Source organism: Schistocerca piceifrons, chromosome 4, assembly GCF_021461385.2.
Source record: "Schistocerca piceifrons isolate TAMUIC-IGC-003096 chromosome 4, iqSchPice1.1, whole genome shotgun sequence".
In the NCBI taxonomy this organism is placed as follows: Eukaryota; Metazoa; Arthropoda; class Insecta; order Orthoptera; family Acrididae; genus Schistocerca; species Schistocerca piceifrons.
Window position 1 is genome coordinate 685014737 of NC_060141.1, and position 72089 is coordinate 685086825.

Genomic DNA, 72089 nt, shown 5'->3' on the forward strand with positions numbered 1-72089 from the left:
CACGGACATGCAGTGGTATACGTGGACAGTACCCGCGAAACGAAACATGTCATGAACACAGTTAGTGGAAAAGAAGTAATAAATAAAAACGTCATGCACGATGCGGTAGTTTTTCACGCATTTCAATGTTTATGATGTTATAGCCCATGAAATACGTGTCCTAGAATGATATATGTTTTTCAGGTACATTGATAGTTATATGTGTATATTGTCCGCAAAATTTCTTGCGAATAGACGTATTGGTAAAGAAGTAAGAAATTAATACCGCATGAGCTGCGAAAACATTGAGAGCGACTTTTTTTCCCTTCATCGTTTTTTGAGTCTGCGAGTAAAAGTCTCGCAAAAGTTTGAAATTACGTGTAACGTTAGTTGGCCGCAAGTCACTAAGCGCGTTCATTCACGAATACTGGATGAATATAATCTGTCTATCTGCGCGAAGTGAGCTGCGTTCCCTTTTCACTGCGAGAGGTAGTTGCTCATTATACCCATAGCCTCTCGTTTGTGACAGTAAGTGATATGTGTACCCAGTTTTTGGCTGAAATCGATCCAGTAGTATAGGAAGAGATGTAAAAGTTATACTCATTCACTGTTGTAATATATGTGGGTAGTAGCGTCACGCAGACTCGTTCACTGTTGTTTTTAGAGTCACTACCAAAACAACGCGAAATAATTCTTTGCTGTGCTTAAAAATTAAATAAGCCATATTAATTATATTCAATAAATCATTCATCAACCAAAATTTAGCACACAAAAATTGGGCTGAAAAGTTAATGCGACTTACAAGGCAATTCTTTTATTGACATTAAATCTTGTAAAATGAACAGACGAAGAACAAACAGAAGTGCATAAGGACTTCCTTTACTGCTATGTGCAACTAATCATGCCACGTAATATATAAACACAATATAACGAAATACATGACGTCTTCAATAATCAGACAGTCAACGCTGATATAACTGTTGGTCTCTCTCTCTCTCTCTCTCTCTCTCTCTCTCTCTCTCTCTCTGTAGTGTCCTTATCCGCCCCTAGAGTAACAAACAAATCCGGCCGCCAAGTGAAAATCCATTGACATGACAATATTCATAGGAAACCTCCTAACATCGTGTCGGATTTCCTCTTGCCTGGAGTAGTGCAGTAGCTGCACGCAGCAGGGACTCAACAAGTCGTTGGAAGTCCCCTGCAGAAATAATGAACACTGCTACCTCTATAGCCCTCCATAATTGCGAAAGTGTTGCCAGTTCAAGATTTTTCACCACTTCATATTTGTATTATAGCTCATAAATATTCAACGTGTGCCAAATCATTCGCTCGAATAGTCCAATCGCGAACGATTGTGGCCCGGTCACATGACGCACTCTCCTCAATAAAAATTCCGTCGTTGTTTGGAAATATGCAGTCCAAGAATGGCTGCAAATGGTCTCAAAGTAGCCGAACGATGCTGTTTACAGTCAGTGATCGGTTCAGTTGTACCAGAGGACCCAGTCAAAGAAAACGCAGCCCACACGATAATGGAGTCACCACCAGCTTGCACAGTGCCTTGTTGACAACCGGAACCACACTCGAACCCTGCCATCAGCTCATAGCAACTGAAATCGGGAATAATCTGACCACGGTTTTCGAGGGTCCAACCGATATGGTCACGAGCCTAGGAGAGATGCCACAGCCGATGTCAAGCTGTTAGCAAAGACATTCGCGTTGGTCATCTGCTTCCATAGCCCATCAATGTCAGATTTCGCCGCACTGTCCTAATGGATACATGTCTTGTACATATCACATTGATTTGTGCGGATGTTTCTCGCTGGGTTGCTCCTCTGTTAACAAAATGGTTCAAATGGCTCTGAGCACTATGGGATTTAACTGCTGTGGTCATCAGTTCCCTAGAACCTAGGACTACTTAAACCTAACTATCCTAAGGACATCACACACATCCATGCCCGAGGCAGGATTCGAACCTGCGACCGTTGCGGTCACGCGGCTCCAGACTGTAGCGCCTAGAACCACATGGCCACTTCGGCCGGCCTCTGTTAACAATGACAACGCTACGAAAACGCCGCTGTTCTCAGTCGTTAAGTGAAGGCCGTCAGCCACTGCGTTGTACTTACTGAGAGGTAATCCCAGAAATTAGGTATTCTCGGCACACTCTGGACACTGTGGATTTTGGGATATTGAGTTCCGTAATAATTTCCGAAATATAATTTCCGTTGGGTCCAGCTCCAACTACCAATCCTTTTTAAAATTTGTTAATTCCTGTCGTGCGGCGATAATCACGCCGAGAACCTTGTCTCATGAATCGCCCGAGCACGAATGACAGCTCCAGCCATGCCTTGCCCATTTTACCTTGTGTACGCGATACAGCCACCATTTGTGTAAATGCATATCGCTGTCCGACAACTTACGTCAACTCAGAATAAATTTTCCATGTACTGAAAACAGCGGGCACTATACCATAAGATAAACGCTCGGAAAGGCAGAGAACCCGTTACGTCGTTGCATTGTTCTGCTCAGATACTCCAGACAAATCCCATGACTCCACTGATACGATGCAATAGAGGTCCACAGCAAAGTAGGGGCGCGGCGCTGCGCAACGGTGCCGTCGTTCTCGATGCGGACGCTGACGCTGTCGCGAGCGTGTGTACGCCAGAGACGACTCGTGGCAGCCCGGTGTTGTATATCGCGCAGGCTTAGCCCGTCGCAGACCGGGAGACGTCGCCCGGCGAGTGTCGGGCTAAATCAGCCGCACTTAACGCGGCCGCGTGTCCAGATTACATCGGCGGCCGGGATCAGCGGCGGCGGCAGTACGTTTAAGCGGATTACAAGGTGGCCGGCGGCCACGCACCCACGCCACGCCACGCCGCGCAATGTCACCTCGCAGCTCGCCACCGGATAACTGCGCAAAAGGGCGGCGCCACAGGAAAACGTTCCGCTCTGCCGCCGAATACCCGCCTGGCTGAACCGCGTACGGCTACCCACCGGCTGACCACTGGACAGTACGTGCGACGACGAGCTCTTCCGTGGCAGTCGCTCTAAACATCTGAAGCGCTCTACCCACTATTTATTGACAACCACTAAATTCCCCTACCCCAAAGAATTTTTTTTTATTGTTATTTTGATCACCTTATACAAAGGCGGGCTGGCAGCAGCATATTATGCTGCTCTTCAGCCGCGAGTGGTACAATAAGTTTTACATATAGGTGGCACAGATAATACAATAAAAAGGCGAGTAAAATCTGTAGACACGAAAAACAATAACCATGGAGCCGTTCATGCTGGACGAGAAAAAACATTAACACTAGTTGACACGGCGCACATAACACGGATGACTGCGACGACACACGTGAACAGTGGTGGCGTGACGGCGAAAGAACACTAAACACAAAACGAAGGCACACACACACACGAGACACTGATGGCGATGATCTCCGGCGCGCGAATGTTCACTGAGCGCGTGCGAGTCCGGGGACCTGCCAGGAGAGGAGGAGGGGGGGGGGGTGGGAGAGGGAGAGGGGAGAGCAGAGATGCCACGGGCAGTGGAGAGAGGGGAAGGGAGGAAGGGGCAGGGGAAGACCAGGGGAAGAGGGGTCGTGGAATGGGGGATGGGTGGAAAAGGAGAGAGAAGGGAGGGAGGGTGCCCACAGGAAAAGACACAGGAAGTGGGAGGGGAGGATCAAATTCGATAGGAGGGGTAGATGGAGGGGAGGTGGACATCATCAGAGAGGGGGAGCTGGCGGAAGCCACCTTGGGAGAGGGTAAGGAGGGTGGAGAGATGGAGACCGGGTGGGACGTGGGAATACAGGCGTGGCAGCAGGTGGGGGTGGGAGAGGATTGGTGAGACCATCGGGTGAGGAGGATCGAGTTTATGGGAGGTGTACAGGATCTGTATTCTTTCAAGGAAAAGGAGGAGGTGGGGGAACGTAATGAGGGCGTTCAGGATCCGTGTGGGGGAGGGGAGACGGATGTGATAGGCGAGACGGAGCGCATGGTATTGAAGGATCAGAAGGGATTTGTAAAAGGTAGGGGGGGGGGGGGGCGGAGATCCAGGCCGGATTGGGGTAAAAATGGATAGGGCAGATGAGGGATTTATAGGTGTGGAGTATGGTGGAGGGGTCCAGACCCCATATACGGCCGGATAGGAGCTTGAGGAGACTGAGTCGGGAGTGTGCCTTGGTTTGGATTGTCCGGAGATGGGGGGTCAAGGAGAGGCGACGGTCGAGGGTTACGCCAAGGTACTTATGGGTGGGGGTGAGGGCAATAGGACGGCCATAGATGGTTAGATAGAAATCGAGGAGGCGGAATGAAGGGGTGGTTTTGCCTACAATGATCGCCTGGGTTTTGCAGGGATTGACCTTGAGCAACCACTGGTTGCACTAAGCGGTGAACCGGTCAAGATGGGATTGGAGAAGGTGTTGGGAGCGCTGCAGGGTGGGGGCAAGGGCAATAAAGGCGGTGTCATCGGCAAACTGGAGAAGGTGGACAGGGCGTGACGGCGGCGGCATGTCCGCCGTATAAAAAAGGTACAGAATGGGGGAGAGGACGGAGCTTTGGGGCACACCGGCAGAGGGAAAAAAGGTGTAGGAATCCGTGTTATGGATGGTGATGTAGGAAGGACGGTGAGAGAGAAAGAAGCCGATCAGACGGACGTAGTTAATGGGAAGGGCGAAGGTTTGGAGCTTGAAGAGGAGACCGGAATGCCATACGCGGTCATAAGCACGTTCGAGGTCCAGGGAGAGAAAGATGGCGGAGCGACGGGAATTAAGCTGTTCGGAAAGGAGATGAGTGAGGTGAAGGAGAAGGTCATCGGAAGAGAAGGACGGCCGAAAACCCCAAAGAATCGCGCACTGTCTAAAGCAACTCTCAATATCCAACTCCGCATGAGTACAGACTGTCTAATTTTTGCCCCATTTTACGGAAATCTAGTTTTACACGCACCTCGTACTTTCTCTATGTAAATCTATCGGTATCTCTACTAATACGACGGTCAGTCAAATGAAAACTTTAAATTTGTAATAACAAATCGAAATTTCGCGCCGTTATCCTGTAAGTTGGTAAGCGTGCTACAGACAGCGTTCAGAATCGCCTGTAGATGGCAGCATAGTGCAGATGCACACTTACCATCGCTGTATCAGTATAAAGATGGCGCGCCACTTGCGACTTGCACCAGGGAAGAACAGCGTTCTGTTATTCGGTTTTTGCATAGTGAAGGTGTGAAACCTATTGAAATTCATCGACGAATGAAGGTTCAGTACGGTGATGCATGTTTGTCACAGCAGTAAGTCTACGAATGGAGTAGGAAGTTCGCAAATGGTTTGAGTTCAGTGGAATATGCTCCTCTCCCAGGTCAGGCACAACGAGTTGTGACACCACAGAACATTGCAGCAGTTGAAGCCCTAGTGAAGGAAAACCGCCGAGTGACACTGAATGACATTGCAGCATGTTTACGGATTAGTCATGGGTCACCACACCACATTGAGCATGATGTGCTCCAGTTTCACAAAGTGTCTGCAAGATGGGTGCCACGGCAGCTGACTCCGGAAATGAGGAAACGACGTGTTGATGCTTGTGAAGAACTTCTTCGGCACTTTGAACGAGAAGGTGATGGCTTCCTTGCAAGAATCGTTACTGGGGACAAAACCTGGGTTCACTTCCACCAACCGGAAACGAAGAGAGCGAGCAAGGAATGGCACCATTCCTCATCACCAAAACCAAAGAAGTTGCGAACAGAACGATCAGCAGGGAAGGTTATGCTGACTCTCTTTTGGGACGACCAAGGCGTCAATTTTGGAGCATTACATGCTTAGAGGGACCACTGTCACCAGTGCATCATACACAGATCTCCTAAAAAATCATCTGCGTCCTGCAATCAAATAAAAGCGACTTGGATTGCTGTCAGCAGGTGTCCTTTTGCAACATGACTATGCAAGGCCCCACACTGCCAGTACAACAGTTGCAACAGTCACAGACCCGCATTTTCAGTGTTTCCTCATCCACCGTACTCACCAGTCCTTGCCCCAGTGTTTTCCATGTGTTTGGACCACTCAAAGACGCAATGGGAGGAAAGGAGTTACGTTCTGATGAAGAGGTACGCTACGCGGTGCATGAGTGGTTGCAAGGACTACCAAAAGAATTTTTTTCTAAAGGAATTTATGGACTTTGTAAGCGCTGGAGGACTTGCATTCAGCGTGGTGGAGATTATGTTCAAAACTGATACAGCTTTGTACCACTCCTGCACAATAAATAATATTCCTGCCTTATTGTTTATTTGAACCAGCTCATTTCCAAAACTACTAGACGCATTTTCATGGCGTTTTCACAGTTAAAGGGTAACAATTATTGAGCTACATGAAAAAAAATGTAAATTAATTACAAACTGCGGCGTGCACACATTTTATTCAACATGTAAACGTCACTACAGATATTCAGGTTTAGGTAATTACATGTTCGATAATCCTGCTGTCAATGGCGATGATATGGCGCAGACGAACAGCGAAATTCTGCGTGACCGGCTAAAGTGTCGGAACATCGACGTTGTCGATGACCACCTGAATGGCTGTTATCAGCTCAGCAATGGTGTTGCGGTTATTGCTGTACACCTTGTCTTTAATACAGGTAAAAAAAAAGGAGTCGCATGTGTCCAGATCCGGAGGATATGGCGGCCAACCGAGGCCCATGCCAGTGCCCTCTGGGTATCCCAGAGCCAGAATGCGGTCCCCAAACGGTTGTCCTGGACATCACATTCCTGATTTCATGGGGTCGAGCTCCATCAACCACATCTTGTCGAGATCAGGGTCACTTTGGATAATGGGGATGAAATCTTCTTCCAAAATCCTCACGTATCATCCGGTAGTCACCTTGCCGTCAACGAATATTGCAACGGTTATTCCATGACTGGACATTGCACACCACACAGTCAACCGTTGACTCTGAAGAGACTCCTCAATTGCTAAATGCAAATTCTCAGACTCCTAAACGCACCCATCCAAAGGGTTCAAATGGCTCTGAGCACTATGGGACTCAACATCTTAGGTCATAAGTCCCCTAGAACTTAGAACTACTTAAACCTAACCAACCTAAGGACACCACACACACCCATGCCCGAGGCAGGATTCGAACCTGCGACCGTAGCAGCCTCGCGGTTCCGGACTGCAGCGCCAGAACCGCACGGCCACCGCGGCCGGCACCCATCCAAATAAAAGTGAGCTTCAGCTCTACACCAAACCATACATATACTAATTTCCATCACTCCACGCAGTCAGCCGTGTAGTTTGAACGTCCTAACGCAACCGTTTAGAAATTATGATAATTTTATTTCATATAGTTCAATAACTGTCACCCAGTCACTGGAGCACAGCTTGGGGAAACATACAGGCTTCAGTTCATTATAACTTGATCACAGACAAAAAGATATGATTTAAATTTTATCTAAAATCGTCTGCTCAGCTTAGTTTATCGCAGTGGCACGATCGTCACGACAGCAGAGAACACCAACTCAGTGACAGGTGTTGGCTGTGTCTGAGCACTATGGGACTTAACTTCCGAGGTCATCAGTCCCCTACAACTCAGAACTGCATAAACCTAACTAACCTAAGGACATCACACACATCCATGCCCGAGGCAGGATTCGAACCTGCGACCGTAGCTGCCTCGCGGTTCCAGACTGTAGCGCCTAGAACCGCTTGGCCACTCCGGCCGGCGAGTGACAGGTGTGTTTCAAAAGTTTTTCAGTGACGGAATTAAGTACCGTAGTCCTATCTTTACGAGTATAAACAAACATTGAATTTACTTGACTAGAGTATACAACTTTACCAATTTCGATTTATTTGTTAGAAACTTACCAACATTGTTTTGGCGTCTTTCGATGGGTGTCATTTAAGTTTTTTGCTAACGGAAACAAATTAATTGAGTGTGCTTCATGATTTGGGTGGCTACGTCTTACATTTTGATTTCGTTTTGCTTATGAATAGAAATAAGTAAAAAAAAAAAACGATCGACTTGGCCTAAGTACACCCGAAAGGCTAAAAAACCGAGAACAGTGAGCTCTCAAGAAGCCAGTGACATCTGTGAAGTGAGATTGGTTGCAGCTCGAGAACCTAAGGCTGTTACTCTCTCAAATGGTTCATATGGCTCTGAGCACTATGCGACTTAACATCTGTGGCCATAAGTCCCCTAGAACTTAGAACTACTTAAACCTAACTAACCTAAGGAAATCACACACATCCATGCCCGAGACAGGATTCGAACCTGCGAGCGTAGCGGTCACGTGGTTCCAGACTGTAGCGTCTAGAACCGCACCGCCGGCGTCACTCTCTCCTTGGTAGCTCCTTCGAAAAGCGAAGCGCGTCGTAACTCTGATCAAGAGCGTCATACGTATCATACTCCTAAGAACACTTCACTCACAGAGACGACAGCTGAAGTTCTGCTCAGGTTTACACATTTGCTTCACTGTCTGTCCCATGTTAGTGAAGCTAACATGTTCCCAATCACACTACTTTAAATATTGTATAAAAAGAAGCTTTGTTAGTAAAAATTAAATTCCACGCGTATGAAGTTTCTGGCACTGCTGTTCATAAATACCCAGGCAATTTCGGGTTTCTCAACTGTTGAAATCATATGTTCTGAATACGGGTTGCTTCCTGAAGGCCAGAAAACAGGAACCAGCCGGTTTCGAACGGACAGGTCCGTTTTCAAACGGATCATCACGTCTAATACGAATTTGTTAACGTTTATATAGCTTTTCGGCTCTTTATTCCTCCCTGCGGGGGAAGTTCCTTGGGATGGTGGTGCCCTACAGCGAAAAAAAGGAAAAAGGCCTAAAAGCGACTGAAAGAGTGTAAAGAACTTTTTATGTAAGGTGCAAGTAATGAAACGTTATACTTCATAAATTTCTTGCCATCACATCGACATACGTATTCTAATAACTTTTTATAAGGTTAATTGTTTGATACTGTTGTACTTCTAATATCACCATCTTTGTATACATTATCCCAAGCGGCAAAAACGTGAGTGAGCGTGTGTTGCTCCTTGCGCTATGTGGACCCATACACGTGGAATAAGTGCTTTATATATTGGCCAGTATTTCGTGAACACAAGTAAACAACTTTGTAACAAAATGAGGTATCAATTTCGACAACTATAACAACACCAACCCAACTTTAAGGATATTTTAACATTGTGTTCATTAGTTATTAGCAATATTTACGTTTAAACAATTTGTTTCTAACAATGATTTTTGCTATCAGGTACCGACATCGCAAGGAACTTGCATCACAAGGAACTTTCACCACAATGGCGAATAAAGAGCCGAAGCCTAAAGTAAGCATAAACATATGTATGACGGAAACATCAGCCTGTAACAGGGCCATTTGTTACATAAATAGCATTATCAATAGTGGCTGGTTGCTTTTTGTCTTCTCTGCAGGAACAGGTGTGTATGTTTTACACTGTCATGGTCACAAAATGTCAGTTTTCAACAAACTACCATGCGTCCTCAACTATGTGTCGTACAAAGACATGATCTTGCAGTTTTATTGATATGTGTGCATATTTCCTCTAAGAGGTAGGGCGAATACGTTTAATACTAATGAAGAAATAAAGTAAAACGTCTTGCATTGTACTGGACTGTATAAGGAGCAAAAATACAGTCGATAAACTTTTTATTCCTTTCTACAAAACATTTCTAATTAGGCACTATGAACACATAAATAGAAATACAAACCTTTTCATAGAACAGCATTTAAAGAAACCATTAGCACGTCGTAGATGCGAACTGTTTCACGCCACTGCATCTACTAGATTCCAAACACGTTTTCTGTGTACTCTGTGTCCAATGGTTCGATCGAAGTTGTTTGCAAGGCACGTTGCTATACCTCCTGCTGACGTAAAGCCTAGAAAAATGTAATGGCAAGAATTATAGGTAGTATTAAGCGATGGGACCACTGGACGAGGGTACACACAAAATAAGTTTGGAATCTACTTGATGCAGTGGGGTGAAACGAGTCGCGTCCACGACATGTAGAAGTTTTCTTTAAAAATTGACCAATGAAAACGATTGTACTTGAATTTCTGCATTCGTAGTACATAACTGCAAATGTTTTGTAGAAGACCCATTGTAATCGCTGTATGACAATTAAGACGCCAGATACCGTACCACGCAATCTACCTTTAACAAATAAACTTCTACCCAGAATCGAATTCTCGACCTCCTGTATGGTAACCCAAAACGCTACCCACTATACCAACTGCACAGCTCTGTTCTGTCTACTGACAGAGGCAGTTACCGTTTATGCTATTACAGTGTTACCAATCCTTATCGTCCATTTAATGCCCTAAATAAGCACAGGACGAAATTTTGTCACAGACTTCTTGCTTTGTCAGTACGTGAGGATTCACGCTTTCTTCACTCTGTATAACCTGCACTGCTAATGCCGTCTGTGAGTTGCTATTGCACGTTGACGTCGAACGTGAGCGGTGGCCACAGTAATGTGACTGGTCTATGTATGCGGATGCAGAAACTTTGATGTATTTATTTATTTATTGTTCCGTGGGACCAAATTTAGGAGAAGTCTCCATGGTCATAGAACGAGTCAATACATGAAATTATAACACGGTAGTAGAAACAGATAAAATGAAATATAAGAAACAATCAGGCGACAAGTCGTAAGTTTAAATAAAGAAAATCAACAATGTAACACTGGAATTTGCTTAATTTTTCAGCTCTTCCAGGAGCTCCGCGACAGAATAGAGGGAGTGAGCCACGAGGAACTCTTCAGTTTAGACTTAAAAGTATATGAGCTACTGCTAAGATTTTTCAGTTCTTGTGGTAGCCTATTGAAAATGGATGCAGCAGAATACTGCACTCCTTTCTGCACAAGAGTCAAGGAAGTGCATTCCACATGCAGATTTCATTTCTGCCTAGTATTAACTCTTGGGAATCAGCTAATATTGCTAACAACAAACTACATTAAAGAAAATATATACTGTGAGGGCAATGTCAGAATTCCCAGACTATTGAATAGGGGTCGACAAGAGGTTCTCGAACTTACACCACATGTAGCTCGACCAGCCCGTTTTTGAGCCAAAAATTCCCTTTTTGAATCAGAAGAATTACCCCAAAAAATAATACCATACGACTTAAGCGTATGAAAATATGTGAAGTAGACTACTTTTCGTGTTGAACTGTCACTTATTTCAGATGCTGCTCTAATGGTAAATAAAACAGCATTTAGTTTCTGAACAAGATCCTGAACATGGACTTTCCATAACAGCTTACTATCTATTCGAACGCCTAGGAACCTGAACTGTTCCGTCTCGCTTATAATATGCCCATTCTGTCTGATCAAAATATCGGTTCTTGTTGAATTGTGAGTTAGAAACTGTAAAAACTGAGTCTTACTGTGATTCAGCATCAAATTAATTTCCTCAAGCCACGAAGTTATTTCATTAACTACATTATTTGATATTGTTTCAATATTATACACAAGATCCTTCACTACCAAGCTGGTGTCATCAGCAAACAGAAATATTTTTGAATCACCTGTAATACTAGAAGGCATATCATTTATATAAATATATCTTACTAATCAGATAAATATATCTTACTAATCAGAAAAAGGCTATAATATATTATAATCGTTGAGTCAAGCTCCAGTGAAAAGAAAGTTAACCTGTGGACAATATTAAACCATTTGATGTGTCAAACATGTCATCCTTTGCAACATTTAGTAATCGGTACGTTATATTAGTTGGGTAACTATTCACTTTTGTACGAAATGATATAGAGGAGGTGGCAGGATCCATTATTGGTTTTAGAATTTAAAAGAGCTTTGGAAAACCTAAGATCGAATAAGGCCGAAGGTATGAACAATATTCCTTCAGAATTTCTAAAATCATTGACGGAAGTGAGAACGTAAAGGCTATTCACGTTGATGTGTATAACATAAGAGTGTGTCGATCTATCTTTCGAAAAAACAACATTCACAGATTTCCTAAGAAAGCGTGAACCTAGAATTATTAAGTGAGAATTATTGCACAATCAACTTAACAGGAGATGCGCCATGGTTGTTAAGAATAATGTACAGAAGAAAGGAAAAGAAAATTGTTAGATGTGTTAGATGAGGATCAGTTGGGTTTGAGAGGAGTAAAAGTCACCAGAGTGGCAATTCTGGCGTTGTGGTTGATAATGGGAGCAAAACTAAAGAAAAGTAAAGAAATTTTCATAGGATTTCCGACCTACAGAAAGCGCTTGACTATGTCAAAAGGTGTAAGACGTTCGAAATACTGAGAAAAGTAGGGTAAGCTATTGGAAAGACGGGTAGTATATAAATTATGCAAGGACCAAGAGCGAAAAGGAAGAGTGGAAGACTAAGAGAGAAGTATTTGGATTAAACTGGCTGTAAGACAGGTGTATAGTCTTTCGCCCCTACTCTTCAATCAGTACTTCGAAGAAGCAATGATGAAGATAAAGGAAAAGTTCAAGAGTTCAAAAAGTTCAAGAGTTCGAGTTCGCTGATGACATTGAATCCTCAGTGAAACTGAAGAAGAATTATTGGATTTGATGAATGGAATGAGCAGTGTAATTGGCATAGAATACGGACTGAGAGTAAATAAAAGAAGCCCGCCCAACTAGCTGCGTGGTGTAACGCGATTCTTCCCGAGCGGAAAGGCGTGCTGGTCCCCGGCGGATTAGTTGTCGAGGTTCGGTGTGCCGGCCAGCCTGTGGATGGTTTTGGGTGGTTTTCCATCTGCCTCGGCGAATGAGGGCTGGTTTCCCTTATTCTGCCTCAGTTACACTGTGTCTGCGATTGCTGCGCAAACACTGTCTCCACGTACGCAAACATTTGGGGTTACACTCGTCTGGTATGAGACGTTCCCGGCGGGGGTAGGGGTGTCCACTGGAAGCCGGCCGAACAGCACAATCACCCTGGGTACGGTGTGGGGCTGCTGTAGCCTGTTGAGAAGGGGGGGGGGGGGGTTTAGGGTTTCAACCACTGAGGACTAAGTGGGGGGGGGGGGGGACGAAGCCCTTCCGTCGTTTGTAGCTCCCCGGTTCAATACACAAATAAAAGAAAGGCGGAAGTAATGAAAAGTGTTAGGAATAAGAACAGTGATAAACTTAACGTCAAGGTTGGTGATCATGAAGAAGATCAAGTTAAGGAATTCTGCTACCTAGGCAGCAGAATATCCCATGACGGACGCAGCAAGGAGGACATAAAAAGGAGAGTAGCGCAGCAAAAAGGGATTTCCTGGCAGAGATAAGTCTACTAGTATCAAATACATGTTTTAATGTATATATGGTTCTCGGGCGAGACGTCGGATGTCAGTGAAAACCCCACAATATTTCATCAGCGCAACTGGCCGACATCTTCAGGTGCGACGAACACACTGCTAAGACATGACTAGAGCCCCCTATTTATGCCAGCCTTAGGCAGGAAGTGCGCATGCAGGTAGCGTTGCTGTCCTTCCAGCTATCGGTTGATATCGTCGCTATTGGCCATCGAATTTGGCACCTCCACACATGCGCACTTCCTGCCTAAGACTGGATTAAATAAGGGGCTCTAGTCATGCCTTAGTAGTGTGTTCGTCGCACATGAAGATGTCGGCCAGTTGCGCTGATGAAATATTGTGGAGTTTTCACTATGACATCCAACGTCTCGCCCGAGGACCATATATACAACACGTCCGTCGGGAAAGCCTCAAGCGACACACGTCTTAATTTCAGGAAGAAATTTCTGAGAATGTACGGTTAGAGCATACGAAAATCGTAAAAGAAGAGAATCGAATGTTTTGAGAAGTGGTGCTACAGAAGAATGTTGAAAATTAGATAGACCGACAAGATAAGGAATGAGGGGGTTCTCTGGAGAAGCGACGAAGAAAGGAATATATATGGAAAACACTGACAAGAATTAGGGATGGGAAGGTGTCACATCTGTTAAGATGTAATAGACGGAGCTGTAGAGGAAAAATATTCATAAAAAATTTTCAAATGTGTGTGAAATCTTATGGGACGTAAATGCTAAGGTTACACACTACGCAACCTAAATTATCCTAAGGACAAACAGACACAGCCATGCCCGAGGGAGGACTCGAACCTCCGCCAGAACTAGCCGCACAGTCCATGACTGCAGCGCCTAGACCGCTCGGCTAATCGCGCACGGCAAAATATCATAGAAGGAAACAGAGATTGGAATACATTCAGCAAATAATCGACGACATTGGCTGCAAGTGTTGCTCTGAGATGAAGACGTTGGCCAGGACAGAAACTAGTGACGGGTTGCATCAAACCAGTCAAAAGACTGATTCAGAAAAAAGCAACGATAACGTTTGTGTGGCACTATAACGTTTGTGTGGCACTTTTTTACCAGCGAGTGTTACACTTCAAAATTGAAGCAAAACTCATCACTACACAGACACCATAGGGTGTCGCTAAAAATCGAAGTGTTTATTCCTCCAGGCTCCCACATCACTACTGCTTTTGTGCTTAGCTGCGCCAGGTCACTCTAGCTAATGACGCTCGCGTCATCAGGAAGTTTAACAGTCGACCTCAATTACAGCCGGAATGTATGAGCAAACTTGGTGCCACCCCTTTAGATACGGAGCAATATCACTGCAGGCTGCTAAAGTTGTTCGCGAACGCGGACGACGCCAGTTAGGCCTCCCGCGAAACACGTACGTTCCAAACACCGCGGCGCCACGGTCGCATCGCGGGCCAGAATTCAATCTGCAAGCCGCGGGCAATTACTGTGCTGTGTAAACGGCGCGGCAGCTGCTCGCTTCCCAAGGCATTATTTAGCCGATTGCGTGATCGCCGGACTGCCGCGCAGCCGCGCCGCCCTAGCCGAATGCCCCGCGTCTCGCAGTAATAGCCGCCCTCCGTGCACCTATTTCTCCGCGCCGCAACTTTAAGTAATTGGCCAAGTGCAGAAAGCAATTACATAAATCGGTGTCAAGTTATCTGTTTACCCGACTTTACTTGTTTCGTACTCGCGTCCAGACGCCTTCTGGTGCCTTTCCTTTCCTCCTTGTTCGCTTCTACTTCTGTTAACTGGATAAAAGATGTCTTGCGCTATGCAGCAAATTAACTGCTTTTGCTGTGATTACTACATTGTTTTTCTTTTTTCCTTTTTTTCAGGTAAGATACAAGTCGCTACAGGAAAGCAGGGACTCAGCTCGCAGTGGCTGACAAATCAGAGAATGCGTGCATCCTGGCAGGGTAAGAAATGGATGTTGTTACTGAAACACTGTGATATCCTGAAGGGGACAGGATACGACTCTTTAAGAGTTTTCTTTTCTCTACATGACAGAAATTCAAAATGTAATTCATCTTCTGAACTACTTTGTCTCTTGTATTTCGGCAGATATTTTCACGTTTTTTCTCCAAAAGTGTAGCCCAACAAATACAGCTCAGAGGAAAGAAAACATGTTTATACCTTTTTTTATTCGTAACAGACAATATGTTTTAAAAGTGGAGCTTTGTGTCGATTTGATAGGGTGGTTCCAGATTAGTTTTGTGCGATAAGCGGTATATATTGTCACTGAACACATATTTACAACTTGTTATCCAAATCCTCTATGCCCGACTTGCTGATCCTTGTAGCCGAGCCGCGTCAAACTGTTTTACGAACCTGCAGCAGCGCAACTGAGTCTGCTGTTCTTCGCGTTGATACCTTGTTAATAAACGGATATCGCAACATGTATTATATGGAGGTGGTGTTGTACATCTTTGTTGAATGTTAGCAACTGCATTATACTAAACGCAGCTGTATCAGTATGTGTTATCAGCGATGACAGATTTATCTAGGATCAGACCCTAAGTGGGCCAAAATACATCTCAGTTTCGCATTTGAGTAACTGGAGTGACAATTAACAGATGTACATTTGTTAACTGTTATACCAAATACGCAAATGCATGGCTGAGATAATTTTTGTCTTCGATGATGGTCAAATCCCAAAAGAAATCCATCGCCTTTTATAGAATATGCTGATACAGCTGTGTACTGCGTAATCCAGCTCTTAGCACTAATTTATATATTACCGTATGTATCAGGTTCCATGACACAGGCTGAAAAATACAGACCAACGCTCTTTGATTCCATTTTATACAGCAGGCGTACCGATAATGGAAATCTACTTACAACATGAGGTCAATCCACAAAGGTACACAAGTTTTAACTCCGTATATTTTACACCGAATATCACACTTTTCGGTAATAGTACTTATGTGATCATTATCCTCCAATTTGTGTAATATCGCTATACCCATCGTAGCTTTCCATTGAAACGTTGTACCTATATTCACCTCTAATACTTACGTTTCGTGCTTCATTTGAAGTACATAAAATATCTGTACAGTGGAAATTATTTACAGTGTTGAGTACAAATATTTAAAATCTGGACAGATAATGCATTCGGTCTTCAGGAGCTGAAATCTGAATTCTCAAGCCATTTATACCAAACCATACGTTTTAATAGTAAGAATCCGGACATCAGATCAGTTATCCCACATTTCAGGGTGCCTGGATGCATCATCAGTGCCAAAAAATATTTTAAGGTACTTTTACTAATTTTGTCATCCAAAAGGGACACTCAATGTAACGTGCTTCAGTTCAACATAATCGTAGCCTTATGACATGACTGAGATAATTTGTTAATGTATTAATGGATGTTACAAAATTCAAACATTAGAAAGCATGAAGATCAATATGTGTGGAATGCAAGTAAATGCTATAGCTAGATTTCAGAAGAAAATGGAAAAGTATTTTAAAAGAACAGGTAACTTACGGAAGTATCACATCACAACCTTCAGAATAGAGAAAAATGGAATTGTTCAAGACAACTTAAAAGGATCGTGTGGTTATATCTTCCTATTTTAATAATCAGATGGTTCAATTTTTAACATTAGTTCCTGAAGGAAACTACAGGATCTACAGTCCACGAAATAGTTTATCCCATCAGGTAAAAATTATTTTTATGATGGTTTCACTCAAGCAGACAGCCCATATTCCAGTGATCATGCTCGAATAAACTGTCACGCTATGTCTTATTTGTATTTTCAGAAAATTTCAAGAAGATGATTTGAAATTATCTATTTATAACTCAAATGAACTTAAATAAAATGATTTTTTGTTGGAGAAATAAGAAAAATTAAATTTTTTATTAGTTTCATGTATTTCTAATTCTCTGGAAGCTACAATAAATAGACTTTTTCAACAAAAGTTTTTTTGGTGAAATCTTGGTTTTTCTCAAACGTAGTGATGTGTGGAATAGCTTCCTTTTATAGAAGGCGCAGCAGTTCTGGTAGTAATGCCAATATGAAAATGTCTGGTTTCTATCCTTGAATTACTTTTTGCGGCGTATTTTTCTGGATGCACCAACGAAACAGAGAAAACATCTCTCGGTGCCTACGCGGATGAGCTGCAACCTGCGCTTTCCCACTCGGGCGATTTGGCGGTCTACAGCGGACCTAATTAGCGAAACACGCTACAGTACTCAGCACTGGTCGGTGCATTTCAGCCCCACGTCACGAACATCCCTCCTGTTTGCTGACATTCGGGATCCGATATGAACAGGCCGCTCGTATTCGTTACGTTTAATGCCGCTAATTGAGGCTGAACCCGACATCAGTCAACAGGTGTGCAATTAAACCCCCATAGTAGACGCGTTACGCCGCTTCTAATTATCCCATGTTTTAAAATATTGTTGCAACAGTGAAATGCTTTCGTGCGCAGTGTGAAGGCGCGGTTTTGGCAAACCCAGCGGCGCGCTTGTTCATTTGATTGATTCCCGACAATTAGCGATCAGCTAGCGAATGAAAAACGATGTTCCCTTGGAACCTCGTAAATAGGGATATCAATACAATTCTCATGCGATACAATCTGACTGACTATGTAGCCCGTATGTACCTGCCTGTTGAGTGCAGATGCAGTAGGTAAATACTTCAGGAAAATATGTACACATTTGTGAGCTGAAAAACGGCCTTCCAAATTATAACTACTGGGTGATCATAGAATTATTACACGCTGACGAGGTCGGATATGTGTAATTATTTGCGAATGAGTGTTTCTTAGAGATAATGCAACTTCATAAATGTGAGGTAACTTCGCGGAAGAGATTATTTTAGTTACACATACTAGGTTTTTTTTAATTTATATTTTTTTAATCGAAAGCAGTAGTAAGTGAATGTGAAGTTTTACACATAATAAAGGTTTGCCATAGCTAAAATATTTAAAAACATGAAGCACCTTGTGCAAAAGCTATGTCTATATACATATTGCTCAACTGTGCTTCTTACATCATAATGTACTTATATGATGTAACAAGCATCTGTGAGCAATATGTATATGGATATGGCATTTTTCACAAGGCGTTTTGGTTTTTAAATATTTTAGTGATGACAAACCTTTAATAATGTGCTGTTTTATCCACTTGACATCTTGTACATGAGGTTCAGCGTTAAGTGAATATGTTTTACAACATAAAAGTTTAAGACCTGAAAATGACAGCAAAGTCTGTTGAAACCGGTTGTCTTAAATAAAGTAATTTTTTATGAGATCTTGGGTGCTAAACGGTTCCTAACAATTGAAGAATTCAAATTGACTCAATTGACACAAAGAATGAGTATTGATCTTTTACATTGATATAATATCTGCGTAATAGATTTAGACGAACTTTTGAAGCATTCGCGACGCAGATGATATCTGTGCTCAAAAAGTATGTGTGTGGGGGAAAAGTACGTGACATACCAGTTTCACATCCGCCTTTCCTTCCCCCTCTTCCTGTTCCAGTCACGTATGGTTCATTGGAAGAACCACTGCCGGTAAACCTTTGTGTGGCCTTGAATCCCTCTAATTTTACCTTGATAGTCTTTCGTGAGAGATACGTAGTTTGAAGCATTATATTAGTGGACTCTTCTAGGAACGTAAGCTTTCTGAAATTCGACGGTCAGTATCACCGTGATAGGGAACGTCATTATTACAACGTTTGCCACTTGAGTTGGCTGAGCACTTCCGTCACTTTAGTGCTTATTAAATCAAACTGTAACGAAAAGTGATGCTCTTCTTTGGATCTTCTCTGTTTCCTCTATCAGACCTATATGGTCCTCATATGCAATATTCTAGTACTGGATTCTTCCAATCAATCTGTTTGACAGATGCCGTTCTCGCAATTAAAATTTTGTGATCATTCTACTTCAAATCGCTCCTTACGCATGTTACTAGATTTTTAAGGGAGTAACTGCTTGCAGTAATTGTTCTGAAACTTTGTAATTACGGAATAAAAGAGCTATGTATTCGCAGTACGACACATTTCGTTATGTTGAGGGTTAATTGTTATTCCCCGCTCCATGCGTCGATCTTCTACAGGTCTTCCTGCATTACGCTACAATTTTCTAGCGTCGCGACTTCCCTGTATACAACAGCATCATCCACGAAAAGCCTCATGGGCTTTCAGACATTATCAACTGAGTCATCTACATAAAATGTAATAAGTAATGGTTCCGTAATTCTCCCCTTGCGGGACGCCTGAAGTCACTCTTATTCCGTTCAGAATGGCAAGCCCTTTTCTGCTTGCTAGATTTCCAAATGGTTCAAATGGCTCTGAGCACTATGGGACTTAACTTCTGAGGCCATCAGTCATCAGTCCCCTAGAACTTAGAACTACTTAAATCTAACTAACCTAAGGACATCACACACATCCATGCCCGAGGCAGGATTCGAACCTCCGACCGTCGGGGTCGCGCGGTTCCAGACTGTAGCGCCTAGAACCGCTCGGCCACTCCGGCCGGCTTGCTAGATTTGATTGAAGAATCGCACAGTCTGTTTGATATTCCATACGTTCGTACTATGGTCACTAGGCTGCAGTTCGGAACTGTATCGAATGCCTTCCGGAAGTCAAGCAACCCATCATCTACCGGGATGCCTGTGTCTACGGATTTTAGGGTTCCGTGGGCGAACAGAGTGAGATGCTGATCGAAGCTGACGAAACGAATTAAAGTTTCTGCAACGGCCGGGACTCGAACCCGGGTCGTCTTGCTTCCTAGGCAGAAGTGCTAACCGTTACACTACCACAGCACAATGGTCATCATTGCTGCACGAACTACCTGAGTGCCCTCCCCAACGCAAACTTCAACATTCATCTACATACAGTGTAAGAGGGCTGCTCATTTTGTCTCCTAATTCGTCTATAAAGACGACGAATAGCAAAATGCCTATGACAGTTCCTTGGGGAAACACAGATATGGCTCACTCGATGACTTCCCGTCAATTACTACGAACTGTGCCCTTTCTGACAGGGAATCATGAATATAGTTGTACAATTTGATTATAAGCTGCTTGGGAGGAACCGTACCAAAAATCTTTCGCTTATCTAAACATATCGAATCAGTTAGAGATCCCCTGTCGATTGCACTCGTTACTTCGCGAGAAAAAAGAGCTGGCTGCGTTTCAGAAAAACAGTATTTTCTGAATCGCTGCTGACTGTGTGTCAACAGATTGGCCGGCTGGAGTGGCAGAGTGGTTCTAGGCGCTTCAGTCTGGAACCGTGCGACCGCTACGGTCGCAGGTTCGAATCCTGCCTCGGGCATGGATTTGTGTGATGTCCTTAGGTTAGTTACGTTTAAGTAGTTCTAAGTTCTAGGGGCTGATGACCCCAGAAGTTAAGTCCCATAGTGCTCAGAGCCATTTGAACACTTTTTTTTTTTTTTTGTCAACACATTGTTTTCCTCGAGGTGGTGGAAGAGACGTAGGAGATTAGTGTTCAACGTCCCGTTAACGGAGGGGGGGGGGGAATAATTAGAGACGGGACACAAGCTCGGGTTAAGGAAGGTCACACAAGGAAAGCGGCCGTGCTCTTTCCAAGGAGCTATCAGACATTTGCCTTAAGCGATTTACAGAAATGACGGAAAACCTAAATCGGGATGGCCGGTAACGAATTTGAACCGTCGTCCTCCCGAATTCATCGAGGTGATTCATAATGTCCGAACGCAGTATATGGTTCAAAACTTTACGGCAAATCGATGTCACTGATATGGGCCTGTAATTTCTTGGATTACACCTACTTCCTTTCCTGAGTATTGGTGTGAACTGTGCAACTTTGCAATCTTTAGGTACGAATCTTTAGCCGAGGGAGCGGTTGTGTATGATTGTTAAATACACAGCTGTATATATCAGCATATTGTGAATGAAATCTAGTGGGTATGCCATCTGGAGAGGAGGACTTAATTGATTTGAGCTGTTCTGCTACACAGTGGATACCTACTTCCAGGTTATTAATGTTGGCAGCTGTCCTCGATTCAAATTCCGGAACACTTACCTCGTCTTCTTCGGTGGAGAAACTTCGGAAAAACGTTACTTTTTAACTCTGCTTTAGTGGCATTGCCAATGGTAACATTGCCATCGTTATTGCACGGTGAAGGTATTGTCGCTGTCTAGCCGCTGGTGTACTTCAGATTCTCCTTGCTACACGAGCTGTAACATATTCTCACAAACAAAGACATTCGTATCCGATTTCTGAAAACTAAATCCGCTGTGCTGTATTACGCTGTCTGCGGAATGTAGATGGTCTTACTAGTACCCACAGTGTGTGTAGGCACTCAAGGGCTAATCATTTGCATATCCCCTATCTCGTCCATTTGAAACCGGTTTGACTTTCATAGTGTTTGTGATAACAGAAGGCTGGAGTGGTTAAGGTGCAAGACATAAGAAAGTAACACTTCACCCGCAAAAGACAAAATGATTTTATTTAAGAAATAGTGCATGCTGTTAGGTGAATATTATTTCTCAATGTGGAAGTTGACAAACTCAAATGAATGCAGTCCAAGAAAATGAGCAATAAGAATTTAGTGTTTCAAATTTGAGCAGTGTTAATTTGAGATTTCAAATTGTAAACCTATGTAGAGCTGATCTCTCTCGGATGGTTCTGTATTAAAATAAATTCACCACAGCACAATGTGAATTCATGTGCTACGAGAACAGACATAAAAACATTTCATGTAACAAAAGTTCCAGAATAATACAACAGGCGCAATAAACTTTTGGTGGATAGATCAGTTAACATCTGTAAGCACCCCACATACCAATAGGCCATCAAAAGTAAGCAGAGGCTGCCTCATTAAAGAGCCCGAGATTAGGAAAACCATGGAGTCAGCTAGGCTGCAAATATCAACCAAGAAAGCATGTGCAGATATGCAAGGCTTCGTTTTAAGTTGCGGTAAATCAGGCTAGTTCAACAAAAGAAGTAATAAATAAAACTTACCGCCGGCCGGGGTGGCCGAGCGGTTCTAGACGCTACAGTCTGGAACCGCGTGACCGCTACGGTCGCAGGTTCGAATCCTGCCTCGGGCATGGATGTGTGTGATGTCCTTAGGTTAGTTCGGCTTAAGTATTTCTACGTTATAGGGGACTGATGACCTCAGATGTTAAGTCCCATAGTGCTCAGAGCCATTTGAACCAAATAAAACTTAACAACAACGCAGGTAGTAAATTGAACTCACATTAATGCTGAGTACGAAATACATTACACAACCAACACATGTAATGTTCAAGCTCGACAGACAAAAACAGGACCACCTGCAACGAATAACTGCTGCGTAAACAATTTTAACTGTGTTAGCTAGTCAAATCAGAACCAGTAATACCTATAAATAAAACCGGGTTAAATCAGACAAGAAACAGTATAAGGAATCGTATGTACAACAGATAACTTCGAAGTTGGCATGATGGAGAATCACACACACACACACACACCCAATCTCATATTCAACTTCAGCAATTTTTCATCGCATCCACGTGCCACTTGACTGTAATATGTTGTCTGACTCCTGAAAAGTTCTGTCCAGAAATTTCAATAGTAAATATCTCCGTGATGCACAACACCTCTCTTGTAACGTCCGCCAGTGGAGTTTGTTCAGCATCTCCGTAACACTCTCTCGCCAGCTAAACGATCCCGTGACGAAACGCGCCGCTCTTCGTTGGTTCGTCACTATCTCCTCAATTAGTCCTACCTGATAGGCATTCCAGATAGATTGAAACATCCCCTTTGAAAAATTAATTAATTACTGTGCAGGTAAACCTCTACGTTATTTGATTTTCAAACAGCTGAGCAAAACTGAACGTACTGAGACATTTCTCTCTTTACTTGTTCTGATCAACACTAAACTGACACACAATATTTTTAGCGCAACGCTATCTTACTTTCAATAATCCCTACAAAAGAATGGCCGTGACTAACAATAACCTATACATTTCATGAATCACTTGCTTCACAAAAATCTTCGTTGAACTACTGCAATACAGCGAACGCCAATACTGCCAGCTAAATAAAAGATTCTAAATACTGAAGGCACTAACTACTGATAGGCATAGTTAGCAAATGAATGATTTTTATAGAGAACAAACAATGTACTTACCTTAATAATGTTCAAAAGTCATTATATCCAGTATTACAAATTTGCTCTTTCTGGCGGACACACGCCCAGATCGTCCGCTCTTAAAATTCTGCCATCTCTCTCCCCACATCCACCACTGCTGGCGGCTCACCTCAAACTGCGCAACTCTACGCGCTGCTCACATCCAACTGCCCAACACTACAATAGCGAATATTTCAACAATGCTAACCAGCCACAGACTGCACACAGCACAGTCAGTGATTTTTCATGCATAGCGCTACGTGGCGTTACCAACATAAAAACCTAAACAGCCTACTTACAAGATAAACAATACAATCATACGTACAGATTATTTGTTGTTTCCTATTATTGCACTAGACAGTGGGCATTTGTTAGCTCGAAACCGTTCGTGAAGTTAAAAATAAATGCTTTACAAACGGTACGGTGACTTATACGTATTCCGAAGGTAAGATCCTATCGGTTGTGAAACGGAAACCACAGTGAAAATCCGATAAACCATTATATAGGTGTGTTGGACAGTGTCTCTGGTATACCTACTTATCGCGTAATATCTGTCGTTTCACTTGTGAGCGCACAGTGAGCACAAAAACATGCCTAGAAAACAGTGTCTCCCGTCAAGTATCACTGCCCGTGACAGGTTTCGCTTGATCTGATGCAGCACAGACAACATAAATTTTATGCATTCCCTTCTTAATGACAGTTATCGGCCGCTATCTGCAGGGGGAATGAGGACACCCCTGCAGCGTTTTCGATTGGAACTGTTTGATCGCCCTCTAGACAGTCCAGATTCGCTCACTGTAATTTTCATCTCTGCTGAGATGAACCGCTGTCTATGAAGTCAACGTTTCGGCACAGACAGCGAACTGCAGATCAGAGTAGAAAAACGTCGAGAAGTGTAGGCTGCTGCCTTCTGTGACGAGGTTATTGGAAAGTTGGTACAACGCTGCGACAAGTGTCTCAGACGGAGCGGCGACTGTGTAGAGACGTTTCTGGAAGGTGTGGCTAATTACTGAAAAGAAAACACTTCTGATTTTCACTGTGGTTTCCATTTCGCGGCCGATCTGACCCTAGTTTCGGAATACTCCTCGTATTTCTATTACGATGCTCAGCAGCGGATGTTTCCCCAACAGGACTGTTTGTATTTTGGCACGGTTGACGTTATGGGGTATTAGGTTGTCATTAAATATCCTTTCGGTGCGATTACTCGTTAGGGCTCTGAGGTGATGTAAATATCTTGTTATAATGTTTCTGGATGATTTCCTTACGTATACTGACTGGCAAGAATTGCGTGCACGTTGGTATGCGCCTGATTTGTAGAATGTATCTGTGAGCGTACTGGACCATGGTACTACCCATATAATCTCACCACATTTAATTAGGAGAAATAGGAAACCCGAGATCACTGGTTATGGACAAGCTTGTGATTGTTTTACAATTTTAATTTGATTCAAAAGAGACTGTTATAAGCTTCAGTGCCGACCTTTTCCCTCTTATTGATGCAATATACAAATCTTCAATTTGATTGAATTACATAAACAAGAATAATAATGATTTTATTTTGCGTCCGCAACCAAAATCATTGCTAGTAGGCACGGTGAATAATCAAACACAAACAACCATTCTTGTTTGACCACGTCTCAAGCGACTAATAACACAATACATTTCCAACCAAAGTTACACAGCCACGTAATACCACAACTCCATAAGGAGCAAAGAGATCGTAAAGCTTAATAAAAGTGAACTGCCCACATAAAGGTCCACAGTGAAAGATGCTTATACTAAAAATACAAAGTGGGCCAACCAAGGTCTCGAAACTTGCACACAGGAATAATAACAATTTGCACGTTCATTAAAGATACACAAATAATTAACGTAAGTGTTACATAAGAAGGGCTAGTAATAACTCAACCAATAAAATGACTTACTGAAACGCCAATGTTAACAACTTGGCCTCTCTTACGTGACGGACATAACGATTCAGAATGATTCCCAAATTGCACTTAACTTAAGAGAACAGCGTTAAGGCCCATAGCAGTGTTGCGTGACGACTGGGAACGAGCAATCTTAACAAATGGCCTACAACACAAGTAGATTGCAATGAAAACAAGGTCAAATCACAGCAGCATTGGAATATACTATAATAAGCACGCCCCCAAATTCTTAAGGAGCAATACCCTAACATTACCCGTCTCCCAGTAAATCAGCAGGAAACCTAGAGATCGCTTCCAGTTACCTTAAGGCATTTTCAACATTAAATAAACATACCAAATTCTGCCGTGACAAATGAATAAACCATTAACTCTAGGCTGCCGGGCACGTACACAACCTCAGCCAATCCCAAAGTGTCCTGAAACAAGATAAAATTGGTATGAAAACCAGTTAAAACACACACTCCACGGATGATCAAAACGGGAATGAGGAACATCCTCCTCCTTAAACTGGTCGCTGTGGAACCGAATTCAGAACCACTTCCGGCAGCTACACATGCCACGATAAGTTTCAACAATCTTCTTAGTCAAACACAGAATAAAAGTCATATGTAACTTGGAGCTTGCAAATTACGAGCTGGGAAGCTGTTCAGCGTGAGACGACGAACCCACCACAATTTTGCACGTCAAGGCGCCCAATGATCGGCACCGTACACCCGGCGCGCGCCAAAAGACAAGGGCGACGAGCATGGCGAGTCCCATGCACCACGGTTAGCGACGGGGACTTGTTTTCAACACATGTTGGCTCGTTGAACGCCGACCGGAGACTCACTCGTCACACGTTCACCCGGAAAACCCGCTGGGGGAGCAGTCAAAGACAGCAGGACAGCCGAATATCGATATCAGCCATACAAATCAAACACCCTGGTGCCACCCGCAACGTCTCACGTACCCTGTGATCTGAGTTTTCGTCTCAGTTTATTAATAGAATTCCTGCCTCAAGTGTGTAGTGCCTTTCACTAAACTGAAATGTAGTGTTTCCAGTTACAATGTAATCTGCGCTTTAACATGATGTGAGTGCATACTTTCCACACTGATCATCTCAACTGCTACACGAGAACCCATGCAGTCGATTTCGTAGCATTCCTGGTTTCTTACCTACATAGCCACTGTAGCTCGATTCTTCTCCATCTCCACTGATCTGTCCTTCCACATTCTGGTCTTCTCTGGTCCGTCGCCCTCCCCTCTTTCCTCCTTTCCCCACCCCTCTTTGCTGCTACCGTTCTGTCGCATCGCCGAGGTCGAGGCGGCGCCAATTAACCACCTGAGACAGAGGGTGTCTGGACGTCGAACATCGGCTGGGGGCGGCGGTGGGAGGCGAGAGGCGAACCCGGCAGTTTTATGCCTTATTAAATTAGATCGGGCCTACGGGGTGGGGGGCGGAAGACGGGGGCGGACTCCGGCGGCCCCATTTCTTGTTGCCGCTCACGTGCTCTCCTGTTATTGGTACGTGTCCTGCAGCCGCGATCGAGGGCTAATTTCTTTTTAAAGTGCAGCGCGGCCCGTCCCGTCTGGGAGAGGACGCGGGCGGACTGTCTTCTTCCGCTCGCGCTGCGAGGGGCCGGAGGAGAAAACCAGCCAGATGCGCCCCGGAAAATTCGGAGGTTCGGAGAGGGTGGCCCGCGTGCCGAAAAACCTAGTTAGCTGATGAGCAATGGTCTAGGAAAACATCGCAGGCCCGGCCCCATACGGTGCTAAGCCAATTATGACGTGGGCAGTGCGGCGGAGGGGTGGCGGTTTGCATTTTCCACACGTAGGAGGCTTATTTGTGAGGCGGCGTCGGCTGGGGTTGGGGGGGGGGGGGTAGGGGGTGAGGGTGGCAGCGTGGGGTTGTGGCCGCGGCCACAACGCCGGCAGGAGCCGTGAATAAACATGAGCGCCGGACACGAGGCCATTAAGTCCCGTGGCTACGAGTTGGGTTATTAGTTTCGTGGCTCCGAGCCAGGATTTTATCTCAAATTTCCATCGCGCGCGATACGTCGCGGCCGACCGGCTGCGTGGACGCTGTCTCTGATGTGGGCCGCTTCCATTTCCACGTTTAGAGTGGCTCGCGCGTCATCTATTTAGCAGCGCTCAATTACAGCGCTGGTGTAATTACGTATTGATCTAGTTCGCCACAGGCAATTATAGCTTCTAGATGCTAAATTGTGCAGCTGTTTGTATTAATGGCGTTCTAATTTCAGTCTTTAATGTTAATCTACTTGTAATAAATCGCGCAATTGGCTATGTATTGCGAGCAGCTCGTTTAACGGAAATGTTGCGAGTACTGGTCAGCTAGTAGAAGCAGCTCAGCTTCCACTAAACTTGACTTTCAGTTATCAGTATCGTGTCTCACAGTACCACTCGAACCCTACATTTTGAATTCTCTGTTAAAACTTCCATTGAAGTTATTCTCTGGAGTCTCATTACAAGTATTACCTTTCTGTTCATTCTTCTTGTCATTGTTTTCCACACATTCTTTCTTTAGTTGAATCTGCGGACGACCTCCTCATTTCTTCCTAGCCCACCTAAATTTCAACATTCTTTTGTAGTACCTCCTCTCGAACGCTTCATTTCTCTTCTATTCCTGTCTTTCCACAGTCCATCACTGACTCTGATACATTGCTGTGTTCGGAAACGTACACTGTCAGAAAACATTTTTACTACCGTTAAGGTCTATGTCTGATACCAGTAGACTCCATATGGGCAGGAATGTTCTCTGTGTATGAGCTAGTCTGCCTTTTATGTCCTCCTTGCTTCGTCCTTAAGGGTTAGTTTACTTCCAAGGTATCAGGTTTCATTCATCCACTTTCTCCTTTTCTCTTTTCTGTTTTAATCTTGACTACGAAATTTCTCGATGAACTTCTCGAAATAAAGCTTTCAAACGACAATTCTCAAACCTCTTTTTTTTCGTGTCTTTAGGAAAGAAACCGACTATCATATATGCAGATATAAGTGTTTTGTAAACAGTAAACTTTATAACAGTGCATCGTTATGTAAAGTCAGAAGTTTATCTAGGTTTGATCGCCCTCCGTCCTTCGTCATTAAGACGCCATGAACGTCCGCGTTGCTCGAAGCATGACAACACAAATCTGGATCGAACCACAGATCTTCCCAATTTGTAGTCTGTCAAAATCTTTAGCAAATAATTCCATTATTATAGGGATATTCATGAATGAGCTCTTGTAATTTGAAGTGAGATTCGTCAGACTTTGAGAAGACTGAGATAATACCAAAACGAATGATGACAGGCTCTGAAAGCGTCGATATTAATGAACCATCTGTCATGGCAGCAGAAGGAGCAGACACTACGACCCGTTTTGGAAGCTGACTTAAAGAAACACTAACCTACATTTATAGGAACCTACATTTGTATAATGCTTTTATCAGTATTATTATTATTTTTTTTTTGAATACACTCTTTATAATTTTCAATATAACAGCGATAAATACACTGAACGTTGTTTACAATTTCTGCAGAAAGACTACTGTTACAAGAGGTGTAGAACATAAATGGGAAGCAATATTCGCGGAGGAAAAGCACAAGGCCGTTGCTTATCCTTGATATTATTCAATCTTCACACTGATCAAGCAGTAAAGGAAACGAAGATGAGATTTGAAAAGTAACTTGATATTCATGGCGGAGAAACCAAAACTTTCAGATTTGCCGATCACATTGTTATCTTGTCACCGACGACATAGGAACTGAAATACAAGTTGAACGGAATTGATAACGTCTTGAAAAGAGGTTATAAGATGAATATAATCGAAAGTAAAGGAAGAGTACCATAGCAGAATTTAATCAGTGGATGAAAAGGAATTTTTAAATGACACTAGAGGTTTTGCTATTTGGAAAGCGAGAAACTGACAGTGGCGGAAGAAGAGAGTATGTGAAATAGAGACTGACAACAGCGAGACATACGTTTCTCAATGTGGTAAAATTTGTAACGTCGAATCAGAAGGTATTTTTGTAGCTCACGGAACTTCTAATTGGATATACAAACTATTAATAAGTTATATAGTGAGAACATGATCTCAGCGAAACAAGTACGAAAATTTTGCTACATTGTAGCACTTATAATTCATATTGCAATTTTAACATATTCTGTACTAAATTAAAAGGAAGGTCAGAGTTGGCCGTAATATTGATGTTTTATTGATATTGATATCAATATTACGCCCAACGCTGACCTTCCTTTTAATTTAACATATATGGTCGTTGTACACACAGCACTCCATGGAGTCGCCAATCAATACACAATGCAATAATACCTTAGGTAACAAACTTGATGTAAACGATGAAGCTGTATTTCCTAATAATAAAGACATTTTTCAATTTTCCATGATGTAGAAGTTCACGAAAAGGTTACAGCACGACTATCTCAACAACGAATTGCGAAATCTTGGCCTTCCAAGGAAAACTACCAATCAGAAGTAAGTTTTATATAGAGAATTCAATAATACTCGAAATCAATACCTTTTAAATACTTGAGATACAACCCTTCATCGAGAAGCTCAGGCGTAGCTAAGAGAACTTTCGTTGAGTTTTAGAAAGTGGGAGGAGGCACTGTAAGGTTCTAATTTTCCACGAAAGACCACCATCAAATCCGAGTGCAATACCGAATTTTGGTCTATCGGGACGTCAAGTTAGAGCAGCAGAGGCGAAGTGGGTTTTGCTTCCGTGCAGCACTGCAGACCGTATTGTAGGAGGAAGTGAGGGCACACAACAAACAGTGGACTCTTTCTCCTCTGTTAGATTATCCGCATACACGCCGGTCTGTCTGTGCTGAACATATCATACGTAGAGTGCAGGAATGTTTGTGCGCCCGGACCTATCCGTTCCGCCATTCGCCTGTGTTTGCTTTGCATTGCAGGCTATCGCCAGCGGTCGGGTCTGCTTGTTCGCCCTGTTGGTAGCTACCGGCGGAAGCTGGTTGAAAAAGGCAGAGGGCAAAGTGCAGAGGAACGTAATGCTTAACACACAGCCCTCCGTCGAAAACAGTGGCGTAACGCGTGACGTGGACTTTATTTTATTGTTATGCATGGTAACTGATAAACATCAGAAGTACTCAGAAAGGTTAACAAGTTTTAAATATGTTTCTTATTAGTTTTCTCGGCGTTATTATTGATTCCTTCCATCGAAGGACTGTGGCGCTGTGTAATGAAAATACATTCAGACGTCATTGTGGACCATCAGTCTAGCTGATGTGTTGTAGTTCGACATAACATTATATTTTGTGTAGAGTGTGACTGAGCTAAGCTGTTCGTCTCAGACATATTTACTGAATCCGTCGAGATATTATAACTGTTTTCTCCCCAATGAATTGTGAAAAAGTCCTCATTAAATTACTGACAGTCACTTTTCGTAGCAATATTGAGAGATATCTGTATGTGGCATCCTCTATTTTAGTAGTTTTCTCGTCTTCAACAAGCAAGCTACGATCTACTGTGCTAACTTACAAACAATATCGCTGCTCCCGTATGATAACAATCATCAGCTGATGCACTGGCCAGTTAAGCATAGTAATTTGTTGACACAGTGATGAACAATGCAATGGACTATAGTTAAAATCTTCTGGGTTATTATGCCACGTCATATTTCTACTAAAATGATTGACGTTTCGACCCTCTGCTGTGATCTCCCTGTGGATCTTGTGGTTTCCACTACTGCTAGAATACTGTCAGAGACGAGTGTGACGCCCTCGTATAAAGGGGAGTTTTCTCGCGTTCGTGTTGGAGAAGTGATAGTATTGGTTGAAATTCATATGGCTAAAATTGGTGGGCCATACTCAGAGGCTAATATTCCCGCTCTGATTGCAATGGACTGTTAATTAGTGCACTGAGTGACTGATAGAAAAATTCATGAGCTATGCCCAACTGAAAAGGATATCTTCGATGCAACGGCGTTATGTGTAATGGGTAAATATGTTTGCCGAGAGATGGTTCAAATGGTTCAAATGGCTCTGAGCACTATGCGACTTAATTTCTGAGGTCATCAGTCGCCTAGAACTTAGAACGAATTAAACCTAACTAACCTAAGGACATCACACACATCCATGCCCGAGGCAGGATTCGAACCTGCGACCGTAGCGGACGCTCGGTTCCAGACTGTAGCGCCCAGAACCGCACGGCCACTCCGGCCGGCTTTGCCGAGAGAGGCCGTAGTTGTACTACAAGCTGCACAGGTGGAGTTAATGTCTTGGCAGCAATTTACTCATTTCTGGATACCTGCTTGCTCACTTCGTTGAATGATGGGTTCCTCCTGATCACCTCAAAGAAGTGGAGCATGCTTAATAAGTTTTCAGTTGGCTTCTGGGCGGTCTGCACTAGGCGCTTCTGTGCCATGCTGTCCAGACAGCTGCTAGTATTACGCTCATGACCCACATGACTGACTGGCCCGAACGCCACACATTTATATTCCCATAATTATTTGGTCGCTCCTGAAGATGAAGCTTTATGCTTTGAAACCGGTCGTGCGATAAATAAAGAACAGACAACTGAAACGGATTTCCATTCTGTAATTGTTCCTCAGTTGGGGATGTTCACCCGATAAAATTTTTTGTGTAAGTTTTAGAGTAAACTATAACACATTACGGCACAAGTATTGCTTCAGTACAGTTGCACAGGTGAAGAAATGTACTGTAGATTTTTTGCGACAGCTCTAAAAACAGTATTTTCTCGACTCACCTTTGTACATGACGGTTGGGGAAACTGTGGCAACATTGCCGTTTTACTAGTCCCTGCTGATGTTGATTCATATACTGTATATCGCATAGGATAGGCGTCCACTCAGGACGTGGCACACAGGTGAACTGACAGGTGTGGGTGAGGGGGGATCTCTACTTGATCATTACACAGCATATCATGATTCTCAGTTTTCCACATCACTCACATTTAATCAGAAACCGTTGCTGGCGGACCCGGGTTAATACTCTGCTCCGCTACTCTATCAGACCTGTATAAGTATTACCAGCCTCGGTTTAGCCCGCGAGACAGGGCTAAACTTCTCACAACTGAAAAGTCAATAACTAAGAGTAGTGACGATATGTAATTACTTTAAGGAAAAATTCCGAGATCTGAAAAAAGGACTGCTGTTTCTTAACCACTGACATTTCATTCCACTAGCTACAAGTTTGGTAATCCCCTCAACAAGACAATGGGAATTTAGTACACAGTAGGAAACTCACACAAAAGCATCACTCCGAAATTTCCACGGAAATTAACATATAGAGCTTCGTTAAACCTTGGCAGGACCGTTGTGTTCAATGAAGCAAGACCGTCTCCCTAGCTGCTGGTTCTGCGATCTGATGTGAGACTCTTCCTACCTGGTACCTGTACACTTATTTAAAGGCAGTACCTGACTAGAAAACCGGAAAATGCCTAAACATAATTCCTTTCTGGCTAACGAGCACGTCCTTACTGTCTCTGTAGACGTTTCTTACTGGCAAAATAGCTTGACTCTGAATCGCCAACTACTGACTTCAGAAGCGCATTTACGAACTCTACCCCTGCCCCAGAGAGCACAGGGTCCCATCTGCACCCGTTAGGGATGTCGGCAGGCTCTCTGTTTTTGTGAGTTCCAAACTGCTGCGCGGAATTATTTAACGCTAGCTTAACGCCCTCTGTATCGCTCGCCTACGCTGTGTGGTCTGCATAGGATCTTTTTTGTCTTTTTTTAACACATACTTCTTTAGAAGTCAAATACTGATTTTTAAAGGTTTAGCTCTAAATGTGTTTCAATATAATCTTCGAAGTTTTAAAGAGAGTATTAAAAAAATACTGCTTAAAGCGTTGTTTTAATGCAGGTATCCTGTAAACGTAAGTTTCTCTTCTTCACGACAGCTTCCAAAACAGGTCGTTGAGTCTGTTCTTGCCTCAAATCAAATGGATCAAATGGCTCTGAGTACTATGGGACTTGACTTCTGAGGTCACCAGTCCCCTCGAACTAAGAACCACTCAAACCTAACTAACCTAAGGACATCACACACATCCATGCCCGAGGCAGGATTCGAACCTACAACCTTAGCGGCTGCGCGGTTCCAGACTGTAGCGCCTAGAACAGCTCTGCCACACCGGCCGACGTTCTTGCCTCGCCTGTTCTTACATTTGTCCGGGACCCACATTGATTTGGCCCCACGTCGGCTTCTACCAGTCTTTCCCTTTCCTATTTCAATTCCTTAGGGGATAAATTAAAAAAAAATGTGAACACAAACGTTTTTATTTCTAACCGAAAAGCCAAACACAAGATCCAAATACAAGTTTTCAGAGATTTAGTTTTGAAAATGCTTTCGTAATGACATATTTCCGTAAAAAAAGTTTATCCCCTGTTTCAACCGCTTATTGGTGGAATTTCGAAAAATGTCTTGTTCCACGACGCTTACAGTACGCGATCAACACCCTCTCCAAACTTCAAGGGTCTATCTGCAGCGGTTTCATCAGGCCCTTATTCACCCAGTTAGGGCTTGTATGAGTCCGCCCTAAGTGGCTGAGGGGTCAGCACGACAGAACGTCAATCCGAAATGCCCGTGTTCGATTCCCAGCTGGGTCCGAAATTTTCTCCACTCAGGGACTGGGTGTTGTGTGGTCTTAATCATCATCTTCACTCCCATCGACTCGCAAATCGCCGAAGTGGCGTCAATTCTAAAGACTTGTACCCGGCAAACGGTCTACACGACGAGAGGCTGTAGTCCCACGACATTTACATTTTACAGAGGTTGCATTTACAAAAACATTGAAACACGTAATTTTTATTTCTTATTGAGTAGCCAAATTTAAATTTTCATTGATTAAGGTTTAAAAAGATTTTGTAGTAAACTAGTTCCACAAACATTTTTTTCCGTATTCCCTTAGTGAGCGGATTTTCAAAAAAGCTGAAACTCCTTTCTTTTACGATGAAGTCAAATTTCCAAAAAGTAGCTTTCATCAATTTTCCAAGAACGCTGAAACTTATTTCTACATTTCGTAGTTCTAGCATCAAAACTGCTCAGAGAGAGAGAGAGAGAGAGAGAGAGAGAGAGAGAGAGAGAGAGAGAGAGAGATTTCAGACCATCAGCATTAAGAGCAAGCAGAATTTCTGCATTTTCATTGCCCACCTCCTGCTAGCAGTTATGTACTATGTGATCGAAAATGTCCGGATACGTACCTGAAAATGTCTTACAAGTTCCTGACGCCCTCCATCGGTAATGCTGGAATTCAATATTGTGTTGGCCCACCCGTAGCCATGACAGCTTCCACTCTCGCAGACATACTTTCAGTCAGATGCTGGAATGTTTCTTGGGGAACGGTAGCCCATTCCTCACTGAGTGCTGCCTTGAGGAGAGATATCCATGTCGGTCGGAGGGGCCTGGCACGAAGTCAGCGTTCTAAAACATCCCAAAGGTGTTCTATAGGACTGAGGTCAGGACTCTGTGGAGGCCAGTCCATTCAGGGAAGTTGTTGTTGTGTAACCACTCCGGCACAGGCCGTGCATTATGAACAGGTGCTCGATCGTGTTGAAAGATGCAATCGCAATCCCCGAATTGCTCTTCAACAGTGGGAAGCAAGAAGGTGCTTAAAACATCGATGTAGGCCGGTACCGTGATAGTGCCACGCAAAACAACAAGGGGTCTAAGCCCCTCCATGAAAAATACGACCACACCATAACACCAACGCCTCAATTTTATTGTTGGCACTATACATGCTGGCAGATGACGTTCAGCGGGCATTCGCAATACCCATACCCTGCTATCGGATCGCCACAATGTTTACCATGATTCGTCACCCCAAACAACGTTTTTCCACTATTAAATCGTCCAATGTTTAAGCTCCTTGCACCAAGCGAGGCATCGTTTGGCAATTACCGCGAAACCTTCCCGTGTCCTTTATATCTCCTTTGTTACGCAACCTTCCCTTCTACAATAACCTATGAAACCTTCCCTTAGGATTTCTATTTCTTCCCTAGTAATAACAAATGAAATCCTCCCTTTGAAATTAATTCTCTTTCTCAATAATGATAAGTGCAATCTTCGCATACAAATTTAAATTCTGCTTATTAAAAGTGATTTGCTGATTATTTCGACGAAACATAGAATGTATCGTCGTCGTGGCCCTCAGTCGTTACCTGCAATAACCCAAAACTGTTCCTTACCTTTTTTACTGTTACTGAATCGCCATCTGACTGCAACATCAAACTTGAATACACTTACTCTGTTTTACTATAGTCTATTAGCTGCTGGTGGGCTGTCATAATAAGTGGCTGTATTCATTACCAAAGCTGACGTTATTCTTTAATTAATTTGACTGAAGTTAAACTTTTTCTTGACAACAATAAAATTTTGCAAAGTTTTACATTGGTGGTTTTTGGGATGGATTATAATCAGTAATGCAATATTGCTGGCAAAAATTAATTATATTCTGTAAACGATTCTTCAAATATTTAGAGTTGGTAATGAAATGATTTTACAAACGTCAAATGGGACTTACTTTTTACAATAATCTTACAAATAGCAATGCGCAAATATACCTTCAGTAGTCCTGAGATTCTCAAAAAAAAAAAAAAAAAAAAAAAAGTAATATTAGTTCCTCTTATGATAACAGTTAGCTGATGACTCTGTACATTCGTTTATAAGCTCTTGTAAATCATAGCTAGTGGCTGGCAGGCACACCGCTCCTCTCAATCTCTCGCCTCAGACCTGCTACCGACTGGCTTCAGTTCTCACTTACTACTGACTTCCTACGAACGCCAAAGTGCGGTCTCTCATGCTGCGATGTAACGACGCCTTAGGTTTTCGTTTGATATATGACCATGTGCAGACTTCGTCACCTACGTCAGTTACAACCCACTTCAAAAATGATTCATATTCTTTTTAAATTGTCATAGAATGGTTCTTGAACGAAACTGTAAAACATCAGTTGAGTCGTGTGCAGAGAATTACATCACTTGGGCCAATTGGTTTTCGTAACTTTTTCGAATTTAAATTTCGTTTGTTTCTCCTCAGAAAATTATATCGACACACGTTATCTTGATCTAATCGATATCAGAATCACACATTAAATAAACTTTTTAGATGCAAAGTTTCGGCCAACGCTGTCTGAATCAATAATCTTGTCAAATATATTATTAATCCGTTCACATAACTCTTCATAAATAAATCTTCAAGACACGTGTTTCAACTTTAGTAGCATACACTATTTTATTAGCTTCCTACACATACAGATGTGAACTTGAGCGTTGACAGACAGTGACTAACATTTCAATAAGATTAAGATCTATATGATGTCATTGTTGTACAAAAAGAGTATAAAACTTCATTTTTAATTTTTAGAAGCACGACGCAACAACTCGGTTCCAGGATCTTCTGTTGCTCCTTGGCTGTCGACCCGCGACGTATAGCGGCCAGCAATTTCCTCTCTGATCGCGGCAACGAAGATGCTGTCCCCGTTCGTTGCGCCGACCTCTCCGTACATGAAACACATAAAAAATACAAACTTTTAGATAATTCACATTTATTACAAATAATAAGAAAACACATAAACAAAACTAAATTAAACTTATAGTCACCTGCAAACTGGGCTGACTTTGGTGGATGGGTGACGCTTAATTTCGTCCCACTACAATGCCAAAAATACTTTCTGGTGCAGACAATCCCTGCTACCAATACAAATTGTATAAATGCGCGGTCTTTCCCGCTCTTTTCTTAAAATGTATCCATACGCGGTCTCTCCCGCCCTTTTTAAAATTACACTCCTGGAAATGGAAAAAAGAACACATTGACACCGGTGTGTCAGACCCACCATACTTGCTCCGGACAATGCGAGAGGGCTGTACAAGCAATGATCACACGCACGGCACAGCGGACACACCAGGAACCGCGGTGTTGGCCGTCGAATGGCGCTAGCTGCGCAGCATTTGTGCACCGCCGCCGTCAGTGTCAGCCAGTTTGCCGTGGCATACGGAGCTCCATCGCAGTCTTTAACACTGGTAGCATGCCGCGACAGCGTGGACGTGAACCGTATGTGCAGTTGACGGACTTTGAGCGAGGGCGTATAGTGGGCATGCGGGAGGCCGGGTGGACGTAGCGCCGAATTGCTCAACACGTGGGGCGTGAGGTCTCCACAGTACATCGATGTTGTCGCCAGTGGTCGGCGGAAGGTGCACGTGCCAGTCGACCTGGGACCGGACCGCAGCGACGCACGGATGCACGCCAAGACCGTAGGATCCTACGCAGTGCCGTAGGGGACCGCACCGCCACTTCCCAGCAAATTAGGGACACTGTTGCTCCTGGGGTATCGGCGAGGACCATTCGCAACCGTCTCCATGAAGCTGGGCTACGGTCCCGCACACCGTTAGGCCGTCTTCCGCTCACGCCCCAACATCGTGCAGCCCGCCTCCAGTGGTGTCGCGACAGGCGTGAATGGAGGGACGAATGGAGACGTGTCGTCTTCAGCGATGAGAGTCGCTTCTGCCTTGGTGCCAATGATGGTCGTATGCGTGTTTGGCGCCGTGCAGGTGAGCGCCACAATCAGGACTGCATACGACCGAGGCACACAGGGCCAACACCCGGCATCATGGTGTGGGGAGCGATCTCCTACACTGGTCGTACACCACTGGTGATCGTCGAGGGGACACTGAATAGTGCACGGTACATCCAAACCGTCATCGAACCCATCGTTCTACCATTCCTAGACCGGCAAGGGAATTTGCTGTTCCAACAGGACAATGCACGTCCGCATGTATCCCGTGCCACCCAACGTGCTCTAGAAGGTGTAAGTCAACTACCCTGGCCAGCAAGATCTCCGGATCTGTCCCCCATTGAGCATGTTTGGGACTGGATGAAGCGTCGTCTCACGCGGTCTGCACGTCCAGCACGAACGCTGGTCCAACTGAGGCGCCAGGTGGAAATGGCATGGCAAGCCGTTCCACAGGACTACATCCAGCATCTCTACGATCGTCTCCATGGAAGAATAGCAGCCTGCATTGCTGCGAAAGGTGGATATACACTGTACTAGTGCCGACATTGTGCATGCTCTGTTGCCTGTGTCTATGTGCCTGTGGTTCTGTCAGTGTGATCATGTGATGTATCTGACCCCAGGAATGTGTCAATAAAGTTTCCCCTTCCTGGGACAATGAATTCACGGTGTTCTTATTTCAATTTCCAGGAGTGTATATCAATGTGCGGTCTCTCTCGCCAACAATACTTTGCTGCAGACATTCCCTGTTACCACAGTTATTTCCAAAATGACAAATATTAATAATTCCTACTTAATCCTATAAATAAAATATAAACATCTTTCATAAATTGTGGTTTGACAATAGACAATAGAAATATACATGTCTTACAACCGGCGAGATGTGTGGCTTATGAGCAGCTGCTAGACCATGAAATTCAAGTTTTCTTACCTCTCGCCTAACTGTCACAGTGTTTGAAGTGGATCCTGATGTAGTTTGGAATTCCTGTGTGATGGTCTGGGTAGATGTCTGCCTATTACACATTACGACCCTCTTCGACTGTCAGCGGTCTCTGTCAGTCAACAGACGAGGCCTGTACGCTATTGTGCTGTACGTGTCCCTTCACGTCTCCACTATCACGTCGGAAACAGTGGACCTAGGGATTTTTAGGAGAGTGGAAATCTCGCGTACAGACGTATGACACAAGTGACACCCAATCACCTGTCCACGTTCGAAGCCCGTGAGTTCCGCGGAGCGCCCCATTCTGCTCTCTCACGATGTCTAATAATTAGTGAGATCGCTGATATTTAGTACCTGGCAGTAGGTGGCAGCACAATGCACCTGCTATGAAATATGTATATTTTGAGGGTGTCCGGATACTTTTGATCATATATTGGATGGCATTTCTGTAAGTTTCGTAAACCATCAGTTCCGGGCCGCAGCCGTCGTAGTGATGGTCGCTGTTGTGAACACCAGCGCCCGTTGTCCAGTTTCAGTGCTTTCACAAGAGCTGGGTAGTCATCGCGTCTGATTGCCATGCAGTAGGCCCGGTTTCTATTGCCGACCAAGTTTGATATTTTCTCCTCTCGGGAACTTGGAGTTGTTTTGTACTTATCATTATTCCATGATCATCAACACTCAAGCACTCAAGTTTCCCAATGTATCATCAACTGATAGTCTTGCAACAACTATTGCTAACAAGTTGGGTTGTTGTGGGGGAGGAGACCAGACAGCTAGGTCATCGGTCTCATAGGATTAGGGAAGAACGGGGAAGGAAGTCGGCCGTGCCCTTTCAAAGGAATCATCCCGGCATTTGCCTGGAGCGATTTAGGGAAATCACTGAAAACGTAAATCAGGATGGCCGGACGCGGGATTGAACCGCCGTCCTCCCGAATGCGAGTCCAGTGTGCTAACTACTGCGCCACCTCGCTCGGTGCTAACAAGTCCGAGCTGCCAATATGCTCACCACTGAATTGCCCAATGGGTGTTTTGGAGACTGGGTGTAGTGCACAATTGCAAAGGCCGTGGCTGGTATACCCTCACGGCGAGACGTGCAGAGAATCACGGCTGGCGCACCGAAAAAGCCAACACTGTCCTCTGTACGTCTCTCAACCACTTTGCTGAGCGTACAGCGTACCTCGGCCAAACTGCCCAGACCATCCACCGAACGCCACGAGAAACTCTCCTCTCTTACCTCCCCGACACCATATCCTCGAGGAGTCGCCGGAAATTATCCGTTCCAATGGCAAAGTTGCCGGTGCAAATTACGCCAGTGGTCTACATATAATACCATACCATAAGTCGCGAATAGAAACATCATAGTGGAATTCCTCAAATGTGAAAGTTCGCCGCCAAAATCTACGCTCTTTCCCGCTAAACTTGGCGCCATAGAAACGCGCTTGCATTCCACACCTACAGTGCACAATGATTTACTAGCCAAAAAAAAAATCGTAAAGATGTGTCGGTTGCACACCCGAAGGGGACGATACGCCTCCGGAAAGCAGGCCGCTGGCATTGTCATGCTGAAGACTAGGGCCCCCGATGGGCTGACTTTATGGCGAGATGCCATACCTACAGTCAAAATCAAAGACGTTGCAGAAGCCTGGATGCTTTTCCGGAGGAGCCTACAACTGTTCCTTTCATTTCTGCCGCCCAGGCCACGTCTCCCTGCCGTCATCACTGACACAGAAACAATCTAGTGCCAAACAAATGCTGTCACTTCCTTTCATACATATAATTACTCGCCCTGACGGCTCAGTACTTAACTGGGATGACTGCAGTGCCTCTGCAGGACAACGTAATTAACAAGGGGTGATGATGGCGTGCTCAAAGGGTGGCCACCTTTAAGTGCACACACCATATTGTTCATGAACTTCCGCCATGCTGGAGTAGCTGTGGGTCAGCATCTTCTGTTAATCAGTACAACGAAAAAGCAGTCCAAAGTTGCAAATTTTCCTTTTTCTATTCACTCGATGACTATTTTCTGACCGAGACGCATGTTAAAATCATCACAACATATTGATAAATGGAATTTCTGAAGATGTGAAAACCATGTCAAAAAAGTGCAACGAACAATTACAGTGCATACAGATAACTCATGTTACAACGATTCGAAAATGGGCCTCGGCTCGAAAACAGGTCCCGAGTGAATAAAAAAAGTAAAATTTCAAACTTTGGCGAATTTTTTCGTTGTATGTCCCGATCATTTTTCAGTCCCAGTCACAAAATTTTTTTCAGTACGATGAGTTTCGACCTCCCCAGAACATCTTCAGATCTGCGTAAATTTGTCGGGAACCCGTCTTGTCATCGGAAGTGCACTGGCGTAACTACAAAGATCTGAAAACGATTAATGGAGATCTAAATTAGTCATACTGTAAAACATTGTGCAACTTGGTTTGGAAAATAAACAATACCCATTTTTTTTTTAGCGCAACACATTCGTTCTATGGTTTGTCGCCTACAGTAGGTAAGTGATTCAATGAGCAGGCATATGGTAGGTGGATACTTGTCTCAAATTACAACCAAAAGATTATGACCACCTGCTTAATAGCTGACTCCACGTATCAGGGATCTGACTGTTTGTTGATAGGTTTGCGGAAGTATGTCGCATCAGATGTCTACGCACCGGTCACGTAATTAGCGTAAATAATGGGCCGCTAATCTGCGTACCGGGTGATGGCGCCAGATAGTGAAGCAGATGGGTTCCGTAGTATATACATCAGACGAATCTGGTCCCCGAGATACCAACCTGAGTTCACTATAATGCTCCTTAAACCACTGTAGTGCGATTCTGGGTCCGAGACACGGACAGTTATGCTGCTGAATGATACCACCGTAAGGGAAGACATCAAGCATGAAGGGGTTCGCGTGGTTTGTACCTGTCAGCGTGTCTTAGATTACTACCAACGTCCCTTGTAAACGCAGGAGAATGTCTCCCTTGGTATACTACTGCTCCTACCAGCCTGCATCGTCGGCGCGCTGCACGTTTCGAGCCGCAATTCACCACGATTACGGCGTTTGTGGATACGACCATCGACCTAGTGTAGCAGCCGAAAAGCCAATAGATGGACGTCGAATCCGGATGGTCTCGTGCCCATTGCGACCGTAATCGATGAGGTCAAGGTCTCAACTCGTATAGGTGGTCTGCTGCGGGGCTCCACGTACAACAGTGTACGATGAACGATGTGCTCCGAACGCTTGTGGGTGCACCTGCGTTGTGCTCTTTGGGCAGAGATGCCACATATCACCACCTATCCTACTTTACAGAGTAGACAAGCCTCCAAACCCCGAGTTCTGTGAAAAGGCTTCGGATTGTTACAGATGTCGCAGCACTCGTGTGTCGTCTTGAATTGTTATGCTGAAGGAGGGGTTGCTCCATTTGTGGACGAACTCTTCGTCTAACAGTAACTTGCAGACTTAATGGTGCAGCCTTAAGACGGGGACGTCCAACCATTTAGCGCCTGGTAGTAATTTCACTGTCCTACCTTTTTCCGAAGATGCTCACGACAGTATCACCTGAACATGCGATCAGCTTCACCATTTTCGAGATACTCCTAATAATAATCTGCCCTTTGGCAACGTCTTTATCTCAATGAATTTCCCCATTTTCAGCCCGTATCTTTGCTAGGGTGATCCCCCGTCCGTATCTGCTCCGCTTACATACTTTTGTTACCGCGTCACGTGCCCGAAATGATGCCAGGCGGCATCCAACGTCGCGGTGTGCGATGGTCAATTTGTCTGGCTGATCGGTGTAACTGCTACCTGTAGTATGCGGTAAAAGTAGCATGTACGTCACAAGACTGTGTGTGTGTGTGTGTGTGTGTGTGTGTGTGTGTGTGTGTGTGTGTGTGTGTGCACATGCGTGTGTGCGCTTGTGCGCATGTGTGTGCTAACAGTCTTGATGGAGCCCGTCACGAATTCCTTCTTGTGCCAACCTCTTCGTCTCAGAGTAGCACCTGCACCGAAACGCTTCAATCATTTTCAGACTGTATTCTAATCTCTGTCTTAACCTACAATTGTTGCCATCAACATCTCACTCTAATACCATGGACGTTATTCCTCGATGTCTCAACTGATATTCTTCGTCCATGCCTGGAGAACCCCCTCATTCCTTGTGAGTCTCTATGAGTCCACATGTCATACATTTTGATATCCATTTTGCCGCTTTTATAGAAGACAATAAAATCCATTTGTTCCTGTATAAACTTGTGGTATTTTTCGGTGTCCTCGTCTTATGGAGAACATACGGTAAACCGGTAGGAGACGTTGCAGCTACTGTTTCTGGTTCTCCAATAACAGTGGTCGGATCTGGGAACTTCTTGAAAGTAAATCGACTGCTGCAGGGCACTGACGAGGGATTATTTTTGACACTGTCACTCGGTTCAAAGCGGGTCCGGCGACACTTACTTGGCATGATAGTACATGTATATCAGTCCATACATTTAACACGAGTCCTCTAACAAACGTTTCGGAGGAAGTGTACGCAGCAACAAGTCGCTTGACTCGTCTTGCGCACTGTGAGTACACTTGTTTCGGCTGCGACGCTGTGGAATATCCGATACGACAGAAGGAATGTTTCCCTTTCTCTGAAACGGGTGATGGAAAGCACAGGGTATGCGCATTATGTGAGTGCGTATTTATTTCTTGTATCGACCTCTATCCATTTATACCTTCTCTCCAATCCCTCAAATCATCTCTGTTTAGTTAATGTCTGTGAGCTTGCGTCACTATGATCGCCGGTTGGGGGTAGGAAAGGCTTTCTTGAGTAGTCTGTGCTGTAGTATCTATTTTGTAAGCTTTCCCTCAGCAGTCTCCTAGTCTTTCTGTAGCTCACGAATATAAGCGTTTCCCACTTTATGATACATACAGGGTGTTTCAAAACTGACCGGTATATTTGAAACGGCAATAAAAACTAAACGAACAGCAATAGAAATACACCGTTTGTTGCAATATGCTTGGGACAACAGTACATTTTCAGGCAGACAAACTTTCGAAATTACAGTAGTTACAATTTTCAACAACAGATGGCGCTGCGGTCTGGGAAACTCTATAGTACGATATTTTCCACATATCCACCATGCGTAGCAATAATATGGCGTAGTCTCTGAATGAAATTACCCGAAACCTTTGACAACGTGTCTGGCGGAATGGCTTCACATGCAGATGAGATGTACTGCTTCAGCTGTTCAATTGTTTCTGGATTCTGGCGGTACACCTGGTCTTTCAAGTGTCCCCACAGAAAGAAGTCACAGGGGTTCATGTCTGGCGAATAGGGAGGCCAATCCACGCCGCCTCCTGTATGTTTCGGATAGCCCAAAGCAATCACACGATCATCGAGATATTCATTCGGAAAATTAAAGACGTCGGCCGTGCGATGTGGCCGGGCACCATCTTGCATAAACCACGAGGTGTTCGCAGTGTCGTCTAAGGCAGTTTGTACCGCCACAAATTCACGAAGAATGTCCAGATAGCGTGATGCAGTAATCGTTTCGGATCTGAAAAATTGGCCAATGATTCCTTTGGAAGAAATGGCTGCCCAGACCAGTACTTTTTGAGGATGCAGGGACGATGGGACTGCAACATGGGGCTTTTTGGTTCCCCATATGCGCCAGTTCTGTTTATTGACGAAGCCGTCCAGGTAAAAATAAGCTTCGTCAGTAAACCAAATGCTGCCCACATGCATATCGCCGTCATCAATCCTGTGCACTATATCGTTAGCGAATGTCTCTCGTGCAGCAATGGTAGCGGCGCTGAGGGGTTGCCGCGTTTGAATTTTGTATGGATAGAGGTGTAAACTCTGGCGCATGAGACGATACGTGGACGTTGGCGTCATTTGAACCGCAGCTGCAACACGGCGAACGGAAACCCGAGGCCGCTGTTGGATCACCTGCTGCACTAGCTGCGCGTTGCCCTCTGTGGTTGCCGTACGCGGTCGCCCTACCATTCCAGCACGTTCATCCGTCACGTTCCCAGTCCGTTGAAATTTTTCAAACAGATCCTTTATTGTATCGCTTTTCGGTCCTTTCGTTACATTAAACCTCCGTTGAAAACTTCGTCTTGTTGCTACAACACTGTGTTCTAGGCGGTGGAATTCCAACACCAGAAAAATCCTCTGTTCTAAGGAATAAACCATGTTGTCTACAGCACACTTGCACGTTGTGAACAGCACTCACTTACAGCAGAAAGACGACGTACAGAATGGAGCACCCACAGACTGCATTGTCTTCTATATCTTTCACATCACTTGCAGCGCCATCTGTTGTTGAAAATTGTAACTACTGTAATTTCGAAAGTTTGTCCGCCTGAAAATGTACTGTTGTCCCAAGCACATTGCAACAAACGGTGTATTTCTATCGCTGCCCGTTTCGTTTTTATTGCCGTTTCAAATGTACCGGTCATTTTTGAAACACCCTCTATATCTTTCTATATAACATTCGAGCGAGTTCTTTCCTTGACAAATCAGATCCGTTACCTCTTTTTAGATCCTGCACTTGGAGCCGTCCAGTCCCCATTCCCGTAAAGAAAGCGCTTTTCGGCACCTGAGCTCACAAGTGAGTATGACACTGAAATTGGGACATCCATTTCTCTGAAACCTACAGGATCATGTTTATGCTTTGGTTAGTGCAGTAAAGTGTTATTTGAGTAGAAGTATTTCATTGCATTCAGTTTCTATAACGTTCGAGAGTTTTATCACTTTATTTCAGTGCATCGATTTAGTTGATGTGTTTATAGCCAAACACTTTGCTTTGTTCGGATTGAAAGAGTCCATGTGCATTTCATACCACTCTCTCAAGAGAGTATTTACTTGACAGGTTTTCTCGATTACCATATATCACGTTAATTCTGATCAGAGTAGGACCTCGATCGGATTCACTTTCAGAGTCTTTCAAATATCTTTAATTCACTTTTGTGTATCAAGTTTGTGAACAGTAATGAATTTTCGATGGGACTAAATAGCATAAAATCCTTTGTTTCGGTACTGGTATACGCCTCAAACCTCCCGAGTCCTTCGTATCGCAGAGGAATATACTGCTTCATGCCTGTTTTGGATCGTTTGTGAATCAAGCAGAATATTAACGAAAGATTAGCTAATTGTTATTCGTTATCCGTTTTGAGATTACTGCAGTACTCAAGACGGACAACCCGTAGTAGTTGATTTCAGTAGCTGCTGCAGAAGATGAGCGCGCGAACAAACGGATTATCTTCCTTTCTCTACATCTGCATCTACATCTACACGGATACTCTCCAAATCACATTTAAGTGCCTGGCAGAGTGTTCATCAAACCACCTTCACAATTCTCTATTATTCCAATCTCGTATAGCGCGCGGAAGAAAAAACACCTATATATTTCCGTACAAGCTTTGATTTCCCTTATTTTATCGTGGTGATCGAATCTCCCTATGTAGATCGGTGTCAACATAATATTTTCGCATTCGCCGGCCGGAGTGGCCGAGCGGTTCTAGGCGCTTCAGTCTGGAACTGTGCGACCGCTACGGTCGCAGGTTCCAATCCTGCCTCGGGCATGGATGTGTGTGTCGTCTTTAGGCTAGTTAGCTTTAATTAACACTAAGTTCTAGGGGACTGATGACCTCAGATGTTAAGTCCCATAGTGCTCAGAGCCATTTGTGCCATTTTCGCATTCGGAGGAGAAAGTTGGTGACTGGACTTTCATGAGAATATTCCGTCGCAACGAAAAACGCCTTTATTTTAATGATGTCCAGCCCAAATCCTGTGTCATTTCAGTTACAGTCTCTCCCATATTTCGCGATAATACAAAACGTGCTGCGCTTCTTTGAACTTTTTCGATATACTCCGTCAATCCTATCTGGTAAGGATCCCACACCACGCAGCAGTATTCTAAAAGAGGACGGCAAGCATAGTGTAGGTAGTCCCTGTTACGATTTCTAAGTGCCCTGCCAATAAAACGCAACTTTTGGTTAGGCTTCGCCACAACATTTTCTACAAGTTCCTTCCAATTTAAGTTGTTCGTAATTGTAATTCCTAGGTATTTAGTTGAATTTACGAATTTTAGATTTGACTGATTTACCGTGTAACCGAAGTTTAACGGATTCCTTTTAGCACTCATGTGGACGACGTCACTGTTTTCGTTATTTAGGGTCAACTGCCAGTTTTTGCACCATTTAGATATCTTTTCTAAATAGTTTTGTAATTCTCGCGTATCTGACCACTCCCCTCCTCACCTTCCCATAAGAATCGTAAACAGAATTTTCAATCAGTTTCCCCCAGTAAATATCATGTATGTACGTATGTATTAAACCGGGGACCTAGAAACGACGGAGAGGCTTCGTCCCGCCGTAGCTCTCAGTGGTTCTCAAGCCCATAACAAATCACAGCATTCCACCCAATCCACCGCTGCCCTACCGAACCAAGGGTTATTGTGCAGTTCAACCCCAAGTGGACGCCCCCGGGAACGTCTCATACCAGACGAGTGTAGCCCCAAATGTTTGTGTGGTCGAGTAAGTATGGGGTACGCGTACGTGGAAACGGTGTTTGAGCAGCAATCTGCTGGCACAATGTAACCAGCCCGCATTCGCCGATGTACATGGAAAATCGCCTTAAAAACCAAGCTCGGGATGGCCGGTACGCTGGACCTCGACATTAATCCGCCAAGTGGATTCGTGCCGCGGAGCTCAAAGCCTTCCCGCGTTAGGCCGCGCGGCTATCCGGGCGGGTTAGTAAATATCATCACAAAATGGCTATGATCTTGTCATGTATACCCATACAAAGTGTGTGGTTATACACTATAATAAATTTTATGACTTTTTAAGGGACGATAAGAATGTTTCCTTTCGAAGTTCGTACAGTCCAAAATCGTTATGTCAATCGGGCAAAATCGCTTTGAGCATTGAAGCAATCATCCCACAGACGCAGTAGGTTTGAGTACCCGTTTGATAAAACATCGTGTTTTACCACGTGAAGAAATCTGTAAATGAATGCTCCACTTTTTTCTCCGAAAGGAAACATCGACCATTCAATATCTTTTATAAGTGACCGAAGACGTGATAATCGCAGAGGTTGAGATCAAGACAACAGAGTGTCTCCAACTTTAGTTGGCGTAGCTCCTGCGTTACGACATTTGCTCTATGGGGACGTACGTTATTATAAAGCTGTAGCACACCTTGTCTCAGTTTTCCCGGGCTTCTCCACTCTCATTCTGTGATAGATGTCTCATTCATCAATCTTGGATAGATGTCTGCTGGTGCTAGTCCCTCAACAGCCAAGAAAAGAACTTCAGCACTTTGGTCCTGTTTGCACGCATTTTGTAGTAAGGTCGTCGTAAACCACGGTACTGTAGGAAAGACACGAATATCACACTAATCCCTTGCCTACACCGCGCGGGGTAGCCGCACGGTCTAGGGATTCTTGCCACGGTTCACGCGGCTTCCCCCGTCGGAGGTTTGAGTCCTCCCTCGGACATGGGTGTGTGTGTGTTGCCCTTAGCGTAAGTATGTTGAAGTTAGATTAACCAAGGTGTAAGCCTAGGTACCGATGACCTTCAGCAGTTTGGTCCCATATGAACGTACCACAAATTTCCAAAAAACATTCCTCCTGTCTAGATGTTTGCTTATATACCGACATTGGAGTCGCGTCTCTTATGTAAAACTCGCTCGTCAATATTACTTCTGCCTGAAGCTGTTTTTCCCTTCTCCTCCAAACAGCAGCCGCTTATGAAAAGAGGGATGTAAAAGATTATGAACGACAGTAACAGTGTTGTAAGTGAAGTGTCTGGGCTAACAGGAGAGGGACGATTAGGTTGTGGAAAGAGGCTAAAATAAGTTGCTGTCAGTGGCATTCAACATACTAACTTTATTTATGAGCACACAATATTACAACAAGGATGAAAAACACTCAAAACCTTAATCGACCACCTCTGATTATATCGGCTGAAAGCCACACTTAAAATCCAAGACAGAAGGCCTACGCAAGAAATTGAAATGCAAGATTCTTCTGCAGGTTTCACCCAAAAATATTTTCCAACTCTTCAATCTAAACAGGCTGAGGGCCTTAGCAATTTAATTTTAATGGAACTTGGCTGAAGGCCGCATATTAAGCAATAAGAAGAATTTCAATCAAAAGGCAGAAGAAATGTCTTAAAGTATTTCATGCAAAATGTGGCTCAAGGCCCCGTCCAAAACATAACAAACTTATGCCTTAAGGGCAAGACAAGACTATTAATTTAAGAGATATTAAACTCGGCTGAAGGCCGCACATCAACAAATAATTTAACAGCTTAGGCCCTAGAAAGAAGAGTTTCAATTTTAAAAGGCAAGAGGCCGTATCTTAAAACATTTCATATAAAATTCGGCTGAGGGCCCCTACGAAGAATAAAAATCTCATGCCTTAAGGGCAAGATAAGAACATTAGTTTAAGAGTTACTGATACTCGGCTGAAGGCCACACATCAATCAAATAACTAAAGCCCAAACAGGGAAATTACTATGTAACGCACAAGAAACGGCACTCAGAAGTTTCCAAGGGTCGGCATGAGATTGTAACACTAACGCCCGTTTAGATGAGACAGGCAGCCTGTCCAACGACTTCTTAATCTGAAAGCCATCCAACTGACAGACAGCTAACCAATCAATCAACAAATCAGTTCCGCTCAACGCAACCAGTAAAATGACCACAATATTTCAATACAACGACACACAGAATATTGGCGCCCACAACGACCAACAACACTTCAGCTGTCGAACTACACGTCGCGTTCGACAGCAACAACATGACGAGGAGAATACAGTACCGAAAATTACGTCAACTGCTAAGGCAGGTAACCGGAACGTCAACGGCCACAAGGCAGAAGATACCTCTGGTCAACTTCAATAACAGGGAACAGATTAAGTTAAGCTAAACTACACAGGTAGATGGCTGAAATTTTAGCTGACTTAAATACGCACACGTTGTTGGTCTCGGGAATGCCCCAAAAGCGACAACCAGGATCAAGCAAAGAACTGTAAACAGTTGAGGCTCGATAGTAGGTTAAGTGAAGAATCAACTTTATCTCCAAGATCGGTGAACGACGAACTTTGTAGCACTCGCAAGCAGCACCTCACACTCCAAGACTGCATGCCTACCGCCAGTGGCCCCAGCCAGAGTACGCACGACAGAGACTTCCTCGCTGCTCCACGCCAACCGACCGACTGGCCACACACCGCCCAGCCGGAAACTCTATCCGCCACACCATAGATAGTACAGCAGTACTAGTATCGAAACACGCTGCTGCTGTTGCCACTCACCGACAGGACAGCAATATTATCGCGATAACCGCAGGAGTATTACAACCACAGGGCTGCAACCAAGGTTTAACCCAAGACAACTATGACTCGAGCCAGCCACGCCTCGGTAAGATGGTCCTATGTTGAGATAATCTGAACTATCTCCATGTGTAATCTCGTGCGAGGAAAGGAACGCTTCCATTGCGGATAGTACAAATGGACGTTCCTTGCTAATTTAGTATCCCGATCGACCGGCGATAATATTCAGAAAACTAGAGCTTATCCCCCCACTTTTTTTTCGTAGAAATCTGAGCACTTACAAAACACCGCCCATAATGGGAACATGTCCAGTCGACTGTAAACAACATCTGTTAAACATTAGAGATAGACGTCTGTAATAGTTGATGAAGGTTTCTCGGGTCTCCAGCCGGGTGGTAGCGTTGATATCTCGCGACGTTTCGGGAAGTGTCATACTACCCATCTTCTGGCGAAGTGTCGAGATTCGCGGAGAGCGAGCTATTTATATGCGCGGTCACCCCCCTCCACTAGACCTCGGGTGGCTGCGGTGGACCAGCGGCGTGCGCGCGGTGGTGGGGATGGCGGGCGCCTCCGGCGGCCGCGTTCGGTTCTCGGTGTAAGCCTTCTGTCTGCGTTTGCGGCGGAGGACATTGACGAGCACGCACCCGACGGATTGCTGCTATCGCAGGGTTCCATGCTGCGCTGAGTTGGTATCCCTCATCTCTGTTGACCAGATTCTCGTGAATCCTTATTTCTATGGATTCTTTGATAACGCTTTCCCAAAAGCCAGATGCTGGGCACAGTACCTTCGTGTTTTCGAAGTTGAAGGTGTGTTCTTCATTGATGCTGATGGCTGATTTTTCTGTGTGACCTAGTCGCACACATCTGATATGTTCTTTGCTGCGTTTAGATAGGCAGCGCCGTGTTTGCCTCATGTATTGCTTTCCGCATTCGCTTGGTATCTTGTATAAACCTGGTATGTTAAGGTTCAGCGCGTGTTTGGCACAACCTAGGAGCTCCCTTGTCTTCGGTGGTGGTCGGAGAATGGTTTTGATCTTGTATTTTCCCAGAAGTCGTGCAATTTTGGCCGAGAGTGGACCCACGTACGGAAGGAACGCGAATCGTTTATCTTCTTCTTCTCCTTAATTATTTTCTTCTGGGGTTCTCACTGCTTCCTTCTTCCTGTTAAGCGCCCTGTTGATCTGCGTTTCACTGTAGCCATTTTGTTGGAAGACTTCACTCAGGTGTTGCAGCTCGGATGTAGGCTGTCTTTGTCGCAGACGGCGCGCGCCCTATGTACCAGGGTGGTCAGGACTGTTTTTCTTTGTGCTGGGTGGTGGCAGCTTGTTGCATGAAGGTATAAGTCTGTGTGTGTCTTCTTCCTATGTACTGTATGGCCTAGTGATCTATCTGCCTTCCTCTTAATTAAAATATCAAGGAAGCGGAGGCATCCATTTTCCTCCATTTCCATTGTAAATTTGATGTTCGGACGGATGCTGTTGAGGTGTTCAAGAAACTCATCTTGCGCCTGTTTGCCATGTCCCCACACGACAAAAGTTTCGTCGATATAGAGGAAGAAGTGCTTCGGTTTCTGTCTGGCAGTTTGAAGGGCCACCTCCTCGAAACGTTCCATATAGAGGTTTGCAATCGCAGGAGCCAATGGGGAGCCCATCGCCACACCTTCGATCTGCTCGAAGAATTCCGCATTGCACTGAAAGTAGGTAGTTGTTAGTGCGTGTTCGAAGAGGCGGACTGTTTGTGGTTCTAAATGCTGGGTTAAAAGTGCCAAGGAGTCTTGAAGAGGCACTTTTGTGAAAAGCGACGTCACGTCGAAGCTCACGAGTAGGTCCTCCCTTTGTAGTCCCATGTCCCTGAGTATTTTTACGAATTCGGCTGAGTTTCTCACATGGTGGCTGCAGTGTCCCACAAGGGGTTTGAGCAGTGTCGCTAGGTATTTAGCAAGTTCGTAACTGTGAAAGTTGATTGAGTCCTAAATCGGTCTCAGAGGTACCCCTTCCTTGTGGATCTTGGGGAGTCCATAGAGGCGTGGTATCACTGGAGCTCTGGGGTACAGTCGCTTCTTCATTTGCTCTGGCAAGTCCGATTTCTTCAGGAGAGCTATCGTCTTTCTACTAATCGCCGGGGTTGGATCCCTCTTCTTCTCTTGTAAGCCTCGTCTTGTACCAGAAGGTTTGTTTTCTGCCGTACTTAACGCGACAGTGCTGGAGACCCGAGGAACCTTCATCAATAGTTTACGCCGGGAAAGCCTACAGTCACGTCTGTAATAGTTTCTTCACTACAAACTATAACGCTCCTTCCGCCTGTAAGGCGAGGGGTGGCCAGTAAACGACATGTAACAACAGGACACCGTTTTGCAAAAGTAGAATGAGGCGTTGAAGCCTGCCGCAGGAGTCCGGAGTGGATCCATCGCTGAGCGCACCAGTCGGAGCGACCGCGGCGGGTCGCGGACCAGGATGGAGAGTGGTCGCCGGACCCCGCCAGCCTTAGCGGAAATTTATCGGAGGGCCTGCCCGCCTGGTGCCGACCGGCGCGCGGTAAATATTTCAACGCCGGCTGGCGAAAAGTCGCATCGACCGGCCGCGGCTGTTGACGGGGGCGGAGGCTGCCCCGGCCGGGACACGGGTAAATAATACATCACGGCAAGGCCGCCTATAGGTAACTCAATTCTGGCCGGCAGGGCGCCGCTGCTCAACGACTCCCTGGGCGGCCGTTGCTCCTCCTCCTCCGCCCCCCTGGTTAGCGGGGGCGGAGGCTCGGACACCAGGTGCTGTCCAGGCGGCGGCGGCGGCGGCGGCGGCAGCAGTTCGTCCCGTGTCCGGGGCCACCAAAGTGAATTTGCAGAGCTGCCCGCGACCTTACGTCCGTGTCGCTAAAACTGAGATGGCCCGTAGCTCTGGAGACCTACTCCGTGGATGAGCGACGAAAGGAACTTCCGTGCACGCAAGCAATAACGTACTGTACTGCTGATCGCACCAGCGGAAGAGAAAATACCGGTACAACGCCAATACCTTCATTCGGAGAGCACTGCTTCTCCCAGTTTTAACCAACAACTACACTAAGGTGGTCATTGAGACCATGGAGAATATTTCTTCATTAATACAGTACTGGCCATTAAAATTACTAGACCAAGCAGAAATGCAGATGATAAACGGGTATTCATTGGACAAATACATTATACTAGAACTGACATGTGATTACGTTTTCACGCAATTGAGGTGCATAGATCCTGAGAAATCAGTACCCAGAACAACCACTTCTGGCCGTAATAACGGTCTCGATACGCCTGGGCATTGAGACAAACAGAGCTTGGTTGGCGTATAGAGGTACACCTGCCCATGCAGCTTCAACACGATACCACAGTTCATCAAGAGTAGTAACTGACGTATTGTGACGAGCCGGTTGCTCCGCCATCATTGACCAGACGTTTTCAATTGGTGAGAGATCTGGAGAACGTGCGGGCGAGGGCAGCAGTCGAACATTTTCTGTATCCAGAAAGCCCCGTACAGGATCTGCAACATACGGTCGTGCATTGTCCTGCTGAAATGTATGGTTTCGCAGGGATCGAATGAAGGGTAGGGCCACGGGTCGAAACACATCTGAAATGTAACGTCCACAGTTCAAAGTGCCGTCAGTGAAAACAAGAGGTGACCGATGGCACCCTATACCATCATGCCGGGTGATACGCCAGTATGGCGATGAAGAATACACGCTTCCAATGTGCGTTCACAGCGATGTCGCCAAACACGGATGCGTACATCATGATGCTGTAAACAGAACCTGGATTCGTCCGAAAAAATGACGTTTTGCAATTGGTGCACCCAGGTTCGTCGTTGAGTACACCATCGCATGCGCTCCTGTCTGTGATGGAGCGTCAATGGTAACCGCAGCGATGGTTTCAGAGCTGAGATTCCATGCTGCTGCAAACGTCGTCGAACTGTTTGTGCAGATGGTTGTTGTTTTGAAAACGTCCCCATCTATTGACTCAGGGAGCGAGACGTGGCTGCACAATCCGTTACAGCCATGCGGATAAGATGCGTGTCATATCTACTGCTAGTGATACGAGGCCGTTGGGTTCCAGCACGGCGTTCCGTATTACCCTCCTGAACCCACCGATTCCATAATCTGCTAACAATCATTGGATCTCGACCAACGCGAGCAGCAATGTCGCGATACGATAAACCGCAATCGCGATAGGCTACAATCCGACCTTTATCAAAGTCGTAAACGTGATGGTACGCATTTCTCCTCGTTACGCGAGGCATCACAACAACGTTTCATCAGGCAACGCCGGTCAACTGCTGTTTGCGTATGAGAAATCGGTTGGAAACTTTCCTCATGTCAGCACCGGCGTCAACCTTATGTCAATGCTCTGAAAAGTTGATCATTTGCATATCACAGCATCTTCTTCCTGTCGGTTAAATTTCGCGTCTGTAGCACGTCATCTTCGTGGTGTGGAAATTTTAATGGCCAGTAGTGTACAACGTCAACACTTGCTTCCAAGAAGCTATCTTCTCCGTACCTTTAAGTGACCATAAAAGGATTCGTTTGGATTGAGGTACCTGGTATTTTAACACCACCACTTCCGATCAGCCTGCAACAAACAGTTCTAGAATCTGAAGGACCAGCCACGTGCACTTGGTGTCACTTTATTGTTAGCTCTGCTTAGATTGTTTCTATATATGCATGTATGCAGTATAGGATTTATTTACGGTCAGAACCGAAGTTTTCGTGCTTGGTACCTTATTTTAGAACCTTGCAAATATTATAATTGCATCACAGAATACTACTACGAGGGAAGAAAAAGAAAGAATTCTATGCCGCAGACATCTTTCTCTTGTTCTTCTGCGAGACTACGTTCATCAGAGGGTAATGCCAAAAACTATGCCAGAAAAGGTAGCTGGGAGAACAAGAAAACTTTGTGGTGTGAAAAGATCTGAAGTGGAATCAACTACGAGCCCACGTGGACGGTGTGTGGACTGCAAAACCGGAAAAAAACATGATATGTTCGTAAAATTGGAAGAGATAAATTCGCCTTGAACGTTCTGTTACAGTGTGCCAAGAGTGTATCGACAAGTCATCCCACTAAAAAGCTCTATTATTTTGATAGCAGCTCAATTTTATGTATTTTGAATTTGGGAGAATGCTTTTGACCAAAATATAAATTTTTTTAAACATACATAGTAAAGTGACTGGTAATCGTACTACTTCATTTACTAATACTTCCCTCGATAAAACTTGAACACAGAACAACGCAATTTAAAAACAGTGAGTACTGTAAGGCTTTGTGGGATCAGTTGCGTGGCCGGCCGGGTTAAATACGAAAACTCCTGTACTGGTGGACGCAGCCTACAGGTACTGGACAAAAATATGAACACACTTAGTCAAATGCAAGCATGAAAATAAATGCAGGCTCTAGCAAAGCCTGTAGGTTGCGCTGTCCTATTGGACCATTGCGATCAATACGCTGGAAGTGTCAACCGAGGCCAGAACAGTGTTCTGTGTAATTGCTACTGCATTATGTCAGAGCTAAGTGAATTTCAACGTGATCAAATTGTGGCTGCTTCTGTAATCAAGTTGTGGGCGGCTGGTAAAATTCATACCCTTATTACTTTTAGTTGTTTGGTTTCTCTTGTTAGTTAGCGTTTGTAGTTCGCCGCTTTTCTCACGCGAGCCTGGCAACCATTCTTGTGGTCAGACAGAAAGCGATAGAGAACATAAAGACCACAGTTTCCAATCTGCACTACCGCATTCTGGTCCAGCCCACTGAAAGAATGTTTCTGTTCTCTTTCTACTTAGCGGGATCAGCACTATGGTTACTGTGGTGTCACCGCCAGACACCACACTTGCTAGGTGGTAGCCTTTAAATCGGCCGCGGTCCGTTAGTATACGTCGGACCCGCGTGTCGCCACTGTCAGTGATTGCAGACCGAGCGCCGCCACACAGCAGGTCTAGAGAGACGTCCTAGCACTTGCCCAGTTGTACAGCCGACTTTGCTAGCGATGGTTCACTGACAAATTACGCTCTCATTTGCCGAGACGATAGTTAGCATAGCCTTCAGCTACGTCATTTGCTACGACCTATCAAGGCGCCATTATCAACTGCTATTTATCTTGTGATGCATGTACCGTCAGACCGATGTTCACCAATTGTGGATTAAAGTTAAGTATTCCAGCAGCTACGTACGTTATTGGCTATATTAATTACCTTGTCCAGTTCCAGACCTCACGCCAGCCTGCGTGAGCTTAAACGCGTGTCTTTCGGCTTCACCTCATAGTGACTTGGCTGTCTTGCCAAGTCACAACAATTACAAATGATGGTATAAAGCTCTAGTTCATACATATATTTAGTAAAATATCTCATGCACAACAAACAGTAAGTCATTATGTTCAATTGACAGTAAATCTTTCTATCCTAAACAGCATTACTGTCAGTTGAGGCGACCTCCGTGATACGTTCCTACCAAATGGTCTTTCGCCCCGATCACTAACGCTCAGATAAATGTTCGCAATAAATGCTCGCCACAAAAGTGGAAATAATAGTCACCATTTGCAACGCGGATTTGCAATTATCACGGATGGTACAGTAACAGATACTTTAGCAGAAATCTAAGCGATCCAGGACGGTGTACAGTCTTTGCGAGTTCACTATGAGTTATAGAAAATACCCGTTTTGTCACAGATCGCTGTCCAGCGTTTAACAGAAGCGGATTTTACAGTGGCTCAGTGCGAAGTGAACTTTCTTCCCTGTCTCTCGGGCTGTATTTACATATGTGCCGAAGCCGACGGCCAAGAGAACTCCAGCTCTCCTCTGACTTATGCACACGGCATCAGTCACTGAACGACCGCTTTCTCGGACACATAAACTATAACAACAAAGTTATGATTTAATTTAGAATCTTCTTAATTTTTATCTGCATTCTGGGAAGTTCCTTGGAATCACAGAAAAAGTTTTAGCTCCCTTGAATAAAAACTTTGCCTTCCAGAATTTGTAGAGTGGAACTGACAGTAGATCGCTACCTCTGAACTATAAAACACCTTGTATTGGATGTTGTTAATATTTCGGTCATAAAATTTGTTATAGCTCTATTGCTTAACAACTTTTCTCACGTGTTGTATAAAAAATTTTCTAGAATTTAAAATTACAGGTACTTAAATCTACTACAAATGCATATTTTTAGTTACAAATTTGGTCTTCATTAAATTACTCAAAAACTAATTGAGGTAGCTTAACGTGGTCTCTTAGTTGTTATTTTTAGGTTGATCTCAAGCATCATACAATTTTTAAATTCTTAATATTTATCGCCTTCAATTGTTCATAAAAACGTGGATTTTGACTATAATTTTCATTCAATTATGTTGAAACTTGCACCATTTATTTCTGACATACATTGTCACACTATGACCAAATTCTGGCTTTCTAGATGTATTATTTAGCGCCACAATTTTTTTTAAAACTGTATTTTTATGAACATTTTTGATTTAATTACTTTAAGACTTGATATTTAAAACGTTATTACATTAAAATATATGTTGACAAACTCTGAATAACAAATTTTGTCTTTTAATTTTATACTTAATTATGGTGCAATTCCTGTGCGATCCGTGCAGACGCATTAAGGTGACGTGGCGCTACTAGCAGTGAACTGGGGTAAGTCCCGGCACATTGGCTCGTATCTGTATCTCACAAACGATACAGCGCTTGTTTCGCTTCAAAGTGAGCTGAAGTGGTTGGTGTTCCATGAGACTCGCTATCGAAAATTTATATCGAGTGGCGGGAAAAATGGAAACTCATCATCCGTTAAGTCGCAATCCAGGTGAAAGTATGTGCTCACTGATCCTGAAAGATGATCATAGAAGATTATGATGAAAAATAAGAGGACCAAAGGTGCGAAAGTTACTGCAGAAACGAATTTCGCACTCGCGAACACTGTCAGTACCAAAACAACTTTGAGCGTGCTCTACAAGCAGGGAATAACAAAACCACCCATCAAGAATGGAATGCCCTTGATGGTTCAAATGGCTCTGAGCACTATGGGATTTAACGTCTGAGGTCATCAGTCCCCTAAGCTTAGATTTGCTTAAACCTAACTACCCTAGGGGCATCACACACATCCATGCCCGAGGCAGGATTCGAACCGGCGACCGTAGCAGCAGCGCGGTTCCACACTGAAGCGCCTAGAACCGCTGGGCCACAGTGGCCTTGACAGAAAAACATTCTCCTACCGTGATGCTGCGTTCTGAGACGGCAGAGCCCCTGCTGCTCATGAAGCTCCAGTCGCCCTGGACTGTTTCTGTGAGCACGAAGATGAATTGTCGCTTTTTCACAGGCCACCACAGTCAGTAGATATCAATATTAGTGAGCTTTTTGGAATACTTTGGAGTGAAGTGTGCGCGATCGAAATCCACTTCCATCACTGTTACCTGAAATTGCCGCAATAGTAATAATGGTACAAGATTCCCTTGAAACCCACATGACAGCAGTATTTTTCCATTCCGAAATGACTGGGTCTTGTTTTCAATGCCAAAACATTTCCTGAACCATGTGAGGCATGGTAATGTGTTTCGTATTTTCATTTTTTTGTTCAAACGCTGCGTCTTCCTTATGTTTCTGCATTTGTTATGTCAAATTAAACTGCTGGAAGGCAGGAACTTTTTGTGCGCAACACAAATAATTAAGTAAAAATATAAAAATTCTTCCGGCTACAGTGGTCACGGTCCTGTGTATAGAATTACCTCTGTGCGAAAACGCTCACAGACCGAGCTACACTGGGAGTCAGCTGAGCAGGCTGTCTGCAGGAAAGCATTAGTTGGAACATTTCAACCTTCACCGGCAATACAGGGGTTGCGAAGTATGTTTAGGCAAAGGAAAAAAGTACAGGAAGGCTGCAGCAGTGGAGTGTGTGCAGATTCACCACGTGGAAGTAACCATTTTTCATTAGGTATTATGTAAATCAAATTATACTATGTGAAAATAATGTGGAATAACTTATAACTGCGGATTTAGGATGTTAGTTTTGAAGTATTGAAAGGAAAATAGTAGACTGTTGGCACTATAGTATTTATAAAAAAAATTTTGACTTTAGTAGACTTCAATATATTTTTTGGAAAACATAACATTGTTTACAAATGAAAGGAAGCAACTGATCATTGGAAGAATCTAAAAATATGTAATCCAGGAGAAGCACTTTCAGATTTTCGTAAAAGGTCACAGTTACATGTTGGGTAGTTTACTTTTCAAGAAAAATACTGGAATTGGTTGAAAAAAATCAGCTGATCAGTTGGAAAATAAAGGTTAATTAGCCCTTGACCTAGAGCCACTCGGTTTCAGCAAATGTAAATTACGAGCATGTGATATAACAAAGCCCACTCCTTCTGAAAAAAATTTTTTTAGGGATATCGAAATCTAGGTGTAGGGATAATAAACCTTTATTTTGCAACTGGTTGACAGATTTTTTCAACCTCTTCAGATTTGTGCAGTTGCTCTTTGAGCCATGTTTAAGATATTTAAAAAAAATGGAAATACGTAGCAACGGCTGGCATTATAAGAAACGGAAAGGTTGATGTGGTCAGCAGTTAAAGTGTTTGTCCACAAGACCCAGCATATAGTAAAATGGTGTGACTTACAGCAATAAACGAACAGCCCGGGTTCCCGAGTTCGATTCCCGGCGGGGTCAGGGATTTTCTCTGCCTCGTGATGGCTGGGTGTTGTGTGCTGTCCTTAGGTTAGTTAGGTTTAAGTAGTTCTAAGTTCTAGGAGACTGATGACCATAGATGTTAAGTCCCATAGTGCTCAGAGCCAATAAACGAACAATATAATAGTTGCAGTATTTACCGCCCATTAAACGTCAATACAACTTAAATCGCCGAATCCTGTATTGCAGAAAAAATTAAATTCAAGAAGACAGAAGTTCAGCTTCTATCAGAGCATATAGAGCTGTGTACAGTGAGGTTACGCCGATTCCTCGTTCCTGCTGGCGTGTGTGCGACGGGACATCCGTCGAGGAACGGCGAACGATGGATAGCCACGTTCCTGTATTTGCCTTGCGACGCATAGGTAACATACGCGGCGTCCTTCACTCTCAATAACCCGGTGGGAATTTCCATCCTCTGCCATACTCGCTATACGAGGTTGACCCACTGGTTTCTACTTCACAATGAACCACTCCCCCCCTCCCCCCCCCCCCCACCAATGTAGTGGGCATCGCTCACGGTGATGCATATCTTGCTGGCCTGCCTCCTCCTTTCGGCCCTTCGCGCTAAATATGCCCTCCCACCTCCATTGTCTCGGGTGTGAGAGGTCGAACCTCGTATGGTTCTGTCTGTCCTCGGTTTTCTTCGTGAACGTGGTACTCTCAGGTCTACGTCATCGAATTTTCCTCCGTAATTTGAGTCTCTCAATTGGTGTAAGCGTTAATTGTGGAGGCCTAGACCCAGCCTCCACACCGGCCAGGTTCTCTCCACCTTTCCTCTACATTTTGTCTGGTCCGCTGTGCTGTCTTCCCGTGGTGTTGCCCGCATTGTATTGGGTGGCCCAATTGCATCGTGATAATGCTGTATATGTAATATGGTATGCTGTGGGTGTCAGGAAGGTTCGGTGGCGGTGCGCATGCTCCTCCGCGTGTAGCATTTCTGGGGCATGCCCCCGCCCACCCCGTTTCCGCCAACCACCCTTCTTTCCTCCTCATGTTGCCCTGACGTCCTTTTCCACTCTTTGGTTGTACTTCATCTCTCCCCCTTGACTGCGCTGTGCTACTGGACTGTGCTGTCTGCGTTGTTCCTCCCTTCATTTCTGCCGTCCTAGATCATGGGACCGATGGCCTCGCTGTCTGGTCCCCCTGCCCAATTCAACCAACCAGCCAACCGTGCGGGAAGATCTGGCGAGAAACCGGAGGTAAGATGTCCATCCATGAGCACAGAGCGGTGCAGCAATGGCGCTGGTCAGGACGCAGAAGGTCGTGAAGCTTGTGAATACTCGACGTCCTTGACGGCCATCGCAGCGAATTGAGATGGGTATTTCGTCTGCAGCAGCGACTGCTAAGGTGGCACTGGGCTCCGGAGCTGGAGGAGTCGTCGAAAGACCGATGCGCTTCGGGCGTCAATCACTGGCAAAGGCTGCTTGGGGTTCAACAGGCTATGTCACAAGATGCATTTGAAGAATGAAAGTTCACAGCAGGATAACTATTATCACGGAAACCACGGAAACAAAGTCGGTTTTCGCACCATCAGCGGGTGCCAGATACCCCGTGAATGGAATGAGCATGGCCGCAACGTCGTATTTCCGGATGTGGGGATACATTAAATGTATTCGTAATTGCGAATGTGGACAACAGCTGTAGAATGAAATGATGACAATGAAAATTTATGCCCGACGAGGGCTCGAACCGGGATTTCCCGTCTTTCGCGAGCTGCAGGTTCACAATTTTGATATCTCTGCACAAATCATGGCCAGACCCAAACTTCCATATATCAAATTATTTTAAAGTTCCGCTTTGATCACACAGACTTTTACTCTTCATTCGTACTGGTTTCGCCTACGGGCATCTTCAGTCCTGTTACAAACAAAAAATGTGGTGTAACCAAAATGTATAACACGCTTGGTGATATATAAGACAAGTAAAAAATATTTATATGATTAACAGCCATGTATACCAGCCATAAGAACCATATAATATTTTGATGTAGGTAGCACTCTTATATTATACATGTAAGTACATTTAAAGAGCTGGTGATGACCTGGATGCGTCTAATATTTATGCAAATAACTGAAGCTGGCAAAGAGCGCTATACCTAGGGTACATGAGTAATCAGTATCGCAAATTTAATAGTTAAAATTCAGTATGCATAGTCATTAATTAAAATTACTTCACATGGAAAAATGAGCGTCTGGCAATAAAACATGTACTGACACACACTGTGTGGGATTAGATCCATAATTAAAATTCCCGTAGTAGTTGCAAATAGTAATAATGGGAAGCTCCGAACACAGCAAATTAAAACACACAGTTATGTAGAAGGTAGTGTAAAAAGTTTAAAAAGAAAATCACATCTATAAATCGAAACTGTTCAGCATTAAGAAACAGTTGAACCGTAACCGTAAGTGTAAGGTAAATAATGAAACAGTGACTATTAATTAAAAATTCGATACTGGAAAATACATCTAGCTCAATGGCGCCGCCTCATGGCCTCTCTGGATGAAGTCATTGTTTTTCTCTGGCGGAATTTACGGAAAAAGTTCCACTATCCTCGCCGCTGGCGATCGGCGCGCATGACCGCACGCCAAGCAGCTGCGGCGCTCGACGCTGCTCAAACTAGCAGATTTCTGAATACTCGAACATCAAAGTAAGCACTCACGTTAAACTCATTCTGTTCATTCAGCAGTAATTTCGGTCGCCGTTTGCTGTGTATATAAATTTCCATTTCCTCGAGTATGTTCAGTAATTGCCCCTTCGTTTGTGGCAAGTCTGAAAATGGCAGTAGCCAAAACCGGTAATAGTGAAGTATAAAAGTTCGTGTGATCAAGACGGACCTTTAAAATAAAGTGCAACACTGTGATAACGGACTCATTATATATTACATTAATACTTGTTCTGTAGATCATTTCGCAATGGTATGGAAAGTGTCAGGTTAACGTAAGTTTTCTTTACACAATATATTTAATTTTTTTTCCTTTCTTTTTACATTTACTATTTCGTATCTAAAAATTCATCTATTCAGACTTTGCCTTCCATACGTCGTCAACCATGCATCTACAGTCTGAACTAGTATACCCATTACGTAAATCCACGTACATGTGAGAAATTTTACTTGGAAGTCGCTTGCCTGGTGTCGGCGGATAAATACGATATTTCAGTTCCTGAGGAACTTCGCTTCGTGATGCAGAATAACGCAGGCACTGCTGTATCGTACTTACACGCTGACAGTGGGCAAGCGTCTATCAAGCAAAATGTCTCACCTGTACGGAAATATACCGGGTGATCAAAAAGTCAGTATAAATTTAAAACTGAATAAATCACGGAATAATGTAGATAGAGAGGTGAAAATTGATACACATGCTTGCAATGACATGGGATTTTATTAGAACCAAAAAAATACAAAAATTCAAAAAAAGGTCCGACAGATGGCGCTTCATATGATCAGAATAGCTATAATTAGCATAACAAAGTAAGACAAAGCAGAGATGATGTTCTTTACAGGAAATGCTCAATATGTCCACCATCATTCCTCAACAATAGCTGTAGTCGAGGAATAATGTTGTGAACAGCACTGTAAAGCATCTCCGGAGTTATGGTGAGGCATTGACATCGGATGTTGTAACCCCAAAGCCAAATAATCGCACGGACTGAGGTCTGGGGACCTGGGAGGCCAAGCATGACAATTGTCATGCGCAGTCACTGACGTTTTGCTGTCCAGCGCCATCTGTCAGACATTTTGTGAACTTTGTTTTTTTTTAATTGGTTCAAATAAAATCCCATGTCATTCCAGGAATGTGTGTCAATTTTTACCTCTCTACCTACATTATTCCGTGGTTTATTTAGTTTTCAAATTTATACTGACTTTTTGATCACCCGGTACATAATGGATGTACAAGTACAAGTTGTAGACGCGTGGTTTGGGTCTGGCAGTGAATCGTGCATCGATAGGCAAATGGTAAGGCGAGCGCTCACGATTAGGGGGACATCCGTGTTCGAGTCCTAGTGTGGCACAAATGTCATTGTCGTCATTACATTCTACGCGTGATGCTTGTCCATATTCGCAACTGCAAATAGGTTTAACGATTTTCATAACGGCTGTAGGCGCCGCAGTACATGCATGCGTGCATGACCAAAGGAACTTTGCACCAAGATTGAGAATACACACAGGTACTGCAGTATCGTAGATGCGACGATTGTCGCAGACATGTAGAGGAACTTCATCCGCCGTGCGGAACTTGGACGCCAAGTCTGCGTGTGAAACAGTGGCCAGAGTTAAAGAGATGCAGCAGAGTGCGGTGGCGACGACTACGTCAGAGTTGAGCTGGTGAAACGTCATCAGGCATGGTGCAATAGGTGCTAGTAAACAACAACAAAGCACTTATCCTCGAATGCAAATTACTAAGTTTGTACATGGGAGCCTCTAAAGTGTGAACGTAACGTTCGGCTTCACACATGTTGAATTTCATTTTGCTGGATGTGCTGCTGAAATTACGACAAAGGAATTTGCGGACTATTGTCCTAATCAATTGTTCGTGCAACCATTCTAAGCAAAAGATAGTAGAGAATACTTTGATAGTGCTAGCGATATTATTCGAATTCATTGAAATGACAAAAAGATATTTGTCGTGTGCGTCGATGATAATGAGTCACCTTGTGTTCCAGAAAGAATGAGCGATATCAGTATGGACACGCTGCCAAGGACCGCCATGTCGAGGCTAATTGAAAAATTCTTGGCGCGGTTCTGCCTGGTTGTCCGCGTATGCGCGACAGCGGTTGGTCACATCATCTATTTGTTTATCCAGTCCGAGCATTGTGCAATGGTGGCGCGTTAACTGCTTTGCTCTAACTATCCCCTATATCGGCTATGTAATAATTTCAGCACATGACGTTGCAAAGGTCAGACAGTCAGTATTTGAATTTCTTTATTAGGAGTATGCAATGAAATTACACCATTCAGAAGAGAAAGTCTTCTGTATTGTACATGGTATTTGCGAACTAAGATTGAGTTCAGATTATTAGGCTAACCGATGCGAATGTGGTATTTGACAGTGACTGAACGTGTTAAGTACCTGTGCGATATGCTGTGAATGAATGGGGAAAGCTTATAGTGTCTGTGAATCAGAGTGATCAATTTCAAGACAATAAACTTCTGAACCGTCGATTATGGACTAATTCCCATAGCGATGCGAGGCACTGCGTTTGCCTACTGTGCCATAAGCTGATATAGAATTTCTTATTGACAATTAGAAAGAAGTACTGATAAACGTTGCAACTTCTGTGCTGTACGAACAGGTACTTGTTTCACCTGATGACCGTCTGACCAAGACTGTGGTTGCAATAGTAGATAACGGTCGACACATTATTGTCTTACAATGGGAAGAGTAATGGGCCCAGTACTGATCCTTGTGGTCGCCTCATCTAAATTCCTCCATTGTGATCTCTTTGCTCCGATTATGACACACTATTGTCGGGATGGCGAGGTATGAGTTGAGCCACTGTACAGCAACATAAGAAATATTCTCACATATGAGCATAACAAGTTGAATTTCAAAGTCGACAGTGCCGTAATATTTTCTGAAGTGCAATAAGCGCCTAATCGTCACCCCTTGTTTGTCTATAGCTTGTTTCAGTTCATTAATTTTATAAGACAATTTTTCCGGAAACCATACTGTTGAATGAAAGTGAAATCAAATCATAAACGAGAAATATGAGCGCGAAATACGAGAGTTGCTCCACTCCCATCTCCGTGGAGCACAAACCGAAGCACGTGTTACAAAAGCGTGTTTCTATGGGGCCCAACAGTGACCAAAGGAAACTGCTGTTTCGGCCTCTGTGTGAAAACGAGAAATGAAAGTGTTGGCTCCCCGAACTCTCAGACGCTATTGCACTTAAGAAAATGACACCCACTGGCGCCAGCTTTAAGCGCATTGTCCTCTCCTATTCAGTAGTGAGCAGGGCGTCGTTTCATTTGTTCGAATTCAGGCAGTCATAGGGACTTCTCATCTACAATATCCCGTAGTAGTAACCACACAAACAGCGCTACCGGATCTGAAGGAAGTGGAAAAAGATATTTCACACACGGACGCGAGAGGAAAATTAATGATACCCACGCGAATCTTCGGTGTGTTTCAAAACCAAATGGAGGTGATGACAGATGCATTAGTAAATACACAAAGAGCAATAGCAGATCCAAAGGAATTGAACTAAGATTTTCGACATTCTGAGATGAGTGACAAATTACTAGTACAAACACTTAATCTTCAGTACATTTGAAAAGCAAGTGGAAGTGTTGATAGATACGTAAGGTATAAAGGGCAGTCAAACGGTAATGATACAGACTGAAGAAAGTAAGGGAACTATTTATTAGTCCAAAAGTTATCAAAATAACACATTTATCCCACTGTGAGACAAGACGGTCAGGGCCTTCACTGAACAATATTTGCGCTTGTCTGTAGAACCGTGATTGTACCCAAAAATGCAACTACCTGGAACCAGACCGATAGCCACGAGAGTTTTTCCTCTGGGCTCTAAGAATATGGAAATCGCATGGGGAAGTATCGCGACTCTATGGAGAACATACAAGGAGTTCCCAACGCAGTCTCTGCTGCGTAATTGACGCATGCCAAAAAATGCCCGCCCACAGGCTGCCAAAGTTATATCTAGTACGCTGCAGAAATTTCGCTGGAGCGCTCTGACGCATCTTCCATACAGTCCCGATCTCTGCCTATCGAGTAGGACAGAAGTGATACCTGGCGTTCCGCAAGGTGGTATCATAGGCCCTCTACTGTCCCGGATTACACAAATGATCTAGGTGATAATCTGAGCAGCCCCCTTAGATTATTTACAGATGACGCTGTAATTTACCGTCTAGAAAAACCATCAGACGATCAATTCCAATTACAAAATGATCTAGAGAGAATTTCTGTATGGTGCGAAAAGTGGCAGTTGGCACTAAAAAAGAAAAGTGCGAGTAATTCACATGGGTACTATAAGAAATCCGATAAATTTCATGTATACGGTAAATCGCACAAATCTAAGGGCTGTCAATACGACTGAATGCCTAGGGATTACAATTACGAGCAGTTTATATTGGAAAGACCTCATAGATAATATTGTGGGGAAGGCGAAACAAAGGCTGCCCTTTGTTGGCACAACACGTAAAAGATGCGACAGACCCACTAAAGAGACAGCCTACATTACACTTGTCCGCCCTCTGCTGGAATATTGCTGCGCGGTGTGCGATCCTTACCAGGTAGAATTGATGGAGAACACCGAAAAAGTGCACAGAAGGGCAGCTCGTTTGGTATTGTCGCGTAATAGGGGTGAGAGTGTCATTGATGTGGTACGCGAGTTGGGGTGGCAGTTACTGAAACAAAGGCGGTTTCCTTTGCGGCCAGATCTGTCTACGAAATTTCAATCAGCAACTTTCTCTTCCGAATGCGAAAATATTTTGTCGACACCCACCTACGTAGGGAGATATGATCATCATAATAAAATAAGAGAAATCAGATCTCGAACGCAAAGATTTAGCCTTTTTCCCACGCGCCATTCGAGAATGGAATGGCAGAAAGTAGTATGAAAATGGTTCGATAAACTCTCTGCCAGGCACTTAAGTATGAATAGTAGAGTAACCATGTAGATTTGGATGATTGTAGATGTAGATGCGATTTCCTTATTTTTAGAAATTCGTGTCCAGCGATTCTCTTCAAATAAAGACGTCCATGCCTGGATGCAATTGTGATCCCGTAGCAACAGCAAATATTTTCCACCAAGGCCTGTCTGTCTTGTCTTGGAGAGAGTAAATGTACAAGGTTATTACAAATGATTGAAGCGATTTCACAGCTCTACAATAACTTTATTATTTGAGATATTTTCACCATGCTTTGCACGCACATACAAAAACTCAAGAAGTTTATTTAGGCATTCACAAATGTTCGATATGTGCCCCTTTAGTGATTCGGCAGACATCAAGCCGATAATCAAGTTCCTCCCACACCCGGTGCAGCATGTCCCCATCAATGAGTTCGAAAGCATCGTTGATACGAGCTCGCAGTTCTGGCACGTTTCTTGGTAGAGGAGGTTTAAACACTGAATCTTTCACATAACCCCACAAAGAAATCGCATGGGGTTAAGTCGGGAGAGCGTGGAGGCCATGACATGAATTGCTGATCATGATCTCCACCACGACCGATCCATCGGTTTTCCAATCGCCTGTTTAAGAAATGCCGAACATCATGATGGAAGTGCGATGGAGCACCATCCTGTTCAAAGATGAAGTCGGCGCTGTCGGTCACCAGTTGTGGCATGAGCCAATTTTCCAGCATGTCCAGATACACGTGTCCTGTAACGTTTTTTCCGCAGAAGAAAAAGGGGCTGTAAACTTTAAGCCGTGAGACTTCACAAAACACGTCAACTTTGGTGAATTGCGAATTTGCTGCACGAATGCGTGAAGATTCTCTACCGCCCAGATTCGCACATTGTGTCTATTCACTTCACCATTAAGAAAAAATGTTGCTTCGTCACTGAAAACAAGGTTCGCACTGAACGCATCCTCTTCCATGAGCTGTTGCAACCGCGCCGAAAATTCAAAGCGTTTGACTTTGTCATCGGGTGTCAGGGCTTGTAGCAGTTGTAAACGGTAAGGCTCCTGCCTTAGCCTTTTCTGTAAGATTTTCCAAACCGTCGGCTGTGGTACGTTTAGCTCCCTGCTAGCTTTATTCGTCGACTTCCGCGGGCTACGCGTGAAACTTGCCCGCACGCGTTCAACCGTTTCTTCGCTCACTGCAGGCCGACCCGTTGATTTCCCCTTACAGAGGCATCCAGAAGCTTTAAACTGCGCATACCATCGCCGAATGGAGTTATCAGTTGGTGGATCTTTGTTCAACTTCGTCCGGAAGTGTCGTTGCACTGTTATGACTGGCTGATGTGAGTGCATTTCAAGCACGACATACGCTTTCTCGGCTCCTATCGCCATTTTGTCTCACTGCGCTCTCGAGCGCTCTGGCGGCAGAAACCTGAAGTGCGGCTTCAGCCGAACAAACCTTTATGAGTTTTTCTACGTATCTCTAATGTGTCGTGACCATATGTCAATGAATGGAGCTACAGTGAATTTATGAAATCCCTTCAATCATTTGTAATAGCCCTGTATTAACATTTGCTGCCATTACTGTTTAACTAAGATCTGTTTACTTACTTTTATCCGTGTATCTCATCTTCATTTGACTGCCCCTTACAAAAGGTGCATGCGAAAATACTTAGATTTGTTCATCGAAACTGAGGCCGTAGCAGATTATACGTGTTTGGTTAAATCCATTTTAAGACAGAAGTTTATCACGGATGGAGGAGCTGTGGTTAGCAACGTCGCATCCGTATATCGTGACATTTGTTTCCGTTGGTTTCGCTACATAGCTTGAGGCAAATGCCACTAAGGTTCTATTGTGAAAGACACTGTTGATTTCCTTACCCATCCTTTTCTCTGTCTGACGTTGTGCTCAATCTTTTAATAACAAGTCGTCTACGGAGCATTATACCTTAATATTGCTTATGACTTTTTACTAACAAGGGAACCTCCTCATCGCACCCCCCTCAGATTTAGTTATAAGTTGGCACGGTGTATAGGCCTTGAAAAACTGAACACAGATCAGCCGAGAAAACAGGAAGAAGTTGTGTGGAACTATGAAAAAAAAGCAAAATATACAAACTGCGTAGTCCATGCGTAAGATAAGCAACATCAAGTATACTCTGAGCTCAGGAGTGCCGTAGTCCCGTGGTTAGCGTGAGTAGTTGCGGAACGAGAGGTCCTTGGTTCAAGTCTCCCTCGAGTGAAAAGTTTAATTTTTTATTTTCAGTTTACGTGACAATCTCTTATGTTTTCATCACTTTTTTGGGAGTGATTATCACATCCACAAGAAAGCCTAAATCGCTAAGTGTACAAGTTGGGTGGGTCGACAACATAATCCTGTCATCTGACGCACATGCCGTCACCAGTGTCGTATAGAATACATCAGACGTGTTTTCCTGTGGAGGAATTGGCTGACCTATGACCTTGCGATCAAATGTTTTGGGTTCCCTACTAATCGCACGGTTTTGCGGTGCGGTCGCAAAACACAGACACTAAACTTATTACAGTGAACAGAGACGTCAATGAACGAACGGACAGATCATAACTTTGCGAAAATAAAGAAATTAAACTTTTCACTCGAGGGAAGACTTGAACCAAGGACCTCTCATTCCGCAGCTGCACACACTAACCACGGGATCACGGCGCTCCTGAGCTAACACCATCCTTGATGCTGCCTATCTTGCGCATGGACTACTCAGTTTGTATATTTTGCTTATGTTTTTTCCTAGTTCCACACAACTTCTTCCCGTTTTCTCGATTGATCTGTGTTCAGTTTTTCAAGGCCTATACACTGTGCCAACTTATAACTAAATCTGAGGGGGGTGCGATGGAGTGGTTCCCTTGTAAGACTGAAGGTATGAAAAGTTAGGTGCATCCGTTCTTGGTTTGCTGAATGATAGGAAAACAGCCGATTTGTGTGTTCAAAGTGTATAGAACATCAGCAGGTGCAAATTCATCTCCGATTAATTTTACAGGCTATCTATTTCGGCGATACAGTACTCCAGCATAAAGCCCTCTATACTAAATAGTGGTTGAACTTTCCGATGACGTATGGATGTCGTATGTAAAAATAAGCAGTCTTCGCACCAGCTTATACCTCGAATGTGTTAATGTCACGATGCATGAGCTACTGCGAATATTGGATATTTTCACGTATGCAATACACACATCTGTCATTGGAAAATTCAGCCGCTATCAAGTATAGAGGGCCTGATAACGACATATCGTATCACCGAATCCAGTAGTCTATAAAATAATTTGGAGATTAAGTTACAGCTGACAGCGTTCTTGGTATTATCTGCGGTATGATAAATTGCTCAGAGGAGAAGCATGTCTCGTATTATATCAATTTCGGGGAAGCCACACTAATGCAGAAATTCTCAGTGCCATTGAATACAGTTTGTGAGACAGGGGTGTAGTCTTTCACCCCTACTTTGTATACCGAAGAAGCAATGATTGAAATAAAAGAAAGGTTTAGGAATGAAATTAAAATTCAAGGTTAAACTATATCAATGATACGATTCGCTGGTGACATTACTATCCTGAGTGAAAGTGAACAAGAGTTACATGATTACCTGAATGGAATGAACAGCCTAATTAGTACAGAATGTCAATTGAGAGTAAATCGGAGAAATACAATGAGAAGTAGCAGAAATGAGAACAGCGAGAGACTTAAGGATTGATTGTCACGACGAATTTGAAGTTAAGGAATTCTACTACCTAGGCAGCAAAATAACCGAAGTTGGACGGAGCAAGGCAGACTAGCATTGGCAAAGGGACACTCCTGACCAAGAGAAGTCTATAAAGATAGGCCTTAATTTGAGGAAGAAATTTCTAAGACTTTACGTTTGTAGTACAGCATGGTAGTGAAACATGGACTGTGGGAAACCCGGAACAGAAGAGAATCGAAGCAAATGAGATGTTCTGCTACAGATGAATTTTGAAATTTATATGGAATGATAAGGTGAGGAATGAGGAGGTTCTGCGCAGAATCGTAGAGGAGAGGAATATGCGGAAAACACTGACATGGAGAAGGGACGGGATGATAAGAAATGTGTTAACACATCAGGGAATTACTGTTACGGTACTAGAGGGAGCTACAGAGCGCAAAACAGTAGAGGAAGACAGAGACTGGAATATATCAAGCAAATAATTGAGGACGTAGGTTGAAAGTACTACAATGAGATGAAGAGGTCGGTACAGGAGAGGAATTCGTGGCGGGCATTCAGAAGACTAATGTCTCAAAAAATAAAATACATGGTGGATAAAAAAAACTGTCCTGTACAACTTAAATCTTCCACACTGCAGGCGAAATCATTGTTCACGACAATCGGAGAATCGTGCATGACATATGCTTCGGGTCAGTCTCATTTTTATAGTTGCTGGGAAACCTTACTGGACGTGATGTCGTGGTCCAAGAAACTCTTCTGTTCCTGATGGCCGGCCGGAGTAGCCGTGCGGTTCTAGGCGCTGCAGTCTGGAACCGAGCGACCGTTACGGTCGCAGGTTCGAATCCTGCCTCGGGCATGGATGTTTGTGATGTCCTTAGGTTAGTTAGGTTTAACTAGTTCTAAGTTCTACGGGACTAATGACCTCAGCAGTTGAGTCCCATAGTGCTCAGAGCCATTTGAACCATGTTTTACTGCATCTCACATGCATTATTCTGCTTCGTGATACTGTAAATTTAAAGACATTAACCTCCGCTGAAACGTATGT

At 44.1% G+C, this 72089-nt stretch overlaps 1 non-coding gene across 1 annotated transcript; it reads right to left on the minus strand.

Moving 5' to 3' along the window:
• Positions 1-19984: 19984 nt before the first annotated feature.
• Trnap-agg lies at positions 19985-20057 on the minus strand. The gene has a single exon. It is a non-coding gene; the product is annotated as a tRNA-Pro (tRNA).
• Between the last annotated feature and the right edge of the window lie 52032 nt (positions 20058-72089).